Genomic DNA, 72089 nt, shown 5'->3' with positions numbered 1-72089 from the left:
GTTTTATGTATCCTACTTTTAATTTGGGGATTGTATTAAGGGTAAAAAAGGACTCGTAACGATAAATGTTCCAAATTACTATAATCCCAGATATATCAGAATTCAGATGACTGAGAGATAAACTGAGATCCGTTTTGGATTCTGCACTCTAAGTTAAATTCTTTTTTTTTGCCTTGAATTCATTTGTACAAAATGAGTGCTCCCCTGGTTAATTGTTTCCAGCTTAATAAGAACTATTTTGTATCCAACCAATCAATCTTCAGAACACTGACTAGAAAAAATAAATATGTACACCTGACAACCCAACTAAATTTATATTTTTGTGTTTTTTAGGTAAGGCTGTATGTCATAACCATGTTATACAACTGTTAATGTAGATACTAATCAAGATAATAAATAGATATAACCCGATTATATCTTCTTTTTTATAACTAAGATTAAGTATTAAAAAATAAAATAAGCTTTTTAAGATCCGGAAAACCCCAAGGATCTTATTTAATCATTGTAAAAATTTGAGTACTCGCAGCCGGTTCTTGTCTTGGGAATTTGTGAGGTTAACATGGTATCACCGCACTTACATTGTATTTTGCTGTCAGCTGTGGATGTTTCTGTGATACAGTGTTCTGCACATTGATTGTACAAATTCAAATTCACTCTTACTATGCTGGGTACAATTCATAACAATAATTATTGGAGTATAATTCCAACGTTAGGAAGAATGGTCTAATTACTTAATTGATTTTAGGCCTTTTTTTTGTTTCTTTTCGGATGAAAGGTTGCAGGATACAACAAAGGTAATTACATTGTAATAATTGTCTTATGTAAATTTTATTGGCGCTGTATGGTGTAGATATCCTGAGGTTGGTTTAATATTGAGCGGGGCTTATGGTAATGAAAACCTACTACTTTAAAGTGTAAAGTCTGACGAAAGTGCCCTCGATGATCACCTAATAACCGACCCTTGTTATAGGTAGTAAACAAACTACAAGAAGGTGTAAGGGAAGACTAATGAAGAACGAATATTGTAAGGTATTAAGGGAAACCGTTGGCAATTTGAATTTAAATGTGAACATATATCAATCAAATGCTCAAATATCAATTAAGGTATGTTTTTTATTTAAACTTTAAAATATTAAGGATTCTATATATTTTTATAGTGACCATAATCAAAAATAAATTAATTTGATCAACGTAAAATTTATCTTATACAAATTTGGATACACTAGAACGTCAATGCCTAATGATTATGTCCAAATTATTGATAGATGCATAAAAAGATTTTATGAGATTATGATATTATTTTTCTGTTATGTTTTAGGTTCCTTGGTGGGTGTTTACCTATAAATTGTACGTAATTTATGACATAAATGTAAGACATGCCTCCTCATGTGTTCTCCCAAGCCTTCAAGGTCAACACTGATGTCCACCTGGACGTGGTTAAGACTAAGATAAAACCCTGGCTTTACATAGTTGATGATAAGAGTTCTTACATGTGGCAGCAGGACTCGGTTAACTGCCACACCTAAAAAAATATACTCACTAGATTATGCTCATGATCATAGCAAAATTTGAATCAATATTTCAATATTGGCTCAGATATATTCACTCAAACATTGAAAGGCACATACAGAGTGGTCCATTAAAATCTGAGCACTCTGAATTTGAAACTCCAACAAAATATACTTTATTAATTAATTAACAATAGAATTTCAACAAAATTAATGCAATAAATAGATGTGTGTTAGAGCTTTCTGTGTCATTAATGTAGCTACCCTTAGCGTCTTTCAGGCGGCGGTGGAAAGCCTGACACCCGTTGCGGATGTAGTCCTCTGTCATGACGTACCAGTCATAACAGTGGTTTTGAGGTAATTGGTGTTTGGATGACGGACTCTGCAGGCATTGTCCTCTACATTCACTGAAAAGGTGTAGTCAAAAAAGAACTGAATATACTCTTTCAAAGAGTCTTGCAATAGAGGAGATAGTTTGTTTTCACTGCTGGTGTCAAAAGCAGCATTTTCACCTTCGCAAATATCTTTCCGCCCCCTTTTTTATACCTCTCTCGACAGTCTGGTGTGAAATCCCAAGATATCTTGCTTGATCTCTCATAGACTTGAAAAGATTGGGCTGGGCTGTTTTCTTTAGCTCCTTCGGGTCCATTTTGGCCTTTTTGACAGATCCCTTCTTCCTCTTTAACGTTTCAGACTTGCTGGTGCTTCTGGAGACACCCAACTGCTTGGAGTGTGTGAATGGAAATTGGTCAATCATGTTCAAGGTTCATTTTCTTGACGTAAGCTGAAGAGCTCAGGTTTCTTTTCCTTTAAAACTAATTGTTTATACTTTAATATATCAAAATATGAATAAATTTCAATAACTCAATCTTTAGGAAATTAGGAAGAGTTCAGATTTCAATGGGCTGCCTCGTATCTCAGTTCAAGCTTTTATACAGTGAGTAAGTTTTCGTACTGGGTTAACAATTTGTCTTTTCCCTTGTTTCAATGTTTAGTGATCCCTGAGAGTTACATGGATCAAATTTGATTATTTATGTATGAGTATATTTTATTTATTATTAAACCATGAATAATCGATATTTAAATAATATAAAAATTATTGAAAGGGGTATCAGGAGTAGAAGGTTATTATCAAAGTATGTACATACCGAATTACGATGTGCAATGCTTAACCACAATATCACTTTTGATTACAATAAGCTATATGTTATCATCATATTACCTATAAAGGCTCCGACAACTATTTTCCTTGTTTTTTGGCATTAGGTATACTTTTTTTAATTTAATGTAGAACCAAAGTATATATGATTATTAGGTACATTTAATTAAAATGAGTTTGTATCGCCATAGTAATCATCCAAGATCAAGGTTGCCTCATATTCCATTTGAAATTGGATTTCAATTGTATTAGGGGGTTTGTTTTTCAACATTTTTTTGAATTTAGACTACAACCAGGGCGGAAAAATATTGATATGGTAAGGTAATAGCCTAATTTTTTTTTAAATACACAAATACATTGTTTTACGAGATTATCTTTAGGTCGTACATATCGATCAAATTATGAAAAAAAGGCTAAAACTCTTTACTTAGTAAATATAGATACTAAAAAGGCGTTTTTGCTTATTTTGCATTAATTTATTTTGATGGACACTTTTCTACCTATAAAAATTATTAAAAAAAAGTTTTTTTGTTTTTATAGATTGTTTTATACATAAAAAAAAAAAGAGAAAAAAGTTAGGAAAATTTGATGATCCGCGTATAGCGCGCATCATTTTGATTCATTGACTAGCTTTAAAAAAAAACTTAATTAATATTTTTATAGGTTAGAATAATGTCTATCATAATTATTTAATGTAAAATAGTGATTAAGGCTGTATAATAATCTTAATTTGCGAAGTAAATCAATTTTCTTTCTTTACAAACTCTGAACTAGATGCGCTGCCTAAAGATGGAACCAAATGAAATTTTGCAGAAGGAATATCCTTACCATAGCTTTTCCAAACTATTTGTAATCAAAATTCGAAAAAAGTTGAGAGCAAACCGGCCTAATGAACAGGGGAAAACTTGGATTGTTAATTAATGTCACTTTTTCTCATTAATATAGGAAGGCTTACTGATTATTTTTTGACATTCTGTTTACACCATCTTTTGTGCATAAACATACTATAATAAACATTTCGTCATTTCCTCAGCATGAGTGTGCAAAAAGCCAAAAGGCAGCTCATTTCAGATCTCTAAAGTTGAAATGCGAGGATTATGAAGATTATGAAGTGCTTCAGGAGCCTGGTTGATGGAGAATGATCGATAAAACTTGAATTGCCTCACCAAAAACTCCATATAACTTCTAGGACAATCAAGAGGGCCGTAAACAGCGACTTGAGAATGTTCTAATACACGAGGACCCTACACCACATTCTGACATAAGTTCTGAAAGCCAGAAGGTGCAAGAATCTACGTTTTGTTGCCTAACGTTGTACATTTAAACTAGAATAATTCTTAAATGTATTTTTTTTTTACTACAAAATGTTCTTTTTAGTAAAAATAAATATACAGTTTGACTAATAGTGATCAAATGTTTAGTGGTTACATAGAACCTATATAAAATAGCCAATATAATTAAAAGTAAAACAAGTTGTAAAAAATAACAATTTTACATGATTAAGCAATCTTTCAAAAGTTTTAAACCCATTCTTCTTATAAATAAATATTGTCTTATAGCAGGTACAAAGAATTGTCTCAGATTTCTAGTTATACCTACTAGGGTTTTTTTTTCCCCGAGATTCAAACTTATAAATGAAGGGATCCTGTTATTAAATAATATACGTGTATACTGGGGGTGTCTGAACATTTAATAATTCAATACTTAATGAAGGTTGATTGATGGAAATTAATTCATATTACGATATATTAAAGCATAAACAATGGAAGCCATGTAAGATATCTCAGAGTTCAATTCCTTTACGGCCCAAAGAGCTATAAAAAAGGGAGTGAATAGACTTCAACACTTTTGGCATCCCCTTCAGCCCTCATGGCAACAACCTCGACTACACCTTTTGGGTGCAAGGCGAGGAGAAGGCCTGAAGTGTCAATCATTCAAACACCGAGGTTCTCAAAGCCACTGTCAGCCAGTACTTGAACACCATGACGGATGGACTACATCCGCAGCACGTTCCACCCCTTCCCGACTCCTGGAAGGCATCATATCTGCTATGGACGGCTACATTAATGATTAAAAGGGCTCAGATACACATCTATTTATACTATTAATTTTGTTGATATTCTGTTTTTAATTAATAAATTATATCTTGTTGAAGTTTAAGATTCAAAGTTCTGTGAACTTTAACTATTTTATTTTAGATATTTTAAGAGAATATAAGAGTATTAGTACAAGTCTTAGGCTAGTCTCACCGAAAAGACTCGAGAGAAAGATGTGACAAAAAAATAATCACCTTGAGTACTGATGGGTATATAATTGTCTAGAGGCTATATGATCATATTTTTACTCACGTTAATCGTAGGAATGGGATTTTTTTTCATTAGATCAGCTTTATTCTTCTCTCATTCTACACATAGGTTCCACCCTTAGTTATTTAATATTAGCTACTCAATACTTGTATGTTTTCTAGAACCTGACTACTCTCAGAGCCGTTTGGTTCCTATATGTTATGAAAATAATAACCTTGATTTATATTCAAATTTCATTGTCTATTCCAAGTTAGTATATATGTATACTATATAATACTCAATTCGTGAACAATGGGCAATAAAAAAATGGAGAAATAAAATATTATTATTTTTGTCCCATCATAATATATAAATTGCAGGGGGCGTCCATAGGATTATTCATATATACTTTTTTATATCAATCATTCAATCAAAAATCCATAGATATTAACACCAATTTCAAATATAAATGAAGAATTAAATTTCAAATATTTAATTTTTTTTGGAAAAGAAAATCAAAAATGAAATATAAAGTATTGAATTTTTTAGAAAAAAAATTAATCAAAAAACCACAGCTGTTAACAAAAAAGTTATTTCTTTGGGGAAAAAGATAAAAGTTATATTACAAATATGAATTTTTGGAAAAAAATTCAAAAATCCACACCTGTTCACAAAAGGTTTCAAAAATTAGATTTTTTGGAAAAAAATCTCAAAAGTTCAGAGCTGCTCACAAAAAATTTAAAAAATAGATAGCTATTCTCAGAAAATTAAATTTTTTGGAAAAAATAGGATTTTTTTTTTGGAATAACATTTTTGTGAAATTTGGATGTGTTTTTTTTATCTTTTTTTTATCGAAGGGGCTACAGTCCACCCCCTGTGGATGACTTGAATAGTATAATAAAGGCTATGATACAAGGAAATTGATAGAAATTAAAATACTTTACTAGCAGAGGGTGCCTCCGATGAGAGGGTTGAATATAGGGGAATAGAAACAAAGAACGAAGGTAGAAGCAAAGAGACAGGGAGAGGGATTTTTTTAATCATATAATTTATAGCCTATATAAGTACCATGGAGTCTATAGACTATAAATATAGATTTATAAGTTATATGTAGTAAATAATTGTACCAAGTATCAAGAAAATATTTGGAATACAAGATATTTAACAACATGAACAACAGATGAAATGGATCAAAATCTATCCATTACTAATATATTAATAAGTAATTTATGCACTCGTAACCAAGGAACAACAATACACACAACCTCTCACTGTAACGTTACTCTTTACTTTGATGACATTGATTATTCACTAGACCAAGGTTAATATAAATACAAGATTAGACCATCATATAATCGGGCTTGCTAGAATTTTCAATCTGATGTATGTATTGTACCAACTGCTGGGCAAGACAGGCAGATTTGGAGAACACACGCAACCTTTCATACTCTATGACGTCACTATGGCTGGAATTTTCAATTTGATGTATTGCACCGACTGCTGGGTAAGAATAACAGATTTTGACGGAACACGCAACCACTCATCTACTATGACGTCATTATTAAAAGCGCGGTGGAAGTCAAACATCAGTCGTACATGCGTTGTGGTATAACCTTGTATTTCTAGTAACCTTGCACAAGACGAAGTATTGCACTAGCATGGCAATATAATTATTTAGACTTTAGAGATGTTCGGGAATGGACTTATTTAAGTTTTATTTAGATAAAGAATAATTTTTTTTTTGTAGTTGGAGTCGGAATATTTTTCAATAATCTATGATTTAAAAAAAGTATAATGAAACAAATTATCAACTTTTTCCACTCATACTTGCCCTCTGATCCACGTGATCAATATTTGTACAAAGTGTGGTCCGTAGTTACCCTTTGTGACAAATTTTCACAATGATAAATTGATATATTCTGATTTAAAGGGACCATATTGGGATGAATATAAGTTTTTAAAATATAAAAAAGGAAACCCAACCATAGTTACAATTGTTGGTTTTCTTAAATCATTCCACGATATTGAATGCAAGGCCTATAATCGACTCAAATATGTCTATGAAACATTGATATATATATATGATACGATCAATGTGGAAAATCGGAGATTTTGCAATATGCCCGAGTAATGTGCAAAATTCCCGATAAAGTGGGCAATGTGTAAAATGCACGGGCAATCTATAAAATTTGTAATAGATAAATTATTTTATGTTCATTTATCTTATCAGGTCAAACGATTGTGGGTAATTTGATTATGATATAATTTTATCGCAAGCAATTTGATAATATAGTGCATGGATATCTAACCTGTGGATCGGTGGCTGTATTGTGACCATCTAAAGTTAAGATGTCTTTCAAGCTGTCCTCTATCACATAATTGTAGTATTTCCTGAATAATATCATTATTGTTTATCGATCGCGAAGAAAGAATCTTCATTTCCACATGAGAAACACAATAGTACCACTTTTTTTAAAAGGTTTTAAATAAACTTTTGTAAAAATAGATACTAATAATTTAATTTGGAGTAGTATATATTTTTTTAATTGATATTTTACAGTATAAAGAACATGGCCTGTATTAATATATAATTCAATATATAATATAATTATCTTTTATGACTATTCTAAATATACATGCATTATAATGTACTTAAAAAAGGTAATTATTCAATCAACTTTTATAAATTATCATCATGGTACATTAAAAATACTAACAACTAAAGGGCCGTCCGCTGATCTAGAGGTCTGTAGCCATGAAATTAAGGAATTTTTGCTTATTACTATAAATTTTTTCCCCAAAAATTTAATATTTGAAGTTGAATTTAAAAATAATTATTTTCCAAATTTTTCGTCTAAAAATTTATTTTTTGTATAAAGTTATGAATTTTTGACATTTTTTCCCAAAAAATCTAGTATTTGAAATTGAATTTTTTCAAAAAAATTCAATTTTTGGTGAATACCTGTGAGTTTTTGAAATTTTTTAATAAAAAATTTAATATTTGACAGGTTTTTAAAAAAAAAAAATTTATTTTTTTGTAAAATTGTAATTTTACGAATAGCTATTCATTTTTGAAGCAATAGAAAAATATCAACAGACACATAATAAATCATAGAATTTTTCCAATAAATGAGATCACTGATAAAGTTGAATAAAAAATATGAATGACTGAGAACACTTGTAAAACACCATTACTATAAAATATTCTAATAAATAATATTGGACTTATCTTACAAACAGGGTATTGCTAGACCCTTTTTTTGGGTGAGGCATGAGCCCTTTTTAAAACTTTTTTAAACCCTCCATCCCAAAAAAAAAAAAAAATACAATATTTTATTTATAAGTCTATTCTTGGTATTTTAACACATGGAATCCAAAATGGTCGAACATATCAGTCTGAAATTTAGCGAGTCGACTTATAAAATAACCAAGCATGTTCCTATGAATATTTTTGGACATCCGAAGTCATTAAGAGGCTATTTTTATCCAAAAATAAATTGTAAAGAAGATCGGAACGATAAAAAAAAAAAGGCTGAAAAGAGCAACAGCCTGAGGACCGACCCAACACTATTGACGAGTTTAGCATATGAATCAGGGAGCCCTATACATGGTGCCATGTTTTCATAAATTATTTTTTACTCACTCATAAGCAATGTTACCTTTTAAAGACTTTTCTACGACAATTTGCAAGATTTTTTGCAAAAGAAATGATGTTTCACTCAATTCAGTCAAATTGTATTTCATGGTTACATAATGAAATACCTGAATTTCTTTAAAGGAGCATCCTTTTAAATTAAAGGAAGATATATATATTATGAATTGGCAGGAGTATGATCCTTTGTCCTTTTATTAATAAGGAAGAAAGTAATTCCATAGTTGTGAGATATTTACCCCCCTCCTCTAGCAGCCACCAGCAGACGCCCCTATTACCGACTGATTTTGGGCCTTTTTTCTCTGAATTATTGTAAGGTTGCAAAAAAGCTTATTCCCCAACTGTTCACCTCTCTCTCTATATATTTATTTCTCTATTAACTGAACGAATGAACGATGGGCCCAAGACAGGTAGAATGATAAAAAATGTACCTCATAAAACTACACCTTGATAAATGAATTTCTTGAGTATCAATGACTTAAAGTTTACACATCAAAATTATACCTAATTATAATAGTAATTTTAATTTGGAAAAATTTGATAATTTTTTATTTCAAGGCTCAGTGATTTAAAAGACAAATTTTATGAAGATTTATAGCATGAAACAAATTATGCAATTTTGTCTAATTACTTGGGTTATTGGAATAGGGATATAGGAAGTTAAAACACACATGAATCATTGAAGGAAATAGCCGGAAATGTGTCAAAATTAACAAGAAGAAGAAATAATGCATTTTCCCTATTTTTAAATGGTATTTTATTTTTACCACTCAAGCCACTTCCTCATAGGTAGAGTCGAAATGGTAGAAACGTTTTCAATTGTTTCCATGTACTCACCTTTTTTTAACAGTATATACTGTGCGTCAACATAAAAACAATCTGAAACAAAAATCAAGAAGAGAAAAAAATCCCAATTTATTATTTTAGTTCATTAAATTATTCAAAAAAATGTAGAGGTCTATGATAAATTGGGAAAATCTTCAAAGACTTATAACGAAGGAACTAGATGGGTTAAAGCCACAACTGTTTTATAATTTGAAGGCTACATTTAATGAGAGGAAATTATTTCTATTGAAATCCGTTTTTTTTGATAACCTCGGCTACACGGCGTCGGAAGCTTTGGCAGGCATAAGCGACCTCGTGCAGATCCTGCTTTGTCATTGTACGGATCTTCAGGGCCTCCATTGACTAATGATACTTGACACAGGCCTCATAGTTGACACTGCCCAGAGATGGAACTCACACGGTTTCAGGTCCGGGCTGTCCATAAACGGGCTCTCAAAGGAAGACATTTTGTGGCCAAGACATGATGCATTCTGCCCTTGTGTGGGGTGCATTGTCTTGTTGGAAGGTATAATTTCTGACTAGGTCTACTCCATCCATCCAGGGATTGTAAATTAAAAGTACTGGAACCAGTACAATGGTAAAGTTGGATCCGCACTTGGTCGCCCGGGCCTGCCAAAAGAGGTTATCAAGAAAGGCGGATTTCATTATAAATAATTGGATTTAATTAAAAAAAATTGTGGTTCCATTCTTCTTGTTCGTTCGATATAAGCCTTTAAAGATTTTCTCAATTTATCTGCCCCCCCTTGTAGATACTGCCCAATATTTCATAGACTTATTTCTTCAATTAAATACTTATTATTCTTAATTCTGGAATGCGTTAAAATACCCTAAAGCTTTTGCTGTAGTTTCAAACTTTTATTTGGTTTAAGGAACAAATATTGGCCCCAATATGGCTCCTTTCAAATATAATGGATCACTGGTTTATTCTTTTATTGTGGCAATCAATTTTGGCCAGCTTAATTAGTACAATTTGCAGTTAGTTTTTTTGTTGACAGGCAACATATGTGCAAAAGAGATGATCACTATATGTAGGCCATCAAAACAAATGGGTTTTCTCAAAATTGAGTCTGGATTATAATTCAGACATCTATTTGCGATCAAGAGCGGTAATTTTGTGGTAACCCATATTCGCCGTATTTTAATGGTTTTATAATATAAAATATAAGGTGGCCTGAAAAGTTTCCAAACAAGATACAAACATAGATGCTCGCATATCTGCAACCCGTCCAAATTGCCCTCGAAGTTTTCTTCTGCAAAATAATTGTTCACGAAGGTTATAGCCCCTTCATTTGACGAAAATCAAGACTTCAGTATGTCAAGTAATGATGTGTAGTATGGTCCTGTAAAGGTTTTTTAAAATATAATCGATTGAATATCTACATGACTATCCCAAAAAACAGTCGTCGTCACTTTCCCACCCGAAAAACAGTTTTTATCCATGTTCACAAAAAACACTTTCATCAATTCACTTAAACGACTGATACATAACAACTATCCGGTCAAAATGGTTGACACTTTGGCGAGTAACAGTCAACAGATGGTAGATAAATATGACTAGATTTTATTTACAAGTTGAGTTTGGCAACTTTTCAAACACCCCTCGTCGGCTCGTACTTTTCCATGAAACTTGACATTTGTATTTCAGATATTAATTCGAAAAGTAGAAAAATGGAAAAAATTGAGGTATTATCAAAAGAAGGAATAATGATACATATAAGGAGTAAGGACTCATGGATCCAGGATCATGAGTCAATTTCGGAAGGACCCATTGACTAGTGGCACCTTACTCATAGCTATGATTTTAGTTGAGGCTTGAAGAAATACAAGAAACTGTATTATATATGTATTTTTGTTTTAAAATAACTTTTAAAATATTTTACAACATACTCATGATTAAGAGACTATGAACTATGGTTTTAATTAATAGTTTATTCTAACGAAAAATACATAACTCTGTCAAAAACGTTGACTTGTATTAAATTACATTAGATGATTCTTAATCAAAAGACTTGATAACAAGATGAAAATAGCACCTATTCAAAATTTTAGACAAATCAGAACTAGAGATAAGACAAAAACATTCTTGATTGATATACATGACGCCTCTTTACCTTATAGTCTCTTTAGCTGAGACTTCCTTTTATTTACGAATGTCACCATCTTCACGTTGAGGTCAGAAACTTTTCAGACACCCTCGTAGGTTTAAACTTTTCCTTTAATCCTTATTGTTGTATTTCAGCTATTGATCTGAATAAGAAGAAAAATAGTCCAGAAATGCCAAAAGTGGGAACAGTACTTATTAGGATGAAAGAGTACAGAGTCACGCAACCAGGAGCATGAGTCAATTTTGGAAGGAATAATTGACTAGTGCAGAGGTTCTTAACTTGGTTTCGATTGAACCCCAGGGGTACGGTGAGACACTCTCAGGGGTTCGGACAAGTTCCCGTATTCACTGACGCGATTGTCCACCGGAGTGACCTTTTTCAGTGTGAGTGTGGTGCAAAAGCATTGAAGGGATACCAACGTATAAATGCAACGGTAAAGATCCCCCCGTGAGATTCAAAAAAGTTTCTTGTCCGTGTAAGTTTACTAATACTTAGTTGCTAAATTAAACATGTGTTACACAATATAAATACAGCCCATTATTGTTATTTGTGACGTTGCGCTCCGTTTGTCCATCATTGGCTGCAGGTGATTAGGCCACCTTGCTAAGCTTTGATATCTGTGCTGCAGGAAACTTGGTGCATTCAGAAGTCAACTTTTAGGTATATGATTTAACGTAATTTTTTATTTGCTTTTAATCTTTTAATACCTTCTCTACCCATGTCGTGTAAAAAAAAGAAAGTTTTCTGACGTATAATTACAATATGGATTCACGTTTATCAAGGAACGTGATGGGAATCAGCGTCCTGAATGCAAGATTTGCACTGCAAGGTTGAGCAATTCTAGTTTAGCACATGGATAACTGAAGGAACCATACCTAAAGCTGCATCAAGATAGGATGTACAAGAATTTGCTGAATTTAAAGTGAAGAGAGCCAGCTTCAACAGCATTTCTTCAGAACAACAACGCTGTCAACATTTTGGTGTCAGGGAATCGTACACTACTCTCTTATTGCAAAGAAAGCGCTCTGGATATACTCATACCGTTTACAATTTTTTTTTTTTGACAAATCATTTTCGAAGATGGTCGATATGAAAACGAAGACAAGGAACAGACTCTGTTGCAAAAATGATATGAAAGTGGTACTTGCCAAGGTGAAGCCACGCATTCTGAACTTCTGTTCAATACACAACTGTAAAAGACACATTGATGTGCAGCAAATGTTTTGTTGGTTTTCAATCATGAAGGGGTTCGGTGAATCCACTGATGAAGCTTGCAGGGTTCAGTATCTCCTATTAGGTTAAGAAGCACTGGACTAGTGGAATCTCATAGTTATTATTTTAGCTGAAGCTTGAAAAAATGTAAAAACTCCATTGATTGAAAGAAAGGAATATTACAATGATTACGACACAAGATAAAGTTTGCAACAATAATTAAATGAAAACATAAAGTCAGTGAATATGTCTTGTGGCAAAATCTCCAAGGGACAAAAATGTATGTAGCAAAATTACCAACATATTTGTGAATAATTAATCTTAATTTCTATCAACAAATCCTTTGTATGCGCCACACATTCTACTTAAAGTAACAAAATAATAATTTTCACAATAAAATAATTAGATATTGATGGATTATATTTGAAAATAACCCATTTATTTATGCAAAAATAGGTTTTTACTCTAATAAAACTTGATTATTTAAGTTCCCTTTAGATGACTGACATCAACAATATTGACATAAGGAGGACTTCAAACCTTACAGACATCATGCCCATTATGAAGTTACAAATCAAAGTTTTTAAAGGAACAGGATTGTTCTTTACTTAACATATAACTCTTTGCTTAATATAAAGTTACTTATATATTTAAAATTGTTTTTTTTTGTTTTTTTGGCTAACACCCAAAAATTGTAGAAGACCCCTTTTCTAAACTATTGTTACAATTTTGAGTGTCTCAAAGTATTCAGGAAGTTTACAAACAAAGTCCCTAATTGACGGAAATATATCTATGAATTATTGGCTTCTATGTACCTAGGTATTTATGATTTAAGATAATAAATTGAACATATTATCTCTTTTTATTTACTTTATTTCAAGATTGTTTTGTGTTAATTTACCGGATATACTTTTTAAAGTTGTACATATATTTAAAGTCAATACCTACAGGATCGGAAAGCAAAACGTGGACTATTAATTAAAATTAATTTTCTCAATAATATAGGAAGATTAAGTGAATATTTTTTGACATTCTGGTTCAGATATCCTTTGTCTACAAACAAAACTATAATAAACACTTTGTCATTTGGTCATCATGAGTGAGTAAAAAGCTAAAAGACAGTGCATCTTATATCTGATTTGGTGAAGTTGAGGGGGGAGGGGGAAGATTATGGACATTGTGAAGTGCTCCAGGAGCCTGGATTACAATTTGACCAAGATGGGTCCTCGTCTATTAGTACTTTTTCAAGTCGCCCTGCAGAGCCGTTCTGATGGTCCTAGCAACCATAGAAAAGTTGTTGGTGAGGCGATTCATCAAATTGGCAGGGTTTTCTTGATGCTCCGTCGATGAGGAGTGGGCTGACATGTACACTAACTTCATTCACAAAATTTGCAAATCTTTTCGTGAGAGACTTGTCTCCATCTGTTAGGGCAATGGCGGACGAATAGAATAAATCAATTTGACATTGTCTTTGTTTCAGAAAAAGATTAATAAATATTTTTGTTAGATGTATAATTAAAGAATGGCTGGCTATTTTCTTTTTTCTTTCCAAGTGTGTAAGTTTCATGTTTCTCCCCGGTATAGGCGTAAGTCCTTTGCAATTCTTTGCTAGATACTTGGGATTAGTATTTATTTCTATCCCTTTATTGCTGCTCGTAGCTAATCTAATGAAACGTCGTGACAGCTACGCTGATCTACCCAAAACATTTTTCAAACATTCAGGATTAGCATGTTATTTGTCTTTTTTTTTTTAGCATACCGACTGGTCGTACTTTTTACAACTCTAAACTACATGTCGTTATCGTATTGTGAATTTTTGCTATTAAATCATCAAATATTAATATTTAATACTAAAGATTAATTCATTCCCGGAGATGATAACAATATTTCTTCAAATGTCTCACAGATTTTGTAAATCATTCTATGCTTCAATGAATATTGGAACACAATGTGTTGACTTTTAGCAACTAAAATGAAAATATACGGTAGGTTGTAGATACTGTAACTTTAATTACGGTTTTATCACAATTTACTATATGTATAAATAGCTTAACAAAAATTCAAATGAAATATCAGTAATTGCAGAAAATTTTTAATTTGTTTAAATCAAATATTCAATGACGTTGAATTCATTGTATTAAGGTTTTACAAACATATAATGAATTTTAAAACAAGCAGTTTTGAAGGAATACCTTTACAAGATATTCTAATGCAGGGTTTAAAAGATCAGTTCAAAGATGTTTGTATTCAAAATATCTTGTAAAGAAAAATAATATCAAGGCTCAATTTTAAATATATACATACTTCAGCCGTAGTTTTATCTTAGGACATTACCGTTGAAACGTTCACAAATAAACCAGACTTAGTTATGTCTATGTTGAAACCATGATGTGTCTACGAAAAGGGGTGTGTCTAATCAACTCATCACAAACGAGGTCTAATTCTCTGAAGAAGATTTTTTTTTTTGATTGGTCATATAATGTATCTTTTTTAATCTAGTATTATTAAGTAAAACATTACAATAACAAAGTTTTGACGTGTATGACGTCACTTTATTGATGGAGATATCTTTAATTAACATATTTGTTGTAGAATTAGCAGCAAACATATGCACCTTCTACGAATACACCTTTCCACTCAAGTCAAATTTGAGTCCATATGATTCCGGCCTAATATTCTTCAGCATTCATACTGAATGTATTTATTGATCCAATTATATGATTGCGAGATGGAACGAGGAAAATCCGTGAAGTTCGAACTGATAATATAAAAACACTGAAGGCTGGGAATATGTTATGCGGCAAAATCTCCATGAGGTAAAATTACCAGCTACAAAAATGTAGGCGGCAAATTTACCTAGAACCGTTTTAACTGGCAGCTTCCTATAGCCTTAAAAGTGAAACTTTAACAGGGGAATGCTCATCAACGATTCAAAGATTTATACGTACAACGCATCCAGAAAATGATTCTAAACCAGCGGTTCTGCTCCTGTCACCCCCTGATAGCATTTACCAAGTTGTGGTGACCCCAAGAAAACAAAATTAGTTGAGTTGATCCATCTTCACTGCATTTTTGGAATCAACTATTGATTGTGTTATTAGAAAAGGATATTGAAATCAATTTTTTTAACATATTCAGCTACAAGCATAACTCGAACAATGTCTTTGATTGCTGGCAGCAGAAACTTCTCGGCAATGGTGTTAGGTTTCTTGGTTTTGGCTATTCCGAGAACCACCAAAAAGAAGTTTCAATGGCTGCCATATTTTTCTGATATTATTTACCGCCAAAATCAACTCTGTTTTTTACACCATTAGATTTGTTCTTAAAATACTGGACATCCGAGCCCTCAATTTTAGGATGTTTAGTGTCAAAATCCCATTTCATTTTGTTGGTCTTCATAAATTCAGCTCACATAATTTCTTTAGAAATACAAATTATGGTTTTTCAATTCCTGTTTCAAGTATAAAAGTAAATGCTTACTAAAAAGTTAATCATTCTATATTATTTTCTTAATATTTGTCTCTCGATTCATCATTGGGAATCCGGAACTTTACACAATAAATTTTTTGTTTAGTTGACTATAATAATTTTAGAATATTGATCTATTAATACGAAAATGAACAACACGGACATTCAGTAGTATACTACAACTTTTTATAAGGCCCTACGCGACCCCACGCAAATTGTAAGGTGACCACAGGTTGGGAACCACTGTTCTAATGCAATTATCAGCAGATATTATTGAAGGTAAATACAGGGTTTTTATAAAAGTGTGGTATGAAAAGTTTCCGACCTCAACGTGAAAATCGCAGAACTCGTAAACAAATGCTAGTCACATCCATTTAGCCTCTTTTGACAGCTACTGACCAAAGTTTCAGCCATTTTGTACGCGGTGTTGTTATGTAAAAGTCGTTTTGATTGAGTTGATGTGAGGGTTTTTGTCAAAATGGACAAAACTGAGTATGTAGCTGTCATTAAATATTTGTTTTTGAAGGTGTAACCTTCAAATAGATTCAAACAATAGCAGACATATAAAGGTTTTTTGTGTTAAAATTTGACACGTCTAAGTTAATCCAACTCGGAGTAAATGAGCCAAAAAGTAAAAATGTATTGTGAACAATCATTTTGCAGAGAACAAAGGCGAGTTATAGAGATTGACTGTTTTTTGTTTTCATGACTGGGAGAAGAAGTCATTAGAGTTAGAAGAAGACTATGTTGGAAAATTTAATAAAAATTAAGAAAGATGTCTTGTATAAAGTCGGAAACTTTTCAGAACACCCTCATAAAATTCTTTGTAGCCTCGAGCCATTGTTCTTTATAATATATATTTATTATTTTGAGTCCTAACGAAATATTTATGTTGCCAAACAAAGTTCATACAAAATGTATATTTATAAATAGGTAAAGGTCAAAGGAGCAATCATTAAATATCCTTTCAATCCACCTCTAAATTTTGCAAACTTCCTCGTCCATAAAACTATGTATCTCCAGCTCTATTCGGAACTCTCTAAATATCAAGGAGGTAACAGAGTGTAGGGAGGAAAAAAGTATCAGCATACCCAAAAAAAGAACCAAAGGTGTTCAATAAGGAAGTAAACTTCCTTATTGAACATGGAAGTAACGTGTGTCTAAAAAAAAATTATAAATAAATCCGCAAAAAGCCACAACTTTTTTTTGAATTTTTAGAACAACTCGTTTATACTTTTTTTATATAGTGTATTTAGTGTTTATATTGTGTATAATATATAAAAATCCTGTATTTATCTTTTGTACATCCCAAAGGCACTTCCGGAAGTAAATATGCAGAGGGAAAGAGAAAAAATACCTTCTTCGAAGGTCACTTACTCAGGCAATGTTTGTATTATATGTAATTTAAGAAGAATGATATTGATATTACTAGGTACATTTATACGGAGAGAACGTGTACTTAATTCATTGATGAACTGCACAAAGATTGGCTTGAATGGATTTAGAAGCATCAAGGTTGGTTCATGCTCTTCATGTACTTGATATTGTTATGTTTTATGTATGGAAACGAATATAAAAATGTTGTTCTGTGATCGGTGTTGAAAAAAAAAAAAAAAAAAAAAAAAAAAAAAAAAAAAAATTAAAAATCAAGGTCCAACTTCAACGACTTCCTTTATGCTTTTATTTATTTGTCATGTTGATGTTAGCTATTATTAATATACATAATATGGATATTAACATAGGATATCATGGATTTCTTAAGCCTAAATGTGGTGTGTAAATATAAAAACGATCATGAATAACTTTAAAAAAAAAAGCAAAAATCCCAACTTTTTTTTTACTCAGAGACATCTGCAAGGATTGTGTTGAAGAGGCCCCTCCCAAATGAAGGAATTTTTACTTTTAAACAATAAAAATTTAATAATAAAATTATTTTTGCTCACAAAGTTTAATATTTTAAATTTAATTTTTCAAATTTTCTTTCCAAAAAATTAATTTTCTGGAAATAACTATGGATTTTTGAATTTTTTTTTCCAAAAAATTAATGTTTTCGAAGCAAAGGTGTATTTTTGAACATTTTCTCCAAAAAAATTAATAAATTTCTTTCCAATGAATTTAATTTTTTGAGAATAGGGGTGGATTTTTGGACATTTTTTAATATATGAAATTTAGTTTTTGGTGAACAGCTGTTAATTTTAGAAAAATTATTAGAATACTTATAGATTTCTAAATTATTTCCAAAAAAATTAATTTTTTGTTAATATCTTTTGGCTATTGAAACTTTTAATATTAAATTTAATATTCGAAATTTTTGAATTCTTAAGAAAAAAATTAAGTTTTTTGATTTTTTTTCCAAAAAATCCAAAAAAACTAACACTACAAAAAAATATCTCTAATCCTGCAGGCCCACTTGTTACTTCATATGAGCCCAATGTTTTATTGACATATTTGTGTCCAATATAGGCTTTTTATTTGTATTTGTTGGATGACATAAGATATTTTAGCTATAGCTTACAAACTTTATAATATTTAAGAGACTTATATTGGGCCCAATAAGGCCTATGAAAGATGTGAATTTCTCATGTTTTTTTTTTTTTTTGTGACGATCAATTTTGCCTATTTTAAGTGCTTTTTGCAGTGCCTCCAAAGGGTTAATTAAAAACAATTTAATTATAGAAACTGACAAAAATTGTTTGTGAAAGAATAAAAAATATGTGGTATGTCAAGATAAAAGCAATTTTGAACAAAGATCTAGAAAAGTAGATAATCCCATTTTTTTTTTTTTTTTTAAGTTCATATATACATTATACGACCACTCCTAGATTTCATAGACATATTAGGAGTATATATATAGGTTTTGTCTTCAAATTTGTGGGATGTGTTGAGATACCCAAGAATTTTATCTATAGTTTAGAACCTTTACTTGATTTAAGATACTTTATTTTTGTCCTGAAATGGTCTTTGAGATAAAAAGAAACGGATATAAATAAAACGGGAAGTTTCAAATATTCATAGTGTTCACAAAAATTTCAAAAACTATTTCATTCTACTGGCGAGATTCTAAGTGGTATTATTTTGGCAATAATCAGTTTCTATCATGCGTTGGAGTAGTGAGGAATGTGAGTTTGGAATCGAAAATAAATATTGTCAAATTAAAAAATAAATAATTAGCTTCTTAGTTTTCATTTCTGATTTATGAAAACCAGTTCATTGCTTCAATTTTTAATGTACAAAAAAACTATTTTTTCAAATCATTTTCATAATTTGAAATTGACAAGCTATTTGCAAGCGAATAACTCCACAGATAATAATGCGAAATAGTAGACTTCGTGCCGTAAGATTTGGTGGTATGCAAAATTTTTAAATTGTTGTTCTTAAGTCATTGGACCCGGATTTTTGTAAGAAAAATTGCCAATTTCTAATTATTTTATGAAGTAGTCATCCACAACTATGAATAAAAGCAAGCTGGAATACTTTTTCTCAATATTGCCACTGTATGACAAACGTATCCCTTGATATGAGTGTTATAATTTATATTAATTCAAAAAAGTGAGAAAATCCATAGGAGCCGCGATTCTTAATGTTAATTAAACCTGAAAAGATCGGTCATATGGTAATACTGGTCATACAAGATACTGAGACGTCATACCGTGAAAACTATTTTCTAAGAAGAGTGTATTCATGTTGCGAGAATAACTAAAATAATAAAGGATTAGCTATTTAAGAACAACTGTAATTGATTTTATTTATGATATCAGAATTTGATTTAAAGTTCAAATACTGTGCGATCAAATACAGACTAAACTTGTATATAATATGTTTATATAAAGATTTAAACAAATATCAATCATATTAATAACTTGTTAGACAGTTTTTCATTGGTTTAATTTTGAATTTGACTCTTTGAAAAATCCTTTTTGGGTTTTCATTGAAGTAAAAAACTTATTTTGTGTTTTTCTCTTGTTTTATCAAAAAAAATCCCAGCTTGGTTTTATGTTATCGCTACACATATGTTGTCAAAATAATTGTGCATCTTTTTGCAACTAATAGTTTTCCCTCTAAAACCTATGAATAAAAAATAATTTCATAAGAAAGAAAAATAAAACAATCACCTGGTATTAAAAAAAAATATGAAGTTCAGTATCTGTACATTGGGTGACGTCACCTATTTGATATCGGTTTCAAAACTGTCTAAGACAAAACTATAAATGTGTAATATCATTATGGAACAAAATAAAACTTTTTTGATTAGAAAAGTTTTTTTTATTTTTGCCTTTAGAAAAAAGGAAATTAAGTTTATTCAACCTGTAGATTGTACAGGGTGAACAGCTCTACTAAAAAGTAACTTGTGAATAATGTATTATCCAAGAGTATTTTCTTGCTGGTTGGGTTACAAAATTTAAAAAATTGGAACACACCCACTCTAAAAAAACCGCACACTCTAAGTGATGATGATAGAAATGCGAATTAAGAATACATTTTGGGCAAGGAAGGGATCCGTGTAAAGAAAAAACTAAGTTTACAAATTAGAAAAAGAAAAACAGTTGATGCGTGTGATATTTCTTCTTTTTTTTATTATTCATTTTTAATTGTTTAATTGGGGGTATTAATATTTCCCTCGAAAGCATAGATTATTCTTTATCTTTGGTGTAATTGTTTTATGCATAATAATATGAATTCAAATATAATTACAATATTTTCGCTCTACGAATGCTATTTTAAATATTTTATAGAGGTCATTCTATGGAATACGGGGCTGTGTGGAAGGCTAGGCCTATTCTACTCCTCATAACAATCACATTTTGAATAGACAAAATATAGTTAATAGTTAGGTTAATAAATTTAAAAAATATATATATCAGTAATTAAGTTATCAGACTTATTTTTCTCAAATTATGTGTTTTTCAAGGTGTCTGTGGTCAAGTGTAACAATTCTAAACTAATTTAAATTTTATTATTTATTCTTAAAATATAAAAAGCAATAATTAATTTTTACAGGATTTGTTATTTAATTACTGTACCTGCTATTTCCCGGGAGTTTGCACAAAGAACATATCCCCGAGAATGAAAAATATTTTCTAAGCACTTAAGTGTATGACATATTTGTGACATGAGTGGTGTATTTAGATGTATATTGTATATAGAGTATATAAAATAAAAACCTCCTTGTCTACGTTTTAGTTATTTAATAATGATAATAATTAAAATGTTAGAGTAAATGGCGGTAATAATAATAGATAAACCAACTACATATGAATTCCCGAGACCACAAAATGCGTTCCACACTTTTCACTTTATTGTTCTATGTAGGTATATTGTATTGTTTTCGATAATACAATACTTTTTAATCTCATTATACGACGATAAATATGGGAATAGGATCCTCCTTACTTTTATCCCCGAACGAGCACACTCCGTTCTTTTACCTTCAAACATTTCACTCCCCGAACCCTTTAGCCCCCATTCATTTTTTTATAATAATTATTGTCAAGTACAGCTATTAAACGATACAGGGTCAAATTCATGAGTTAAGTCGTCATACTTTTGAGTTGGAATCAGTAAGTATTGAATAATTAGGAAATGCAGACATGATCATCACTTTTCTATTAATGTTTTTACAAGGATACAGAGGAGGCAGTTCTACTTAAGTAAATCATACAAAAATCAGAAAAGTATAAGACATATTGTACTACTGAATTAAGACCCTTGTTAGTATTACCTGTTCCTCATATGAATTTGGGGAAGAAAGTTGAATCACTGCTGTAAAGAGGCTAACCTTTTACATTTAAAATACTATCAACAAAATGAAAAATGTTGATAAATATAGGTTCATTGATCATGATGCCGAGGGTTCCAGATATCATCGACCAACTATCAAAAAGGTGTTGTTAGTCTTCCCTTTAAATTATTTCTAATATACTTTTGTGTAAAATATATCCTTTTTTTTCAATTGTTTTTATCCTTTTTACGATTATAATATTTTCTTCATCCAGTTGGGTGTTTTATTACTTGAGTCAATAAAAGAGTCTTTTTATTTTAACTAAGTCTCATAATTCATAAAAAACATTTTTTATCCTTTAAGGGCTAGTCTTGTGCACTCTCTTGTTGGAAGGTGCAATTTCTTCCTTGGGCTAATCCATCTATCCAGGGAATGTAAATTAAAAGTTCAAAAACAGATCCAGTACAATAGCAAAGATGGATCCTGCCAAAGCTTCCGGCACTCTGTGGACAAAGTTATCAAGAGAGGTGGATCTCATTATGAACAATTGAATGTTATTAAATGTAGCTTTCATATAAGAAACCAATTGGGATTCTACCCCCCTCTAGTTTGTTCGTTATAACTCTTTGAAGATTCTTCCAATTTATCTAAACCACCCTCTAAGTAGTTAGAGAGCCATTCCACATCAAATTATCCCTCAAAAAGAGGACATTTTACGTCTGAGCACCTCAGAATTTGATCCAATTTAGGATATATATTATGTTTGTCTCGATACCAACGTTTTCAAATCGGTTCCAGTACCTAAATAAGTATTAGTGAGCAGATCTCAAGATTTATGAATGGGAGTGCCCCAACGATCTTGATGCCGCAATAAAAAACATACCGGACTTCTATTTTTTTTTTTTTTTTTTTTTTTGTGCTTAGTAAGTTTTTTACTTTTTTTTATAAAATAAAACTATTAATCTTGCCCTTTTTATATTGTAAATTTAATTTGGGGAAGGGGAAAAGTCAGAAATTGGAGGGTTTTATAGTATTCATCGTTGGGTCATTTTTTTCAATGACGTATTCAAAATATAAATACCATTAATTAATATCCAATTAGTAATAGACTACTGGTATAAATGCACCATTGCCCCGGACCACTATTGTACCTGTATACAGAACAAAACGTTTATGAATATGTGTAGATTTTGACCGGATATTTTTTTTTTTTTTGCATCCGAATAATTATTTATCGAGATATGGAGTACATCAGGGACATCTTTGGGCTCAATATGATATAATGTAAACAATATACCGCATGCAAAAAAGGTTGGCAAAGGGATGCCCAAAGCTATTGGAAATGGAGTTCTGTGCCCAAAACTTTGCTGATTTCTGCCCAAAGACATGTTTCCTCCGTCATCCCCGACTTGAACCCCCTTGATTACTTTTGGTGGGAAGCCATCGAGGGCATCACAAATACAACCCCACCACACCGAAATTTTGATGTCTTAAAGTCCACCATCTCCAAGGTCTTGACCAGTTATACTAAGGACAAAATTGTCAAAGGCTGTAACATCTTGAGTCGCCGTATTGAGGATGTAATTGCTTCTAATAGAGGCATATAGAATAAGATGCAGCCCCTGTGAATTGCCAACAATTTTTGTGAATGTATATTTTTTTCAAATCAGGTGATACAATTTTGAAATTTTTAACCAAAAAGTATTATTTTTGGTGACCAAAGTAATTGTCTGCATATATTCGAATATTTCGAGTTCAGACAAGTTTTTTTAAGAGTATTTCGTGCCAATTATTTTAATTTTTAGGCAATGGTTGACTTTATTAAATTCGAGTTGTTGTTTTTTTTCGAGTTCGAACAACACTCCAATCCAAATCTAATAATTATTCAGCTTAAACTGACTGTGACCCTATATGACAAACATCTTTTTTTTTTAAATTGGCACAATTTTTCGTAAAAAAAATATATTTTCCATAAATATAATAATATAATATATTTAAACTTTTTACAAAACAATGATTCTTTTAAAGAGATTATTTATTTATAAATAATTACATAATTATTAAATAATATGACAAATAGGGGTAATTATGTTGTTTTTTATTTTTTTTCGTATCTTTCATTCAGTATGAATAACTTTTTCATCAATTTAATAATAATTATTGATATCAATAAGAATTTGGATTTTTGTAAAAAAAAATAATAATATATTGCACGATATTATTTGTTATATTTTTTTAGAGCCTTCAAATTCAGTGTGTAAAGAGAGGAACAAGCAAACTTAAGTGGAGGTGTCAAACAGAGCCGGTTTTAGGGGGGCATTGGGGTCATCATTTGCTCCGGCCCTACATTTGATTATAAAAAAATCAGGATATTTTTCTTCCATAAATTAAGAAATCTGTACTATCAAAAAATGTCATTTGGAATAAATCAAGTAGGAAATGTCTTTTTCCAAAAAAAAAAACAATGAAAATTTGAAATAATTATTATTAGAGATGTGAAAATTGTCAAGATCCTCATCAGCATACATTTGTGTTTGTAACCAGGGAGATGTTATTGTGCTTTTATATTAATTAATATCCATCCCCAAAGCTATATTGTCTGAAAATTTAGCATTTGTTGACAGATACTCACCAAAGTTTCAGCTATTTTGGACGACCGGTTGTTATGTAAAAGGCATTTGAGTGAGTTGATGGGAGGGTTCTTTTGAAAATGGAAAAAATTGAGTGCCTCCTTTTTGCTTTTTCCAACGAAATTTTTACAATTAGCGACATGAAATAGACCCAAACCTTCTATATTTTGATTTCGTAATAAAACCTCGAAATATTTAATGACAGCTCTATACTCAATTTAGTTCATTTTCAAAATAACACTCACATCAACTTACTCAAGTTATATAACAACTCTGAGTCCCAAAAGAGCAATAACTTTTTTGTCCGCTAGGGGCGTGGAGTATAATTGAATATTATTCTACAACGTTTCTACATGAATTTACCCTTTTAATTGAATTAACAAGGTGAATTCTACGAAGTAAAGAAAAAGTTGCATAAGTGGTGAGTGCCAAATTGTCATAACTGTAATAATAATGCCATATAAAATAAATTCTTTAAGGATGAATATTCGGGTTTACCTATTTTTTACATAAAAACAGATCTAAAAAATTCATTTCAAAAGTATAAATTTCTCTGTTTTTGAATATTATCATTCAATTTAGACAATATTATTAACATGAAGGCAATAATACGTATATTTGTAACCTTTGAGGTACGGCAATTTGGAAGTCAACACTCAATAAGTAGTTTACTAAGGGATTTATGTGAGCTGATACGCCGCCGTTTCTCAAAGTACCAATAGATTTTTTACCATTTACACTCACAAGGACTTGGGCAATTGTCACATCTCTAATTGTTATTTTCAAGCAAAATAAGATTCGAAATTTCTTATCTAAAAAAAATATATATCAAAATTATAATACAAATAAATTCATATTAAAAAAAATTAAAATGGGAGGATAAAAGAGTGCACCTGATGCCGGTAATACAGACCCTGAGTGTTGTCAACGAGTGCATTTTTTAATATGACAAATTGCAATAATAATAATTAATAAATAAATATTTTGGAAGTATGGATGAACGGATAAGATTCTCAGGGCGTCTGCAGTATTATATATATATATATATTTTTTTTTTTTTTTGGGGGAGACCCTTGTTGTTGGAATTTTTTGAAAAAAATCTGAAGCTGAATTTTTTTTTTTTTTTAATTTCAAATATTAAATTTTTTGGAAAATAAATTTCAAACATTAAATTGTTTAGAAAAAAATTATTTTCTTTGTAAAAAAAAAAATCATAAATTAAATTTTTGGAAATTGATGGGAACGTCCATGATTCTTCTCCCGAAACGCGTGTGTCTTTATAATATATATATATAAATTATTTTGGAGGTAATAGTTTGTAAGCTATGATTACACAATTTGATTCAAAGGAAGTTCCTCAAAATGGAGGGTTGTAATAGTAGAAGAAGTTGCGGGTGGCGTGGTTAAAGTGAGAATAGTTTGTAGCGAAGGTATCAAAAATCATCATCTGAAAAAAAAAAATATAATTTAAATTTTGTTAATAAAAAAATGAAGAACATTAAAGAATGAAAAATATTCACAGAGTAATTGAGGTCAAAGTTGTAGGTTATAGATACTACTAGTCTTAAGATTAAATTCAAAACCAAACTTTTTTCAGTTCGAACTGCGGATCGAAATTGAATCGTTTTCGAATAGCCCACCGATTTGGTTTCTACTCACTCCTGATTTATGAGATGAAAAAATATGATATAGGCAACAAGTTTAATTTCATATGACGTTAATGACCCAATCTTTCTAATTGTCAAACACAATTGACCTTATTAATAATTCATTTTATGAATCGGTCTTGACCTAGTTATAAATGAGACCGACCATTACCGAATCTTTCTTTCTAGCTGATTTAACGGTATTATCTCGCTATCACAAATAAATAAAGAGTTTTATGTTGAACCGGGTGGAATATATTTGAGAGTTTACCAATTTTTTCCATGATTACGTCATAAGAGGCATCCAGAGGATTGGTTTTGGGGGTTGGGGATTTTGACAAAAGGTTTTTTTTTTCTTAATGCAAAATTTGACAATTTATTTTTTGAAAAAAATTAGGTTTAATATATTGACCTTTTTATTTTTTGGCAAGTCAAACTTTTTTATTGCTGTAATTATAAAAAATACTCCATAATGTATGGCTGAAGGGATGTGGGGTATCTCTGGAGGCACTGTTATATTGTCAGCTGTCAAATTGTCTGCTTATTTTCTCCTAATGAGTGTTTGGAACGTTAATGTGTTGAATTATAATTATCTTCTTTTAACCTATGAACAATTAATGATTAATAATTGAGACCGATTCAGACTGAATTATAAATGAAACCGATCGAGGCCAAATTATATTATAATGACGTCATTAGAGGCATTCTAAGAATTGATTTTTTTGGAGGATTGGGGGGGGGGTGATTATTGTCATATTCACATTTTTTTTTTTTGGGATTTTTATAATTGCCGAATTTGAAATTTTTTGAAAAAAATTGGAGTACAAAATTTAAATTTTTCTTTTTATTAAATTAGAGTTAAAATTTTGACATAATTTTGTTTATGTATTAAAAAAAAGATTTTGACTTAACTTTTTTTTTCAAATTATGGTTAAAATTTTGACATTAACTTATTTTTAATTATAAGTTAAAATTTTGGCATATATATATTTTTTTAAATAAGGGTTAAAATTTTGACATTTTTTTTTTTTAGTTAGAGTTAAATTTTTGACCTTATATTTTTTTCAGCAAGACAAAGTTTTATTATTACTATGACTATAAAAAATCCTCCAAAGTGCGAGGGACATGGGCAATAAGCCCTTGGCTTCTACGGTTCTGCTGCCACTGTTTGTTCTCAGCTATCGATTTTTCTGCTTATTTTCTCCAAATCAATGTTCTGTACATTGATTGATGAAAATAAATTTTAGTATTTTTTGTTAAACTGTAACAATTAAAAACAATTATAAATTAATAATAATTCTATAGGAGTTGGGAAGAATTGCCGACATTTACGAACTGATTTTAAGGCTTTATCTGTGACTTTTCGTAGGGATTGTTGCGTGATACAATCAACGTAAATACGTAATATATACCAAAGTTTTTCTTTGAGATCCCTTCAGACTGAATTCTGTTAAGGAACAAATTAGTTGATTTCACAAAAAATCATAACTGTCTCAGAGAATTCTAGGATTTTCAAACTCCTTCCCAACACTAATAAGCACATAGACCTACAACAAATAATCATAATAACATGTTTTACATCCTTATCGCTAAAGTTTTTTAAATAATTTTGCAGAAAAATAGCAAGGACAAATAAGAACAAATATTTGTATTGCTACAAAATATCTCCAATATTTAAAAAAAATCATGTTAGATCTAAAGAGATAATTGCAAATATTATTTAATTTGTTTCACTTATACAGTATTACGCTAGGAAAAGAAAATGTATCATAGCGGACAAAATTAAACAAACCATCAAGAGGTCAAACGTGATTAAGCGTATCACCTTCAAATTTATTAACTAGATAAAAAACACATCTTTCTTCCTTAAAATTCAAAATGTCCAACTTTAGCCTTAATTGCAGCCATTATACGAGGTCGGAATTACTCATCAGGGCCGTCCGCAAGGGATGGGCAAAACGGGATGTAGTTCCCTCAAATTAAAGAATTTTTGTTTTTTAATGGAAAATGTAATATTTGAAAAAGAAAAAATCAAAAATGTTGTATTAGATATTTAATTTTTGAAAAAAATTTCGAAAAATTTAATTTTTTGAAAATACCTATGGATTTTTGACAAAGCCATCTGTACGTGGCATTTTTTCTTAAAAATTGAAAACTGATGTCTGATTAAAAAAAAAAATCAGTTTGTGCATCCAAAACAATCTGTTACCTCGTTAATTTAATAATTTATTCTTTTAAGAAATCAATGAATTTATAAGCTATAATTCTTATGCTCCGTTTCTAAAAGAACCGGAATACAATATGTTACTGATCTTTCGTTGTATTATATATATTAGCCATTTTATTATTCTATGAAGAAATTTTGGCTCTCATACACAAATACCAATCTATAGCCACGCTTTACAATAAATATTACAAAGTAATATTATAATTCAGTATCGAATAAAATACTATGTAATATTTAAATATATAGATGTAATTCATTTTAAAAATTGAGGAGAAATAATGTGACTTAAGATATGAATACCAGTTGGTATGATTGACTCATTATTATTGATTTTAGAACTTTTTCCTGTTTCCTTTTGGATGAAAGGTTTTTTGATAAATAAAGTTAACAACGCGATAAAGGACACACACAAATTATATCATATATACAGATTACATCTTCAGCAATGTAATATCGTTATACTATTAGTTACCAGAAGAGTAACGTTATTACAGTTCTACTGGGGGTGTCCATTGAAATCCGAACCCAAACTAATTAAATAATTAATGAAGGTTAAATGATTGAAATTAGTTCATATTTCAGTATATTAAAGAATAAACCATTTTTTTCAAAACAAAACAAAGCTGAGCTATTTAGCTTACGTACAAGACGAGAAAATGACACTTGGGCGTGATAAACGAATTTCCATTTCAAAGCATTTGGGCGTCTCCGGGACTACCGTCTCCGACGTCAGAAAGTCTGAAACGTTGGGAAGGAAGAAAGGCTCTGTCAAAAAGGCCAAAATGGAACTGGGGCAGTTAACTAAAACAGCATGGGCCAATCCCCTCAAGTCAGTGAGAGTCCATGCAGGAGATATCAGGATTTCCTCCGTAGCATCTCTTTTTTGAATGAGTCTTTTGAACTCTTTATGCCACTTTAAGCCCCTCTACTGGCCTGATGACAACACCCTCAACTATACCTTTTGTATGCATCTTTAGGGGAGGGTCTGCAGTGCCCGTCATCCAAACACCAAGGCCCTCAATGACACTGTCAGCTAGCACTGGTACACCATCACAGAAGATTACATACGTAGCGTATGTCGGAACTTCTACGGTCACCTGGAAGCCCTCCAATTATATCTTGTTGAATTTTAAAATTCAAAGTGTTCATATTTTAACGGACCTGACTATGCGGCACTCACCATGACTGTGTAAATCATACAAGATTCAACTCATGAAAACAACTCGTAGGAAAATAAACTAGTTTATTTCAAAAAAGCAAGTCGTGAAGAACCACTAATATAATATATATTTTATTTGAATTTCCTTTTAAAAACTAGGGTTATGAAAGATTATTATTAAAAATAAATAACATATATTATACGTTTAGTAATTCATGACGTATATTACGAAGGTTAATTATAATAGTTTCACTTATTTCATAGGTAAGCATAAATAAAAAAAACAATAATACATTAATAATTATTACCCTTAATAACAGAAGCATTTATACTATGAATTACTGAAATAATAATGAAAGTTTAAATATGTTATGAATCAACATAAAAAAAATATTCTAGAAAAGGAGGAAATCCCCATATATTTTTATACTTCATGTATTATCCAACCATGCTAATGTTTCATAGCTGGATTAAATTGGGGGGGGGGGGGGAGGACTTTGGTTTTTGTAATTTTTTTTTCCAAAAAATAAGTTTAAAATATTAATTTTTTTTTTTTGGAAAAAATTGAAAAAAATTCGTTGTTGTTAAAAAAAAAAATTCAAAAATTACAAATTTTTTAAAAACTTTCATATATGACATTTTTTTTTTTTTTTTTGAATGTTTGAATGTTTTTCTTCAAAAATCTATTTTTGAAGAAAAAAATTGATTTTTTTTTAGGAAAAAAATTTAAATCTTCTCCGGATTTCTCATCACTTCAGGCTTCCTCTCAAGGCGTTTTGTGAGGTTTTTCAGCTTTTTAATCTTTGTAATTAGAGCCTTAGAACAGAGGACTATGGGGGAGATCTTGTCATAACTCGACACACGATTTATTTTCTTTTGACAATATTTGTTTATTTTCATTGTTTTACTGTTTGATATTACAAGAAAAATGGTAAATTATTTAGTAAGTCAATAAAAAATTTCCAAAGTTTATTTCATGATTCGCTTGGATACCGAGTGGTTCATAAAAATCTGAAGACTTTGAATTTTAAACTTCAAGAAGATATAATTCATTAATTAATAATAAAAGTTTAACAAAATTCATACTAAAAATAGATGTGTGTCTGAGCTCTTAATCATTAACGTAGCCACCCTTAGCGGCAATGAGAGCTTCCAGGGGTCAGAGGAATGACGTCATGACGTCCTAGTACTGGTAGACAGTGGCTTTTTAGGGCCTCGGGGTTTAGATGACGGATACTGCAGGCCTTCCCCTATGCATGCACCCAAATGGTATAGTCGAGGGGGTCGAAATCAGGGTAGAAGGGGATGACAAAAGTGTTAAAAAAGAGTCCAAAAGACTTATTCAAAATAGTCTTGCAACGGAGGAGATGATTTATTTCATTTTTGGTGCCAAAAGTGGCCTTTCCACCCTCACGAGTATCTTTCCACCTACTTTTTTGATAGCTCTCTGGAAAGTCTGTTGTAAAACCCCGAGATCTCTTACAAAGGCCATCATGGACTTGAGAGAATTGGCCCTGGCTATTTTCTATAGCTCCTTTGGGTTTAGTTTGGCTTTTATGACAGAACATTTCTTCCTCCCCGAGGTTTCAGACTTGCTGACGGCGTAGACAATGATCCTGGAGATGCCCAACTGCATGCTGTGTACAAATGGAAATGAATTAATTTCAATCTATCAACCCTCATTAATTATTGAATAAGTAAGTGTTCAGATTTCAATGGATCACCCGGTACCACTGTAATAACATTACTTTTCTAGTGTTACTAATTGGATATGCTGGCACATTTCAGTACGCTTCCCCGATGAGTCTGAACTATTGAAACTCTAATCATTGATTTCTTCATTTTTACCAAAAGGAACACTTTTCGACTATGTCCATCCAACATTTAGAAAAGACAATCCCATTAAATGAACCAGTCGAAAGTATAATCGTTTCCTTAATAAATAACCTTGAACTATATGTATAGAAACATTAGCAACTTTTAATTAAAATATATTGACTGTTGTCAAAATACTCCTCTGTGGAGTTTGATGTAACCTTGACTTGAAGATAAATGTTTAACAAAGCATTTGTATACCATATATAAACAAGGATGATTTTCATATTTAGGTTATATCTTTTTAAAATGATTAAAAAAAATTATTATAGTTTTTCTGTTTGATTTTCACTAGTGTTGGTGGCCTTAGAGAATCATAGAGTGGTTTGAGACCCTAATAACTTTTGTTGGATCGAGTCAGAGATGAGACAAGTCCTTATTGTACTACAAGTCCAAATCAAGTATTTACTTGGATGTTGAAGTTTTTCGAATTTAGTTCTCGACTTTAAATATTTCATAGAGTCCAGTTTAAAGGGGGATTTCGTCTAGGCCGGAGCCCGAAAGCTCGCCGTCCGAAACTCATTTGCCATGCCCGAAAACCTCGTGGCCCGAACCTTTTAGCCCCAAATTTATTTCTAGTGTAAAATGACACCTTTACAACTAATCGTTATTTTCGATTTGACACCCCAAAAAATGAAGAAACTAGAATATTTTGTATTTGCAAGAACAATTATTATGAGCAAAATAGGGATAAATAATCTTTTTTTAGGAATACTTTTCTAAAAAAAAAAAAAAAATAGCGTCCTAATTTGAGATTGGCCATGTATTACAAAAAGATTAGTAAATATTTTTGTCAAACGTGTAATTCAAGAATGGTGGGAAAGAAATTCAAGAAAGTTTCCAAGTGTGTAAGTTTCAAGCTTCCACCCGTTATGTCTTTATTATTCGACAATTGCTCACAACTTAACAAAAGTGAAGTTAATTGCAACCAATCAACGTTCAGGACACTGTTAAGGGGAAAAGAAGTAGAAACATCAACAGCTGTTATGTGCAGTGTTGACTTTAATATTGCTACAAATCTGTATAGAAAAAATAAGACCAAATATGGTAACAAATCGGTCTCGGACCAGTTCTCAACACTAATTATTATCACCATTGTATTATTATTTTCTCTCTCTCTCTCCCTATTTTTTTTTTTCAGAAAAGGGTAATTATAAATAGCAGAGTCATAAATTAAAGAGATGATAACGTTGGGATATATGATAAAGAGTCGACTATCCTTGAATCTTTGATACACTGACACATGTTGAAAGGAATTATCTATACATCGAACGTACACTTACTTCCTCCTTCCTTTTATTTGACCAAGTAAGGCCTACTTTTCTTTCAATGGAGTAGTGAAGAAATGATTCAATTAAAGCAATTGTGTAATGACTGTCTGAAGTAATTAAAATAACTGATGAATTTATTACTAGTGGTATAATCCGGCATTTCTCCGAGTTATTAGGCGTTGACACACATACAAATTTTGCTTTGATAATGTAGAAAAAAATCTTAAAGATTTAAAATGGACAAACAGTAAATGACATCATCTTTCAAACATATTGTAGTCCAGCTAATTGTGCCACAAAAGTAAATAAGGTATAATTTATTGTGTTTAGTTTTTTTGACCATTTTTTATTATTATTTCAATTACACTCTGTTGTATGAAATGTCTCAAACAAAGATAAAATAGCAAACATAGAATACAATCTGAAGAATTATGAGGTGATAAGCATTACTTTCAAAGAAAATATGGTTGTGTCAGAGATATATTTTAGAATGTTTAATGCAAAACATGAAAGTACATCTACTGTGAAAGTTCTAGCTACATGACTAACACAACGGCTGAAATGTCCCAAGTTTCACAGATAGATGACGCTATATTCTTTTTTAACTCACTTCACTTATATTTAGTAACAACCTTCAAAAGACAGCCATTAGAATTTCATGCCAATTTGTCCTTTAGTTTGTGAATTATTGAGTTAAGTCTGACGTTACTTTTGTTAATTCCAAAAAATGGATCAAAAATAATTTTGTGTTTGAAATTGAAACTGCTTCTTGATTGGGAAAAATACCGTTCAAATTAGCAATGGGTTTTAAAATGTCTATCAGGCCAATTAATAAATATAGTATTTTAAAAATTTAAAAAAAAAAGCCAATTTTAAAAAACAAATTTTCTTAGTTAAGCTCCTGGATTTGAAACAAATGAAAGGATAATACAAAAAATCAACTTACCTGACGACTATTGCATAATATGTTGATGCTGTTGAATTGTATTTAAAATAACACTCAAGTTCAAAATCACTCGCACACACTCAATAAGTACATTAGTAGATAGAGAAGGGGATATTTCCGTTTCATATCTCACAAACATAATGCCCCTTGATAATGCAATGCCAAAATTATGTACAAAGGCATTAATTTGAAAGATTTTGTTCACTGATTGAATTTAATCGAGTATAGGTTTTGTTGTGTTCTGCTTGTTACATTTTCCAATATCCTTTAGCTTAGGAGCTTATAGAATGGGATATCCAATCTGAAGTATGAGGAACTCGATGATAGATCCCTGGCTGACCTCTTTTTGCACAGGAGTAACCCGCTGACACAATACCAATCAAGGTCCAACGCCCATCCACCTCTGTCATAAGAGGTCCTCCACTATCCCCCTGACACGAGTCCTTCCCACCTTTAAAGTACCCAGCGCAAACCATTTCATCATAGATGATCACATTAATCCCCTTTCTTCGATGCCATTTCTCACATTCTCGATTTGCAATCATAGGAACATCCACGACTTGAAGCGTCTTTGGACGAAGGCGACTCCCTGCCTCAAGAGCTCCCCAACCAGAGGCCCAACCATGATAATTTGACATTTCCATGTTCTTTGGTGGTAAGCAGATTGGGCTTATATGTGGTGCGTAGTCCACACGACGGTTTAAACGAACAACTGCAACGTCAAATCGATCTGCTTGGGGGGTAAATTTAAAGTAGGGGTGTACTTTGATTCGTGAAGCTCCGTAGGTTCGTCCTGGAAGTGGCTCTGCGTGGGATTTCAAAACATATTCGCCTAAAGTCACACGTATTTGATTTGCACTTGCACGGGCCACACAGTGTCCAGCTGTGATTACGTACCATTCATTTACGAGAGATCCACCACATCTTGAGGTTCCTATATGGTATATGTAAAGAAAAAAAAGAAACGTGAGAATTGGAAGAAAGCTCAATTTTTTTGGAAAAAAATTGAAAAAATTATTTTTTTTTGAAAAAAAATTCAATAATCTAAAAATATTGAAAAAAAAAAAAAATATTTTTTATAAATCTATATCTATTCACAAAAAAAAAAAAATTTTTTTGTAAAAAATTTCAAATCCTAAATTTTTTGTAATGTATTTTTTAATCCACAGCTATTCATAAACAAATATTTTTTTTAGAATAAAATTTTATATGTTAAGATCTTAACAAAAAAATTAATTTAAAAAAAAAGTTTCAATATTAAATTTTTTCGAAATTTTATTCAAAAATCTAAAGCTGTTTACAAAAAATTAATTTTTCCAAAAAAAAAATTCAAATACTAATTTTCTTTGTTATGTTCTTATATAACCTACAGCTACTCATAAAAAAATATTTTTTTTGGAAAGATATTTGAAAAATTCTCTTCACAAAAATTCTCAAAAATAGAAAATCCACACCTCTTCAGAAAAATTGCAAATATTAAATTTAATATTTGAATTTAGATAGAAACGTGAGAATTTGAAGAAAGCTCAATTTTCTATGTCAAACAATTATAACATATACTTTACTTAACTGATATACATAATGATAACTTGGGAGAAAGTGTGTCGATAGAGAAATTGATTAAAATCTCTCTGACTTGTATTTTAATATACTTAAGTACAATATAAATATATGTATATAAGTAACAAATGGAACAATATGTGTATTTTCTAATATTAATAATTCATTTCTTAAGGATTTTATTTAATTGGTATCAACCCTATTTTCACTCTGAAAAAGCATTTTAATTGTATATAAAATGATTAAATCAAACGAAAAAATCATTATCATCTAGAGAAAATTATATATTATATTTTAAGGATGATGGAGAAAGTTTCAACAATTTTAGTAACAATAATATTGTAATCATGAACAGTATCCGGTCATAGCGATTGTGGGAGTGCACACGTCCTTTTTTAATGACTTTTTTACCGGCCTTTTTTTATTTTTTTAAAACTGTATACTAGAGTAGGTTTGTCCGTCGTTCCCAGGCACATTAAGAAATTGAAATTAATTATTAACTCTTCTGCTTGATATATAACAAAAAATAAATACCGTAAAATATTAAAAATTATTCTCATATTGGTTTTATGAGCTTGAGCATACAAATATATAGGCATTTTATAGGCATTCTTCTTTCGCACGATAAGGAAGTAGTTGCTTTATTCTGGGCCAGAATAAACTCGCAGTCCACCAGCCACTTTTTTGAGCATCATAGGACCCTTCCAACACAACATTAGTTGCAATTAGTATTGTGCCGGATTATATAGGACCAGGGTCCAGTCGAGTCCAACATAAAAGGTAAAGTCGATCTTTTGTGACGTCATTGAGGGTGTTTGTCACTTTTTTAAATTAATCTGCTATATAATAGAGGAAGTTATCTAACTAAGAAAAATTATAATACCGAAAATCGAAATTTGCGAAGAAAATTGAAAAAACTTTTGGTGCTAATTTTGTAAAGAAGTAGTAAATAACATTTATTGGCATCATAAAGAGGATCAAAAACCTACCAAGATTTTTTTCGTTCTTCCAAAAAGAAAAAAGTTATGGAGAATAATGTCGGCGAAAAAATAACCCTTGATAACTGGTTAATTTTTGCAAATATTGCAAAAAGTAGTGTTTGTCTTTAGGGTATAGAATTAGACCCCTTACTATATATAGATTATAATGAAATTATAAATATTTTTTGAAAGAGATGTGCAATGATCTTAATACATATCTCAAATATCCTATTTTTCTTAATAAAGAATCGATATTTATTTGAAAAAATCTAAAGTTCAGTATCGGTGGTCCGGTCCAGTTGAGTCCTCAATACTTATAAAGTTCGATCCTTAATGACGTCACTCAACTATATTTTGTCTTTTTTTAATTAGTTCTAGTACTGAGAGTCCAAAGGACCGACAGTCTTGAAGACCGTTCCCAAGAACTGATAAGACCGGTTTTAACACTGGACACAAAAATAATTACCAACTGCCCCAGCCTTCCCTACGTCTAAAGTTAAAAGTACTCTATATATCCTTCGCAATTGATAGCATTCAATTATATAAGCTAAGTACTTCTATACCTGCAATAAGCCTTTTCTAAAAATAATAAATTTGAATAATTAAACATTTGACAGAAATTTTTCATACTTATTTTTTTAGAATCAAATAATATCCATAGACACAAAAAAGAAAATAGTACTCTTCAAATAAATATATACCAGAATGTACAAACTAAAGAGATTTGCTTGAGATAAAATTCTATTTTTACATTATGTACTTTGTATATAATATATCGTCATCATCAACATGGCGGCCAGACTCCTCTTCTCTGTGCTAAGATTTTCCTATGTCCTTCAATCTCCTTTTCATATTGAATGAACACACATTCATTAAATATGTTTATTTTTTATGTTAAAAAAATTTAACATAATCATATCTTTTAAAATCTTATATCATAGTAATATAATAATGTACATGTGAAGTTTATTATGGTAAGAATGACATATTGGACAAGGATGGAGTGATTCAAGGATTATGTTTTTTCTTTTTTCTAAATTTGTTGAATTTACACATAAAAATATAAATATGTAGGCTGCAGAGTGTCGTTGAGTCTGATGTGGGGAATAATGTTTCAGTAACAGTCTCCTCGACAGAAATAACGTCATCATTGATCAATGCTGGCGTAAAGAAAATCAATTTAATTTATGATCAAGCCTACAAATATCGTATTGAAACAGTTACTGGTATTGCAAAACAAATTAAAAGTTACTGTAAACTCCCCTTGTGGTAGTGAACTGTTATATGAAACTAATGGAAACTCTTAGAATCCTAATTACTACGAAGAAAGATATCCCATAGATGTTTCGAGAGTTGGAGGAGTAAAATTACTTGGTGTTTATGTTATAATCCGATATGTCTAACCAAATGTGCCCACACAAGATATTGTCTAATCCTTGCCAAATTTTGAAGAGTTGTTCTAAAAGTTAAGTCTTATGACCAGAACAAAGGCCAATCATATCACGTAACTTTTTGAAGAAGAAAAAAACGAGGCAGAACGATCCCTCTAATCCCCAAACTGACAGTATATATTTACATATACAAGTATTTCGTTATTTCTCATGATAGACAAAGACTCTCAAGAACTTTCTAGGAAATGCATTAATTAATTAACATATCATAATATTTTAATTATTAATATTATGTTATAACAATGTCGAAAATAAAAAATGTATTGTTACCTATACGAATGTACGCCTGCCAAGGAAAGGATCCAAAACCCGCCTCATCTCCACCAACAATTCGTCTCTGTGCCACATTGTGATTGTTGTTACTTAGACCACATGTTGGCTCATTCTGAATTGGACCATACTCCAGTTCTGGCCTTGTCGTCTTATCCTGATTATTAGGAATGAAATGGATTGATTAAAGTAATTTAAAAAATACAGAATACATAAGAGGATGAAATTTCGAAATATCCAAAGTTGTTATGACAAAATGAAAACCCATTAGAAGCATTTTAATTGACGTCACCAATTGAAGCTACACCATCTTTGGGGGCTCATAGTCATGATATTTTTACTATATAAAATAAACAAATATCCAAGACATTATTGATATGTAACTTCATCGTATGCCTTTAAAAAGATTCCATTGATTACAACTTTATCCTAGAGATAAAAGGTAATATTTGAATTAAATTAAAGTACATCCAACCCTGTAATAAGCGGTCAGACAAGGGAAACTCAAAAAGGGACCGCCTGTGAGCCCTTAGACCAGGCTTTTTATTTAGTAACAAAATCTCAATGGTTGTTTAGTGACATGACACGTTTAAAACAAGTGGTCGTTAAACCAGGTTTGTCTATAATAAGTAATGAAAATCCCTATGAGATAGAGATAGTTGTTACAATTGGGCATGAACGTTGTTTACTTATGTTTTTTCGCTAACAAAAGGACAGAGAGTGGCACCGTCTTGCAGCAAAATAATGCACCACCCTGCATTATAATATTATTTAAAACAAAATAGAGTTTTATGTTACTCACATATTTTTATAAACAGCCCACTACAGACTCTCATACCGCCTTGCCCTATTAAAACTGTTTTGTATGGACTAGTGACGAGAAAATGTGAATATTTGTGGAAAAATATCTTATTTTTGCAAATCTAGAGGTTTTATTTACTGCCTAGAATATGGAAATAAAGATGCATTACAATAAAATAACAAATTTTTAATATTAGGTTGGGGGAAAAAGTAATTTCGTATTTCCTACACTTTTTTTTAAATTAGTATATCTTGTCCTTTATTTGTCAAATCGGATCATACGTAAGGCGTTGTAAAGATGTGAGTGTATACTACAAACATTTTAGGACAGTAATGCGCTTGGCGGTTTCAGGCGTGAATTATCGTGCGTCAAATATGGAGGTATCAAAGGAAGAAATTCGCCATATTTAAAAATTTCATGGGCCGAAACAAAATCAATCCATTTCTGGAGCAGAATGTGAATGCCAATAAAAAATGGATAACTTACGCCAATACCAAGCGACATACATCGTGGTCAAAAGTCAACAAAGCGTCTCAAACCCTGGCTAAGCCAGGGTGGACTGCCAGGAAGCTTATGATGTGTGTTTGGTGAGATTGGCAAGGAATCATCTACTATGAGCTGCACCCCTATGAGAAAACGCTTAATTCTCCCCCTATTGTGAACAATTTGACCGTTTGAAGCCGTCAATCAAACAGAAGCTGCCAGTATTGGTGAATAGGAGAGGAATTGTGTTTCGTCAAGACAACACCAGGCAAAACACATATTCGATGACGTGCTTGAAGCTCCAGGAGTTCAGATTGGAAGTTCTTATGAATCCACCCTACAGTCCGGACCTTGCACCAAGTGACTACCACCTGTTCCTGTATATGACCAACCCACTTGAAGTAAAAAAATTGGTGTCAATTGGAGCCTGTGAAAATTGATTGCCCGAGTTTTTTACCAATACGAACAATGGCTTCTACGATAAGGACATTATGAAGTTAAATTCTCGTTGGCAACAAGTTATCAAACAGAACGGGGCATACTTGGGTTAAATCAGATTATTGTAACACCTCTTATATAGCATTGAAATAAAGCGAAAAATACGAAATTACTTTTTCCCCAGAACCAATTATAAATTGGGGTCTGATATATAATAAAACTAGGCCTTAGAGGTATAGACTTTTGATAGACTGTAAAAGTTTCAGTCCTTTCACTTGCACTATTTTCATTAATGTGAATGAAAAAAAGGACTTTATTCTTATAAATCAATTGCAAAACCCCAAGATGGCTGACGTAAATAATGCTGACGTCACATGAAACCCCTCTTTGTATTATTATTCAAAATGACTACTTAAATAATAAATCCATTTTAATTAGGAAATAAATCAGTGCAGGCAATTCTGCCTCAAAGTTTGTTTTGAGATGATTGGTGCCAAATAATTATAAGAGCAGCCAAGTCTGCTACAAAAATGGCTATGTCATTTTGTCATCCATCACGAACTAAATACTATGAATTGTATGATCTTATAAAAATAAGTAGATTTCTGAATAATTAAATTATAAATTAAGTAAAATGGTTCCTCTCTCCTTCTTTTCAACAAAACAGGAAATGTGACGACCACTTGACAATAAGCATAATGAGAATTACATTATTTACTTCCGTATTGTGAATGTACATTTTCTTTTCTGTTGATATTTTACGATCAGAAAGAGTGTGTGTATTAGACTGCTCCGTTTTCGGGTAAATATTTATCTTCAACTGCACAAAGACCTTTCCTGCTATGAATAATGAAATAATTGGCTTTGGCAAAGTTTGATGCCATCCAGGCTATTATTAGTGTAGTACAAGCTATAGAAAATAGAAAAAAACGGTATTTTTGGGTCAAAATTGTCCATTTGTAGGAGTATTGTACCATTTTAAATATGATGCTATGAGTAAAAAAAATGTACTTTTTATATTTTTTAGTATTCAGTTTATCACTTGAAAATATTGGGGATCTTCTTTTAATCATGGAAGGGGTCTACTAAGATATCGAGATAGATCGGGTCTTCGAATTGAATCCAATGCATCCGGTTACGGTATAAGTAAACTTATATTATCCAAAAAGATTTGAGATTCAAACTAAATTCTGGTACTCAAACTTTTGAAGGATCTTCGAATAGATACGAAAGATTCTTCGGATCCTAAAAAGCTTATGGTATTGCTTCATAAAGATAGGACAGAAGTTTGGATCCGTATCTGAAACACGGCAAGATATAGATAAAATTGGATTATCAGAGATCCGTTAAGGTTTTGGGTACTCAAACTTTTATGCATCTTAAAAAAGATCCGAGGGATTCTTCGGATCTTATTAATTAGGACCATGAATAAGGTGTCAATAGTCAATGATTCCTTTTGAAATAGAGTCACGATCCTTGGATAAATAATATTCCTTCTCTATTTCCTCAATATTTTGCATCGTTCTTCTTCTTCAGGTCTATAGCTGAGATACAACAGTAAAAATTAAAGTTACCACCCGCAAAAATATTCACGGAAAACTTACCTGTCACGCTTAGAAAACCCATTATATGATTAAAAACAACGTCTTTAATACCTTTAAGGGATAAACCGAATACTTAAAAATATTAAGAGTAACATTTTTAACTCATGGCATCATATTTAGGTATGTACAAGAGCCCTACAAATACCTAATTTTGAACCTAAAATAGCCTTTACCTCCCCAAAAATGGATTGAAAGCAATAAAACCTTGCCAAAGACAGTTTTTTGATTGTGTCCAATAGAAAATATCTTTTAGCTGGGGGAGAAAAATATTAGCCCATAAACGGGACAGTCTGTTCCATTTTAGTTGTAACTAAAGAACCTTAAAATATATATGTGCATAATTTATAAAATGTTCTCAGAAATGAAATGGACAACTAATTTAACAATAACTAAATAAAATATAAATTTCATAATAAGGCCTACAGCAGTAGTTATAGAAAATATACAAGGTACAATATTTTTAAAGTGTGCAAGGTGGCTGGCTACAAAGGAACCCATCATACACCTTTCATAGAGTTGCTAAAAATATAACTTGCCGGAACGGAAAATTAAAGTAGTAGTCAATCTGACAATTTGAAGAATGTTCAGGTCAATCTGACAATTTGAAGAATGTTCAGGTCAATCTGAAATTTGAAAAATGTTCAGGCACATAATTAAAGTTGTTTAAAATATGACCATAGACGAGTGTAAGACTTTTTGTAATTGCAACTTATATAACGTCTCTTATTTTTTTAATATTACTTTAATTGATCAGATGGAGTTACATTGATGAAGCATGAGAGAGTAAACATTATACCAGGTCGTCTACGTAAATTCGGACCATCTTTAGCTACATCCTGAACAATAAGGAAATCATTTAACTTGGCTATTTTAATTTTAAAATGAGAGGTTGAGCCTTAGCTTTAAGTTAGTTGCCCAACTTTTAATTCAAAACAAGTATTTAGGATGTAGGAGAGCCGGAGGAACACCATCATACTGTTTATCACTGTCTGACCAAGTGATATCTAGGATGAAATCTGAGGCCAATGGTGTCGAGTTCCTGTTTCAACAAGACTCGGCCACCTCTCACAAAGCCCAAAACTTGTTAAAAGAAAAGAAGGTGTCAAGTTGACATGTCCACATCTGGTCCTCCAACTCCATATATATAAACCCCATGGATTACTTCTTTCAGGGGAGTTAGATATCTGTCAATTCAGAAACAACATCAAGTCCTTGAATGCCTCAAGTACTGGAACAAAGTATCCCCACAGACGTGGTCAAGGCCTGCAAATCCTTTAGGTCTCGTATCGAGCGAATGATTTGCGAAAATGGCAAACACATTCAATCATTTTTTTCTTTGGTATTATTAAAACTTGTTCATAATTTTTCAAACCTCTATTTGCTTCCCTTACTGATCAGGATGTTGTTAAAGGCAAGTCCTGATTTACCTAAACGACCCAGAGTTACTTCATCTGACCCAGGAATCTTCTTTGGAGTCTATATACACAAAGTATATGCACTTCTCTAGGAACGACTGAGACGCAAACCTACACATATTGAGTTCAAGAGAATACTTTCTCCTTAGCGCGTTGTCCATTAAGCAACGTCGTTCCATTTGATTTCTCAAAGTTGCTATCAATATTCCTTTATTGTTGAAAGGATCGCATCTAAGTATAAAGTAATCAATAATGCGTGTCACACTCATTTTAGGTCATACTTTTTTAAAACTCTCACACCAGATTTGTGGGTGGTCAGTATTTTCTGATTTCTTGACAATAATAAATTATTGTCTATTTCTAGAAACAAAAAAGTATTTAGTTGTTGTATTAATAAAATGAATTATATGAGCAATTTATAATTAGATGAATGGAATAAATGAAAGTTAAAAATTTCAGTCTCAAAATCAAATCAAATTCATATGTCGCTTTTGATTGTATGATACAAAAACGTATTTGTCAGAGAGTGACAAGTTACAACTCTTTCTTTCCATCAGAGCCTTTTTGTAAATGTATGATGATGTAGGAATTCCTTCATACCCACCAGGATTAACATAATTGTGAAATACATGTGCCAAGGTGTGCGAAAAATATTTGCATTACTTTGAAATAACCTTTTAATTGAACAATCATACGTAATGTGCTTAGAAAGGCAACAAGGAGTGAAGGCAGACTGTGCATAATTCTCTTTGCCTATATGACCTTAATTGAAAAACAATCATCATCTTAAAAATTATATATGTACAAATAAACAAAAAAACAATCATTTCATCATAGTCATAGAGAATTAAGGATGTGAATAGCAATAAATTGTAATAAATGATACCAAACTCGCATCAAGAAGATGATATTCCAAAGATTTTTTTTTTTTTTCGTTTTGTTTTCGCATATTTTAAAATCTTTTTTTTTTTTTTTAATTCTGATTGTTATTGCTAAAAAGTTTAGAAATGAAATGTCCTTTTTTCATTTCTTCAGGGCCAACGAAACAAAAATTGATAATGTACACTCTTATCATCTATAACTACTAAACTGAAGCACTCCTACCAATTTCATCCTACATCTATTATGAGTAGTGTTGAATCGGTCCGAGGACTGATTGCATAATCAGTCTTTTTTTCTATCAGTACGATCTTTATGACAATTCAACGGTCCTAAGGAAAAAAAAACAACTGGCCCAGTTAAAAAGTTCACCGGATTTACATCACTGTAAGCCTGTAAGCGAATGCTCAAGCCTGCCCACATAAATTGGGTAGACGAAGCAAGAAATTACTACAATGACATAATTTAAGTTCAAAAGGCTATTTGTCGACCATTTCTCATATTTTTAAGGGAGAAAAAGTATTTATTAGATTTAATAAGTAAATCATATAGATATATAAAAAAATAGGCCTGTGAAATTCATTAATCAGAGTTTATATGAAATTATTTGATGAATTAGTATTTTTTTAATAAAAATATGGCAAAGGGTTAACGAATGGCCTCATAATCTTATGTTATGTCTTTGTAGTAACTTCTCAGTTCTTCTACCCCCATTTGTAGGGGGCGCACATGAGTCTTCGCTTACAGATTTCTAGTATTTTATGTCTCGGTACTAGCTTTCTTTATAGCTATACTTCTACCCTGGATAGGATTTGAATAATATATAATAACGAAGAAAATAATAAATAATAGCTAGAACCTATAATAAGAAGTTCTAGTCACAGAACTCCTACTTTAAATATAAGCTATCTAGTCTCTCTGAAAGAGGTTATGTTGAACAACTGAAAGGACATAGTCAGTAACTACGTCATTTTAGCTGTTTTTCTTATCATAAAAGACTGATAAGGACCGGTCCTAGGACTGAGAAATTTTATTAGGGCCGGACTGATAGAACTGCAGTCTTTTTAGTATTTTTAGACCGACCCAACACTAATTATCATCAATTTCTGACCCTTGTGAAAAAAAAGTATTAGAAAAAAAAATATTTAAGGAAGATTAAAAAAAAAAAATCAAAAACATTTTGAATTAAATTTCTCATTGTTTTCATTTCGTTTTCTTTTGTGTTTTTTTCTTTGAAACTCACCTTCTCAACGATGAGTTGTGTTCCTTCAGCACTCGGCCTCTGACAGCAAGCAAAAAGGAACCCCCCACAGCCCCCTTCTATTAGACCCCCAGTAAGCCAACAAAAGAGGAAAAATTCACAACTCCCACTTCCACATTTGTGCTGGTCACCTACAAAAGTCTTTGTATGAGGTCGAAATCGTCGACGATATCTTGGAAACCCTTGAAAAAACCTGGGTCGTCTAGCTGGTCTGGCAGGCCAAAAGCTTTCTGATGTCCACAGATCCTCACCACCCCTCCCGCTGTTTTCGAAGTCTCTGGGATGACGCTGCTCAGAAGAGGCGTGAAGAAAAAGTCATTCTCGCCGAGCCCATCATCATTGTTTTGCGGATCCCTGAAAGCTACATCCGAGTCATGGATGTAGCCGTAATCTGACTCGAAAGGAGAGTCGTTAAAGCGTTTGAGAACGTCTGTGCTAAAGACGTTGTAGCCCAAATTTAAGTCTAGGAGCTGATGAGTCAACTGACGTGACGTCTCTTCACTCTCATTGTCAAAAGGCAATGCCTCATCCACCACGAATATCAATACAAGGACACAAATCAACATGATTTGTAAAAATGACGTGATGATATTTTGATATATCTGAGTCTCTGACTTGGCGTGGGATACACTGTATGGCAATACAGTACAGGCAGTCTTGTGGTTAATAGTACTTCGTCTCTAAATAATTTAATTGCACTGAACTCCAAAAGGATGATATTTTTGATTAAAAGGACATTTTCTTTTTCATCATTCCGAAAGCTTTCACCCGTAAAATCTGCAAAAAACGAATAATAAGTAATAATTAGCTCATTAATCATCAAAGAGTTGCATTATTCTTAAAGCCGTACAATTATGAAGAAGAAAGGCACAAGAAGTCAAAACATTAATATTTAGTGAGTAATTTATATCTTTGATGCGAGCAAGGATGACTTCTTTTGAATTATATATATCGGGTAACATTTTATCTTATTTGACTATAATTGAACATTTGACAATAATTTCAAATAAATATATTTTATTGAAATGAAGAAGTGTTTTTTTCCCCAAAACTGCTCATAAACCTTTTCAGCCATATTTCAACTTTATTCAAATATAAAGTTACCATCTAAATTATTTTATTTAGTCTGATGTACACCTTTATGGTATAACGCAGCCTTTTCTCAAAAAAAAAAAAAAACCCAGACAAAGAGCACAAAATCATAAGGTAACTTACCAAAGAAGTCAATCATACCAATGTCATATTATTTCTACCCAATTTTTAAAATGAATTTCATCATATTTAAATCTTACATAGTATTGTATTCGATAGTGTGTTATAATTTAAAATATGTATTGCTTAGTAATATTTTATTAAAAGTGTAGCTTTACAAACGTATTTGTATATGATAGCCAAAAATTATTTATAGAAATAATAAAATGGCCAATATCAATATTAACGAAGCAAGATGGTGTGAAGGAGTTTTTGTGAAAATAGTTGTTGTGCTAAACTTTAGTCACAATAGTGATATATCAAATTAATTACTTTTAAGACAATAAGGATGGTTTGGATGGATCTTTTTCACAGAACATCCGGATATGTGGATCTGATTCAACTCATAATTCCATTCCATTCATATCTTTTTATAAAATTAGGATATCCAGTATGTTCAGGGATCTCATCTCTTTAGAAAAGATTTTTGTGCCTGACTCGGTGTATGTCATCTCATTAAATAGAAGTTTCATTCATTGCGCAGATGTCTTGTAACATCCAAATTGGTTACTTTATCGTCCATTTGTTCAAATACATAACCCTGGGTCTATATCTTCTATGGAATAATTTTATTCTTCTATACGAACTGAGGATATGTTTAATCTAAGTGAATAATACTGCAATGAAATGTACATTGAGGAACAACGTGACTTCATCTGCAGCTTATCCATTGAATCTACTTTCGTCTTATAATATCCTTAGAAAACTCTCGTTGATGCGAGTCCTTAAGTGTCATTGATGTACACTTAAGGACTCGCATCAACAAGACCTTAAGTGTCATTGATGGTCATAATAAACAAACAACTCATATCTATACCAATAAATCCCTTTATATGGTTGTATTATTTTCTAGACACTTCATCCTCGCTTCCGATACTAGTATTACTTGTGAGTCTCTTCTGTCATTGGAAAATTAAGTAAAAGACAATCTTGGACCATGAAATTTAACTTTTCTAGATATCTTTATCAGCAAAGCTGCAATAGATATTCAACTCTCCTATTACCTACATATATCAATAAATAGTACATGGGAATTCTTACGTGATAAATATATTCATAAATTATCAGTAATTTTATAACTATAGTAGACTTGTATTGGAAAATATAAATATTGTTTAGCATATTTTAAAAGTTAGTGAGTCCTTTTCTGAATTATTGAATCCCTTGTCCTCATATTTGAATATCACTCTCCAAAGGATTTAGAATCTCCCCATCAATATTTAATAAATAAATTACTGATTACACTTACGATGTAACAAAACTTTATATAACAACGATTGTTTCAGTATTCATTTACACTAAAGGATTTATCAACTCCCTTGATAATGTAGAGCATATTGATATGACATTAAGACTTAAAATTATTATTCTTATTTATCAATTGTAAATAATGGTTTAATACAAATATGTATTTATTTATGTGCTTCATTGCTTTAAGTTTACATTTTTATTCTGTTTTAATTATTAGCTTTATAATATATTTGATTAATTTACTGAGATTTACTCTTATTACAATTATATACTTATAAATGTCTAGATATGTAGTAAAAATGTTAGATTTTTGTTGACTTCTCTCATTGGTCTAGGGTTTATTCTTTACTGCATTGCATTCAAATGTTTTGTTATTCAATATTTTCAAAAATTAAAAACAACGGGTCTTTCTTCAAGAAAATTATATTTTCAACAACAACAAAAAAAAAAAATCCGAAAGAATATTATTAATGAATAAATTCATAAATTGAATACAAACTAGGCATATTTACTACTCTAAACCTAACAATGAAGTATAAACATCTTTCTTTTTGTTAATGAAAAAATGAAAAAGGGGAAAGAAACTAGATCTTCCTGTAGGTCTTAAATCCAAGCCAAATACCAACGAAATTCGGTTCGAGGACTTTTAGACGCTCGCAAGAAACCAACAGAGATTGCAAAACATTTTGGGATCTGCAACATGAACCTGTACATCAATGTGGAGATCCAGCAGGATGGTGCACCTGCATACAGGTCCAAAAAGGCCTAGAACTGTTTGGAGGACAACTTTCCTTTCTGGACAAATAAAATGTGTGTCCACTACTCACCGTATGCCAAGCCAATCACATTTTGTGTGCATGTTGAGTCCAAGGCCTTAATATCATCTTGATATCAACAACCTCAAGGAACCTGTCTACCAACACTGGGATGCCATGTCTGAGTACTACATCTGCAATGGGTGCCAGGCCTTCCGTGGCCGCCTGGAAGCCATCATTGCTTCCAACAGGGGGCTACACGATTATTGGGGTAGCTTATTTTAATGACATATCCTATTACAACTGGTTGCTGAAATATTTCTCGATAAAGCTCTAGATTGAAAGTGTAAAGTTTTTTTTCGCCACACCCAGTATACTAGGCGTGTTCAAAAAGTAAGGTGACTTTGTATTTTTAGGAAGATGTATTTATTTATTATCAATATTGATGTATTCCACTAAAATACAATACACTTGTGCCAACGCATTTTCCAATCTTCAAAGCACTTCTCATAAGCACTTTTTGGTATAGCATTAATTTCTTCCAGCAATAGAGTCTTTGTCTACTTAATCTTTGAAAATCTCCCTCCTTTCATAGATCTTTTTGTTTTGTGAGGAAGAAAAAGTCACATGGCGTCAAATCTGGTGAATATTGGAGCTGAAGCATGTTTGTAGTGATGTTTTTGACCAAAAAAATCTGTCACAAGCAAAGATGAGTGAGGAGGGGCATTATCGTGATACAAAAGCCATGATTATTTTTTCCCCAATTCCGGACATTTTCTTCGTATTGTTTCTCGCAAGCGACGCTTAACTCTAAGATAATATTCTTTATTGACGTAAAACCATAATGTAAAACGTTTTTATCTGTTGTTGACGTGTTTGGGCTTCCATAGCGAGAGGCTTGCCATTGTCATCTTCCCAGTCATCTTGAAAGAGTTTGTACCATTTTTAAACATTTTTTTTATACTCAAAACTGTTTGACAGTATGTAACTCTTAACATTTCCATCATTGTTTTGGATCACTTAATTTCATTTTTTACGCAAAATTTGAAATAGCAATAGCAAAAAATCCACGAACACGCAAAATACTTCTAACCAGTATGCTTCTCACAAACAAACTAAACATATAATATAGCTGAAACAGTCAATATATGTTCGTTGCCCGTGAAATTTGAAAAGCCACTTTTGATCCTTTTCAAAACGGATCATAAGTTGAATGAAATAATCATTTCGGTTATTTATCAAAAATAATCAATTATGAAATTGCCATGACGTATCAAGGGAGTCTAGGGAATTGACAGCTGACAACAAAATAAATAGGGTATTTTGTGTACCCTAGGTAACGCCGTTATCGTATTTAAATAGAACTAACGGTCCTATCACAATGTATGCAATAATTTGTCACAGAACTTTGCATATAAATATTTTTTTATAATTCATTAATAGCGATTGAGCCTAACTCAAACCCCTTCAATTGATTCACATTCTGAAGTTATTTATGAATGAAATTTTGAATCATATCTGCATCTAATTCAATTTAACTGCTCTAAAGAAAAGGCCCATAGTTAAAATCCAATGGATTGCATATAATCCTGATAACTGATGGATTTACGTCTTGCTTATTGCGTAAGACTTTAGAACCCTGGGTTGGCTTTTGTTTCTAAAAAAAAAATGATGTTTAAAGTTTTTAAGAGAATACTAGTACTAAGTGATAAACAAGCAGATTTTTGTGTGAACTGCAGGTTGAATAACCTTGAAATTCCCAGCCTGAAATAGAATCAATAATACTTTTTAACGACATTTGCAATATTTTTTTGAAAAAAAACCCCAGATGTTTAACTCAATTCAGTGAAATTGTATCAACTCTCTGGATACTCAAATTGTATTTCATGGTCACATAATGTAATGCTCTAAGTGCAAGCAATATTGGGACATACGATATATTTTTTTCTTTCTTTTTACACTCTTGTAGATTTCAACAATTTTCAAATCTATATTTATAGATATCTGCTTGCTAGTGTTAAGATCATGGAGGTATGATGTGAGTAGGTAAAAATAGAAATACTTGACCAAAACATTAGAATTGTAATAGTATATTAAAAATATAAAGAGCCGCTTCAAATTTCAGGATTTTTTAAAATGTTTATTGTAATATAATAATTTATTACCATAATTATATGAATTTAGAGATGTCAACAGGTTAACTACGTATTTATTAACAGAATATTTGATAAAGTATATTCATATATATTCCAATTATTAAATTTAAATATAATTTTATTTGTTCTTTCAAAATATTAACGATGGATTTTGTAGATTATTCTGACTATAATTATATTTATGATTTAATAATGATTAATTCTTTAATAGAATAAAATTCTTGAGTATGCTCCAAACTTTGGTCTCTTGGATCCTTTCACTTTCACGATTCCCAATTGGCATAGTTTTATATCGTCATATCATTTTGAAATAGATTTAATGAGTGTGAATATAGGGGTTGATAAAGGAGATTAATCAAATACATGATCATTAAAAGATAGAAAGGACTAATTATTTATCCTAGAGTCGATATTTTGTCAAAGTTGCCTGTATATATGTATATCTGATTTAAATAAAATACGCTAGTAATTATGTGCAGTTTGATGTGATGTAATAACAAAGTTGGTGGGCTACAACTTGCATTTTGTATAGGCCCTTGTGATTATTTAGATATTCAATTATTTCTCCTGGAAGAAGATCTTCTATAATCCCTCTTTTCTCACGTCGTGCAATGACAACAGGAACTCTGGGGCTGGGAGCGATTATTATTATAACTATGGTTTAAAACTCCTTTAGTGACTTAACAGAAAAGAATAGGAATGTTTTCTATTTTAAGGTTGATTCAAGGTTAATAATTATTATTATCTATTATTCGTGATTCGTTATTACCAACATAATTTGGCTTTAAATAGTAGTTGATCACAACGTGTAGAAATATGTTACCCACAATAATAATATGTAATTCAACCATGTTAAGGTGTACATTAAGGTAGATTGTTTTTTTGTTTTTTTAATTTTGATTACCTAAAATGTCATCTTTAGTTAGTACATGGATTTGAAAGTTTGAAAGGAACAAAAGTTATTTATTTCATCAATAAGGATTAAAAATCATCATTATTTTGCATGTATTAATAGTTTTGATAGATAATATTCCAACCTGAAAGGCACATTTAATGGAACGACGTAGCTCAAAGGACAGGGAACTCAAGATAAATTATTCTATTGAGCTCAAAGTGTATAGGTTTGCACTCCAGCTAAAGAAGGAAGTGTACTTTATGTGGATGGACTTCAAAGAAGATTCCTAGGTCAAATGGAGTAAATATAATACTATAATGTTTAATTTTAATTAATCAGTGTAACTCCAGTTCTCCCAGCAATTAAAGGGAAAAAAAAACATTTATCAAAAAGCTAACATGAGGATCAAAAAAAGAGAATCACATAATAACATTTTGATCTTTCCATTCTGAAAATGTAAAAATAAGGATGCTCACTATACAGTAATTATCACATTTTCATAAATTTTTCCTAAAATTGTTCATAGGACAATTTTAGAAAAAACTGTTTTTACACTTTTTATATTGATTAAAAAAATGTCTATCAATATTATTTTATGTAAAAGTACTAAAAATTGTCTTCTTAGCATCTAAATTCCCTAAGTAAAGAGTGTTTGCCTTTTTTGATAGTTTGATCGAGAAATATAACCTAAAGATGACTTCTTAGGGCAATGAAATTTTGCCTAGGTAATTTGCATAGCATATGACAATTTTCCGCATTCTCCGTAATAGAAATTCTAGAAAAGTTGAAAAACAAAGCACCATAGTGTACATAATATATATGTAAAAATAGGAAGGGTGGTAACTGAGGAGCATTCATACTCTCTACCCACATGCGATTGTATCAAACGAACATTCATAAATAACTATTGGGTTAACACGAAAAGAGTCAAGGTTTATGAGGTGAAATGTCCAATTTATTGTCTTACATCTTATTTGAGTGCGGTCTGAAAAATATCTGGTCTCAACTTCAAGATTACAGTACTCGTAAATAAAAACTAATCACATCTATTTAACATCTATTGACAGTTCATCACCAAAGTTTCAGCCATTTTGGGCTCGCAGCTGTTCTATAACATTCGTTTGAGTTGATGGCAGTGTTTTTGTCAAAATAGAGTATCAAACTGTCATTAAATATTTGTTTTTGAAAGTGTAATCTATAAATAAATTCAAATAATAACAGACATATAAAGGCTAGTTGTTGGTTTAAAAGCAAATTTGCTATTAATATTATGTTTGTATTGTATTGATTTTATATGCTTTTGTTTTTAATTTAGATATATAAATATTTTATGTTTGTAGGCCATAATCTACTGAATAAATTTTAAACTATAATGTTTAATTATATTTTTGTAAATGCATCTTCAACAAAAAAGCTTAGATAATTCCAATTTTTATAAATTATTTACTGTCTAAATAAAGGTTGAAAAAGAAAATTAAATTGTCTAGAAAAAAATTTCATAAATCCATAGTTAATCACAGAAAATTATTGCAAAAATTAAATTTTTTACCCTCCTCCAAAACTTGCCCCAATTAGCTTTTTTTTTTTTTTTAAAGAAGAAATCTTTCCAAAAAAAACTCTATTCAAAAGTAAAAATTCCTTAATTTTTTTAGGGTAATGTTTTTAGTAATATGTTTTAGCCATACACCTCGTACTAAACTTCAGCCATCTTGTCTCTTGAAAGAGGTTACGTCGAACAGCTGAAAGGGCATAGTTGGTAACTTTGTTATTCCAGCTGTTGTTGTTACCATAAAAAAAAAAGATAAGGACTGGTTCTAGGACTGAGTAACTTTTCGTTTTTTTAAGGATTTACAATTCTTCATATACTAATTAACTAAGGGAGTAACAGTGAAAGTATATTCGAATATGTGGATAATACTTTAATTAATGAATAGAAAGTTTGAAGAGGGTCTCTGTGGTGTGGGTACATATCTACTTCTGCATAGGAATTCTATTTATTTTGTTATCCACACTTTTCCTTATTTGAGTACTTGTACATTTTCTATATAGATTTTAAAATAATTAATTATGTCCCTTTATTTTACCATTTTTTTTTTTTTTTTTCTAGATGAATTGCCATTTATTTTTTTATTAAAAAAAAATCACAAAAGATCAAGATGAGCTCTAGAAAAAATACTGTATACATATAAGAGACGGTAGGATCAAAATTAATCCGAGCTATCTCTGATTAATCTTCGTAAAACGTCATTTTACTTGAAAAAAACATATGATGTCATGTTATAAACAATTTATCTGTAAAATTTGTCTAGACCGATTTTTTTTTTTGGTACCGAACTATACCGATTTTTTTCTTTCAGACCGATATAGACCGAACTTTTCCTTGAGACCGATCTAGACCGAATTTTTATATGAGACCGGTCCAGACCGAGTTTTTTTTTCTCATCAAATAATCAATGATATGTATCTATGTCCGTATTTTGAAACTTTCCAGTACGAATATGCCGTTGATATTATTTGAGAAGCCTTGGGCAGATTCTATTTGACTTTAGTAATGTTGAAGTAATACATAACTCACCAATTTAAACATTTATTTTTTCTATTCATGACTCTTTTTCACGAAATCTAAGGAATTATCCGAAAATCCCTTCTCAGACATTTATTATGTCATGTACATACTCTTTCAAAGATAGATCCTTAAATTTATTGTTTAAAATAACATAAGGATACTCAATGTTTTGTCAGGGGATTAAGTGTAAATATTTAATGAAGTTTATATGTCATGCCTATGGTGAAACAATAAATTGGAAAAATGTTTGTATTTTATTATGAAAGTTTTGATGATTTAATTCTAGAACTACTTTTCAATTTGAGCTTGAAAGTTGCAATGTTTAACAACCGCTCCAAACAACCATAACATTCATTTATTACTTTGGCCCCCTCTCATTTAGCAACTGAACTACTCAATAATCAAGGGCGTCCGCAAAGGGTGGGCTGGAGTCCCCTTAAGGAACTTTTGCTTTTTACTAGAACATTTAATATTGCAAATTTAATTTAATATCACATTTTTTTCCAAAAAATGAAATATTTCAAATTTATATTAATTTATGAAATTTAATATTTCAAATTTAATTTAATTTTTGGAAATTTTATTTGTATAAGAATTTAATCTTATTTTGAATAGCTATGGATTTTTCAAATTTCCCCAAAAAATTTATATTTGAAATATAATTTTTGAAATTTTTTTCTAAAAAATTAATTTTTTAATGAATAGCTGTTGATTTTTCAATTTTTTTTTGCAAAAATTTAATATTTGAAATGTTTTTGGAATTTTTAATTTTTTTAGAAAAGGTATAGATTTTTTAAATTTTCCTCCAAAAAATTATATTTGAAATATAATTTCTGAATTTTGTTTATTAAACCTATAAATTTTTGAATTTTGTTTGCAAAAAATTTTAATATTTGAAATTCAATTTGATTTAATTTCTGAATTTTTTTAATTTTATTTTGAATAGCTATGGATTTTTTAAATTTATATTTGAAATATAATTTTTTTTAAATGCATATTTGAAATATAATTTTTAGTTTTATATTTGATATATAATTTTTTGTTTTTTTACAAAAAATTTATAAACTTATTTTTGAAAAAATTTTTAAATTTTTTTCCAAAAAAATTTTTGAAATATAATTTTTAAATTTTTTTCAAAAATTAATTCTTTATAAAATTGCTGTAGATTTTTAATAAAAAAAAATCAAAAAAAAATAATATATGCGGACACCCCTCATAATATTTTTAGAAATGATGGGTGTAAAGGGCTCAAGAGTGAAATGTTAGTGGGTAAAAGGTCGTGGAGGGGAGGGGGGTAGAAGTCCTGTTTTCAACTTTTTGAAATTTGATTTGGCTATTTCGGAAACATTGTCAATTGTTAAGAAAATAACCTATACACAATCTCGTTGATCTACGATGTCATCTTTAGGTAGCAAATCTATTTCAAAATTTGAAAGGCCACGAAAGTTTTTTTTTTGTCAATTAAAATTAAAATACAGGATATGCACGAGGTTGCCCTGGCCTCCTAAAGCTTCTGGAACCGTGTGGACGACATCATCAAGAGAGGCGGATTTGATTATAAATAATTGAATATCATTAAATGTAGCTTTCAAATACTAAAGCAAATATGGTTCTAACTCCGCTAGTTCGTTCTTTATATAAGATTTTCACAGTTTATCTGGTCACCCTGTATATTTATAATCTCTACATTCGAATTACTCAATAATACTTATATAAGCTATAAAATGTATTGTTATAAAGTTGTGTGGTGGAATCGAAGACGGACTTTTTGATGACTTACTCCGAAGCCCCGGTCAATGCAGACAGCTCGTCAGCTGATGGGAGGAATATTCATTTCCTCTCATGTATTGATCATATTCCTCTCTTTTATAAGTGTCCAAATTTCAACTATGCACCTCATATACTAAAACTGAATATCGTTCAATGATAAAATTACTTTATCAGTATAAAGTACATCATCTACAACTAAAATACCCCAGAAGTCCAGTTTTGAGTATATCCCTTACGTCATTACAAATACATATATTTTTTGAAACAAAGTAGATATTAAATCTGGAACAATGTGGGACGTCGTCTCTCTAAGATATGGTGATGATAAAAAGACCATAGAGCAATGAGGAAGCAATTTTCGTTTTTTTTGTCTGAAAGACCTTGATAAATACCAAGGAATAATATACACAGATAAGAAGAAAAGAAAAGGAATAAAAAGAAAAATAGATTTGATTTAAGAAAGAAAAAAAGGATTTCCAAATTACCAAATATCGAAAAATATTGCACAAAATTTATTTTATTAAGTTTTTTAAAGATACAAATACACTTAGTATCTATATTGTAAGCTTTACTCCTTCAAAAAGAAAAAGAAACATAGGGCCTAAAATCAGCACACACAAATCTACAAAATAATTTGTAGTCAGCTGCTATTGATCTTCTGCTCCATTTTCTCTTATTAGTAGTGTTTTGAACAACATGGATTGGTTGAGTTCAAAGGATCTCTTGTTATAGGTGTTCTGAAGTAGTTTTGAGTTCGTCCTTATTTAAGACTCAAGACTCCAGTTCCTTCCGTTTCAGTCCTGCATATCAGTCCTAAAACTTATACAGTTCGCCCCTTGATGACGTCACTCAACTTTATTTATTTTTGTTTTAATCAATTTCTACTACGGTCAGTCCTTTGGATTGTCTGTCTTAAGGTCCCAAGGACTCATAAGACCGGTCCTAGGACTAGACTGGACCCAATAATTAAGGACTGACGCAACACTACATTCAAGTATTCCCAACAACTATTGAAAACTAGTTCAATAGTCAAGTATTAACAACTGATGATTTGACTCTTCACCTGCTGCTTTTTGGAGATCAACATTTGTAAGAAAGTTGAAAAATCGATGGGTAGACAACAAAATTGTTATTTAATTATGTAGTATAACACCATGAATATAATTAAATAATATCATCAATCTGAACAATTTATCGAGTGTTCATATGAACATGTTTTTTTTTTTTTTTTTTTAAGTTTAAATTAAACACTCTTTTATGAAGATTTAAAAAAAAAAGAGTAATTATTGTCAATATCATTGTTTATTTCCTTCTACCACTAGTCACAGCTGATTATAGCTAATCTAATTAAATGTCATGATAGCTACCCTACTAAATAATCTTCAAAGTTTCAGGGTTACAATTTTGATTTTACGTTTTTTTTTTATAAAATAAGAAGGCTGATGATAGTATTTATTTTCATCTATGAAGATTACTAATGATCAAAATCCGCGGTATTTTTTAGATCGACCGTTTTTTAGGAATTGGTAATCTAAGTAAGAAATTTTCTTTTCCTCAGACGTTGTTTTATAATTTAAGTCCAGAGTAGTCAACATACTTTTCTACAACATTCATTATATTCAAAACTTGATTGAGCATTCGTGTGTGTATCTGCATGGACACCTGTAGTATGATCTTTGCCCATGTGTGACTTTCCTTGTGCATTCATTATTACACAACATCAATAAGAGAACAAAAAATAAACAACAGGTACAAGAGAAAGAAAACCATTAAAGCATGGCTCGTGGCGCAAAACAATAATAAACAACTAGAAATGATTTTGATAAAAACAAAAAATATATATCCTGAGGATTTTGCGAAAAGGATATTTCATCACTGATAGGGATGAAGCAGCCCACATCATTTGAATGTGACGTGTGGTTCTAAGTCTTAAGGACTCGTTCGAATTGAGTGCAAAAGCCCATCAATAGAATAATCTGTGCTAAATGGTATTAGCATGTAATGATGGTACGATTAAAAAAAAATATCCAGCCCGATTCTTTAATATTTTAAATAATAGTTAAAAGCACACAACAATTTTGCTATCATGGGCACCGACAGGATTATATCTTAGAGGGGGCTTGGTTTTTTGTTTTTTTTTTAAGAAAAAAAATTCAATTATTAAATTTTTTGAAATAAAAAATTCAAATATGCAATTTGATATTTGATTTTTTTTTCAAAATCAACTACTATTCGCAAAAAATTAAATCAAAAAATTTTCAAGAATCCACAGCAACTTACAAAAATTAAATTTTTGGAGAAATTTTTTTGAATTAGAATTGCAATATTTTAACTCCAATTGTGTGAGACTAGAGAGTTCTGAATCTACCTTGAGCATATTGGAGCTATAAACATCCCATGTTTATAAGAAATGCTTGAATTAGCTCTAAATTAAGAACATAGACAAACTATTCTGGTGCTTGAACGATACTTAAAGTTATATTAATCCAATACAATGAGTCAACTGTGGAACTTAACTATCCAATATTAATGAAAATCATGTATTGTAGAGGATGTTTTTAAAATGGGGACTTTTCCAAATACTTTAACCAAAGACAAATACAACTTTTATTCAAGTGGTGTAGACAGTATGGGCAGAATGCCTCCATAGAGAACATATATCGAACAACAAAGTTTTTACTAAGGAGACTTTTATCGAATCGAGATCACGTCTGCTCTTGTCGGTGTGTTTATGTCATAATAATCAATAAATTTGTTTTTCTCTTTTTTGAGTTTTTTTTAGTAAGTATATTCTATAGCGGAGACATACAACAGTTGACGTGATCTTACGCAATACTAGTTCCCTCAAGCAATCTATATTTTTATATGTATGACACTTTTCCTCAATAAAATAATCAACTATAAAACATAGGCTGAAAAGTCCCAAATTCACATATTGATGGTGCTATTTTTTATTACTATTCATTTCATTTTGAGTGTGCACCAAACTTAAAAAAAACAGCTGTCAATATTTGATGAAAATCTGTTCTTTAGTTTGTGAGTTATTGTGCTATACTTTTGTTCATTCCAAAACAATGGATTAAAAACCACATCCTATTTCCAAATTTACACTACTTTTTCATTAGAAAAAGTAACGTTGAAACTAAGCAATGCCTTGAAAAGTGTTTTGAGGACTCCTTTCTTTAAAGTGAATAAAAAAAATAATAATAACAATAATTTAAAAAAAGCAACTTTGGAACGAAAAAAAATGTAATTTCTTTGTTCAGACGTGGACTTTTCAGCCTATTTCTTACTATCGTCATGGAGTGTTTAACACCCCATCAAATTCCTCTACTACACATGTACTTCAATTCCACATTACTCCAAATTCTTAGACATCATTAAAAATTAAAGAGATGTTTTTATTCCCATACTTTTCTAGTAAAAACTAACTGAAGGTTAATGAGATCCCTTGGGATCACTTGACATTTTTACATACGTATTAACATTACAAGGAAGTAGGTCTGCAGAGAACTCAAAATCATATATATAATATAAATATTACAGGTTCATTCTTCAAAGACGTCTTGGATTTGTGTCTTATTCAAGGTTTGTCCAAAAAAAATAACTTCAGAATTAAAACAAGCAAAAAAGTTTGAGTATGAGTTGATTTATATTTATCAAACTTTACTAATGACTAGTGGGGATTTTTGGGTCGTAGACCGTTATGATCATTAGTAGACCGAAAGTTTAGTCTGGACTGTAAGAAAGAAACGATTATTTAAAATTCAGTCTAGACCAATTCTATAATGAATTGTTTACATCAACCTACATGACGTCATAAGAAGTTAAAAGTGTTGCAAAAATCATATTTGGTCATTTCATAAATCAGGATAGTAGAGAAAATCATCCATGGATTAAGATAAAAAAGAACCATTCTATTTATTGTAATTAAAAAAATCGGTCCACGATTTGAGAACGATTAAATTTCGGTCTATCGTCTCAACCGAAATATTGTTCCAAATCGGTATCGTGGACCGATTCTTGCCATAACTAATAATATTAGTGTAGGATTCGAATATTAGTAGAACTCAATTTACTAAAGCCGACAATTTTTTGAAAATTATTTTAACTTCACCTAAATATTTTTTGGAAAAATTTGACATTACTTGAACTGTAATTATAATCCAAACTCAAAGTATTCGAGTAATGATAATTGGTCTCCAAAAGACTCTTAAAAAAACTCGATATAGACGCCCATTTCTTATTAAAACAAGAATTGATATTGTATGAAAAAGTAGAAGAAATCACTTTATTACATATTATGTGGAAATTATCAAGATAAATCAAACTCAAAAACCTTATAATTTTTAAATATTTTTGAAGTTGGTCGACTCGGCTTGATCAAAGTATAAAAGGCCCGAGACATGGAATGTACTCAAAAGTTAATTCAGGCTTAACTCAAGAAAACCCTTATCACTATGGACTTGAAATAAGCTCGAGAACTCGAAAAAAAAATATTCGAAGAATCCATGAAAATGTGCAAGGACTTGGACTTGTGAGCAAAGACATGACTTGTTATCACAATTAAGTATTTGCAACTCGACTTGGACTCAAAAGCTATTATATACTTAAATCAAGAAAAGGATTAACACAAAAGTGAGCCTTATATTATAATTATATACTTGAATTGAGCTCAAAATCTTGCAGTATAAGCAGGGCCACCTTAATACAAGAAGTAACCTGACCAGGGGCCTTCCAAATTAAAGAGTCCCTGAGTAGAAAGGAGTTTTTTCATACTCTGCTAGATAGTTTCAAGAAACCAGGACGATGACACTCACAGCTACAAAACGTAACGGTCTTAAAAAGGATCATTGACCTAAGAGGATCTTTAGAAATGTGAAAAAAATACGATCTCAAATAACAACAATCTCTTTAAATATCCCATGATTTTTTTGTTCTTTTTGTTATTGGTTTTTGTTCGTTTCCTTAAAAAATTTGACCTTGAGAATGAACTTGGTAGTGTGTGTTGGTCGTGTTTTTACTCACGTAGAGCAAAACAAACCTGTAGCTCAATTATGAATTAATATTCCTTACAAAGAACAGCCCTTCTTCATATATTTTGTAATCTTTGATAAGATTTTTACAATACTCACAAAATTATGCTAAAAATTTGTTAAAAATCTCTTACCTTCGATGAAAAATGTGTAGTCTTAGTTATACATACAAAATTATGCTATTTAATAACCAAATAAATTATTGATGATTTGTAATACAAATTTGTCAGTGGGACACACAGAAAATAATATAATAATTATTATTATTATTTTGACTACTACAGGTTATACAACAAATATAAAACTGAAGTTTACATCCATCCAAATCCAAAAAGCGAAAAAATAATAAAGGAGGAAAAAGAGCGCGGTTTTTTTTTTCAAAACAGTATTGTTGCAATGGTCCGCAAGGAGTACTCGATCTCGGGGGTTGATCGCCCTCAACATTTAATTTATGTGGAAAAAGGAAGAAGACATTAGATATTTAAAAAAAATGGTTTTCCCGTCCCGTCAGATATTTTGTCCTCCTGACGAACTGGATATATATATGCATGGTACACTCTGTACTAATGTTCAGTACGTATATTATGTACGTATGATTTAAATGCGTGAAGTGGTTCCCGGAAATAAAGGATTGATTCTTTGTTTAGTTTTGTGACCAACATGAAATCCTCAGAGGTGTATAAAATATGACTTTTTCTATTTGGTAGTTTTTTGATATTCTGTGAGTAGCTTAATATAAAACCAAACATAGAGACTGTAAAATTTTAAGAATTATTCTCATGTTGGTTTTATGAGTAGTATACAAACTTATAAGCATTATATAAGCACTCTTCCTTTCATTCGATGAGGAAGTAGTTGCTTCATTCCAGGTCAGACGTGGAGCTCGAAGTCTCGCAGTCGCTTTCGTGAGCCTCCAGGAACCTTCCTAATATGTGGCTCTCAGGGTTACAGGTTAACTACTGGGCCAAAATACAGTTTAGACTCTACTGCTTCCACGTTTCTAGCCACCAATGAATATGCTATAATACACCCCCAGCCCATGGGTTGTGCAAGTAAACTGCTGTGCCCGAGGCAAAGTAAATTTATCCGGCCCTGCTTCCCTGAGCATCAATAAACCCTACTATTATTCCAAAATACACTCCCGATTCTTAGGTTGTACAGGGAAAGTGCTGGGACAAAATACGTTTTAAACTCTATCCCTGTCGTTTTTCTAGGAACCAAGGAACCCTTATAATATTTTGTAATACATTCCCAGTCCACAGGTTGTACAGGTGAACTGCTGAGCCCAAGGCAAGTTAAATAAACCCTTCTTATATACCAAAAACACCACGGCTCTCAGGTTGTACACGTGAATTACTGGGCCTCAATGCAGTTTAAACTGCACAGCTGCCGCATTTCTAAGCATCATGAAACCCTTATAATATGCTAGAATACACCCCCTCCCCACAAGTTGTATATATGAGCTACTGGTCTCTGAGGCAGCTTGAATACTTTTACCACCGCTTCCCTGAGCATCAAAGAACCCTTCAAATATCCCAAATACACCAAGGGCATCAGTTGGTAATGTTGAAGTGATAAATAATGCTATTTAAGGGCTGTCATAGCCGTGATGACCCCAAAAATGTGTTATCAGAACAGTTTCTGGAGCCTTAAGAAGCTATATAAAAAATTTCAACAAAATCCATGATTTGGTTTAGCCGTGATTGAAGGTCAAACACTCACAGTCTTTAACATTTAATATTTAGATTATACAATATTCTGCTCCATCATTTTTTTTTTTTTTTTTTTTTGTTGCAAGTCAGATCAGGTTATTCAAAAAATAACCTTTTGGTATTTGCATTTTAATTTAAAAACTATGTTTTTATTAAACTAGTTTTTATCATCAGCTTAATTAAGTCTTATAATTGAAATAAACTTTTTAAACATGGTTAATATTCTTAAAAACACATCCCAGAAATTTGAATAATAACCCAATAATTGATCGAAATATGTCTATGAAATATTGGGCTAGATATAAATATGATTTAAATACAAAAATAATTGGAATTAGGAGCTAATTCTAATCTAATTTATTCTGTTCACAATTTTTCCCATTGCTGGATAAATTGGCTAATTACCAACTGATTTTACGAATTTTCATATTTCTGTTCAGAGGAGAGACTGCCTGATACAATAAAGGTAAGGCCAATTCAATTACAAAGGATTTCTATGATTTCATTTTGATCTATTAAAACTAAGTAATGTATTAATGATTTATGAGTAGTGCCCGGCAGTCGATGAACAGTCACACTTTTTTTCAATAATATAGAAGATACCGGGTGGTCCATTGAAATCTAAACACTTATAAATGATTAATTAATTAATGTTAACTCATTGAAATTTATTAATATATATCTACTTACCTGATGAAAATCCCCTCAACTATACCTTTTGGGAACATTTCGAGAAGATGGTCTCCACTGTCCTTCATCCAAACACCAAGGCCCTCAACGATACTGTCAGCCAGCACTGGGACGCCATGACAGATGACTACATACGTGGTGTGTGGCAGATCTCCCACAGTCACCTGGAAGACCTCATGGCCGCTAAGGGCAGCAACATTGAAGATTAAAAGAGCAGTTGGGTGTCTCTAAGACCACCATCTACGCCGTCAGCAAGTCCGAAACGTTGGAGAGGAAGAAAGACTCTATCAAAAAAATCAAACTGGACGCAGATTAGTTAAAGAAAACAATTCAGGCCAATCCCTTCAAGTCCATGAGGGGCTATGCAATAGATCTCGAGGTTTCATACTAGACTGCCCAGAGAACTGTCAAAAAAGTGGGTGACAGAGCGTTCTGAGGGTGGAGAGGTCATTTTTTACAAAATCAATGAAATAAACCCATCTCTTCTGTTGCAAGACCTTTTGATGGAGTTCTGAATTAGTCTTTTGAACTCTTTTTTTATACTTTTGCCCTACCTACAGTCCTAATGCCAATCCTCTCGACTTCACCTTTTGGGTACATGTCGAGGGAAAGGCCTACAGTGTCCGTCATGATAACACCAAGGCTCTCAAGGACACTATCAGGCAGCACTGGAACTACATCCCCAGGAATTCCGACGCCGCCTGGAAGACATCATTGTTGCTAAGGCGGCCACATTAATGATTAAGAGAGCTCAGACACACGTCTATTTATAGTATTTATTTGGTTAAAATTCTATTGTTAATTAATAAATTATAACTTGTTGAATTTTAAAATTCAAAGCGTCCAGATTTTAATGGACCACTCGGTAACTCCCCAAGACATCATCAGTGTTACTCTACGTATTTCATGAGCACAATCACACGTCGTTACTCAACACTTATATGTTATCTCCTCATTAATCAAATAATAATGGTTACAGCTTGAGAAAATAGACACATTGTTTAGTTTACCAACAACAACAAAAACTCGCCAGGTAAAAATGCTTTGGATATACAACTAAATATATATGAGCTCCCACTTTACTGGTTAAGGCCTTTATATACTTGCTATGGTTTTTTCCAGGACTGGACTTAGACTATGCCCCTGACACGGTGTTTTTCTCTTTTGCACCATGGGTTATTTATTGATGTGATCTATAGATACACTGATACAGATATCCTTTGTCTTTTCTTTGTTTTTAAACATAAGATGTGTACAAGTTGAGTTTCTTGTAAAAGTTGCAAATTCTATAAACATATTTTGTACAAATTATAATTAATTCGTCTCATTGTACTATATTTAATTGCAACATCAGTCATTTTAATTATAAATTAGCCTTTAACATATGCTAACGATTTAACTTAATAAGACGTAATTTTTACAAATTTCACAATTTTGAAACACACATGACGTCATCAACTATCCATCTATTCAGTCTATTTATTAATTTTAAAGGATGGAATTAGTTTGTTCCACTAAAATCCAAACGGTTTGAGACCAAAAAAATGTATTTATAAATATTTACGACCTAAAAGTACAAATCTCTTTTATGTATAAAAAATTAAAAACGTCCATTACAAATTATGAATTTTTGATTATAAAATTGTCAAAAAAGTGAAGAAAGTAATAGAAATAAGCCATCATGTAAGCACTGTTTTGATTCCTTAGGAGCTAAACATTAATTAAAAAAATAAAATTGTGAAAAACATATATATTAGAAATAATGGATATATTTTCACTACACTTTATACAGTATCGGGATTTTAAATCCGGAACAAGTTTAGACATCAATATCTTGACTTGATCGTAAAGGACTCTAGGTAAAGAGTGGACACTCAAGGCAAGGAAGGTAAGATTTGGTAGTTCTCAATTCTGATTAGCTTAAAATTAGAAACTGCAACATGTTCCTCCAGAAACACAGACAGTTTAAACAGTGCAAAGAGAAGAATACGTCACAACAATAACACGATGTTATAGGTCAGTATTAGGACCATAGTCTTCCTTGTCTTTTGATTGAATTGTTTATTTTTCCCATAACCACTCTTTCCCTAGAGTTATTTACTCCCATCTATCTAGCATCTGTTGAGGGTTACTCACCAAAGTTTGAGCCGTTTTAGGCGTGTAATTGTTCTGTAAAAGTCGTTTGATTGAGTTGATGGCAGTGTTTTTTCAAAATTGACAAAATAAAGAATCAAACGGTTATTAAATATTTGTTTTTGAAAGTGTAATCTATAAATAGATTCAAACAATAACAGACATATAAAGGCTATGTCAATCCAACTTTGGAGTAAACGACCCAAAAACAAAAGTGGTATTAAAAAAAGAATCAGAAAAAATGTCTTGAATCTTTGTTAGGTCGAAAACTTTTCAGAGCAGCCTCGTACCTCTGGCTTCATCTATCCCAGTGTTTTCTATCCATCGTTTTCCCCAAAAATTTCAGACCAAACTGCACCTTTCTCAAATATTATTGTCTCAAAAAAATCATAATTGTCAAATATCCCAGATCACCTAGTTTTCTTATTTTTGTTCCAGATTGTTTTCATATTGACGTACCACATTTTATATAAGATCTATGTAAAATAACATGTGTTACTTCCTATCTGCCTTCTTTTTCTACCTCCTGAGAAAACGAGGATAGTATTTTGGCTCTATTGATAAAATCTAAGGAACAGGTAGTTTGAGACATCATGCGTTTTGCGGATATAGGACAGAAATACCGTTCATTTCTTCGAGAAAATCACAAATGAGGAACTGGTACCGTTAGTAATTATTTGTAGGAAGTTATATATACATATGCCATACTTATTGTATGCATGAAAGTCCTGACTAAGTAACATACGCAACGTGTGGTTAATTTTGAAATTGAAGGTCATTCAATAGATGAAGGTCGTTGCCCTATGTACAATTACATTGTACGTATTTGATCCATGTCTTTTGTACTTGTATATAAAGAGTAATCTTGCATCTGTAAAATATATTTATTTCCATATGACGTCAGCATTGTTTATCTCGGTACTTTTTGAGGACATACATAAACATAAACCCTTTCTTTTAATATAGTAAAGAACATATACAACCATTAAGCTAGAATTGTGTCAGTTAGGTAGTGAGGGGTGGATATTTCACAATTTGTACAAAAAGATTTGTTTTTTTTTTGACAAATAATATTTTTGATTCGTGACAAAGGGGAAAATTTGACAAATAGTGGCATTTTCTTCTTTTTATTTTGCAAAACCTTAGAGGGAATTTTTTTTGAAAAAGACAAAGTTTGACAGAATATTTTTTTTTATAAAAGATAAATTGAAATAATTTTTTGGCAATTAGCATTATTTTCCTAAGTATAGGATGTCCAACCCGTGGTTAACGTACCACAAAGCGGCTCTTTAATGTTTAAGTGTGGCTCACTATTCATTTTCCCTTCAAGTAGTATTTTCTAGCAAAATTGTCAATATATTATCAAAACGTGTAGAACGCGGATAATCCGTAAACACATTGACAATTATTTAAGATCATCTCATATTTACTGAGACTCTAACAGCAGAGGCGTCTGCAGAGGAGGGGGTTGGAGGGGTTTTAGCCTTCCCCAAATAAGCTATTTTGCATCAAAATTAATTTAATAGGTTCTGTGGCACATTAAAATATTCGAAATGGCAATGAGGCCGATTATATTAAAAATTTAGATATTTCTGGCTGAGACAATATATTTTTTTACATTTCTTTTTCCAAGAATGATACAATTTTGAATACAGAATATTCTGACAATAAAAAAAATGTATTGACAAAAAACTTTTTTCTTTTCGACAAATGAGAAAGCTAAACGTTTATCAAAGGGAGGGGACATAGTCTTATTATGAACCCCCAATATGACGTTGCCCTCAAATAATTGTTATGCAACTGATGACGTCAGTGTAAACCCTCTCATCTAGCTATATCCCATCCATCAATTTGCTCAGGAATTATATTAAAAGTGGCACTTCTAACATATGACTGAAAAGTCCCAGATTTCACACATATGTGATGCTATTATTTTGTTTTAGATTCACTTCATTTTTAGTGTGTAGCAACCTTCAAAAAACAGCTGTAAAAATTTCATGACAATTTGTTCATTAGTTTCTGAGTTATTTTTCTGAGTCTGACGATACTTTTGTTAGATGATCCAAAACAATGGATCAAAACTATTTTTTGTTTTAATTTTACACTACTTCTTTATTACAAATAATACCGTTCAAGCTATGCAAAGGCTTGAACGGTATTATGGGGCCTCCGTTCCATAAAGTGAATAATAATAAAAAAACATTTTTTACGAAAAATAAAACGTGTTTTCCTTTTTAAGCTGGGACTTTTTATCCCATGTTTTATGTCCTCAAGAATTGAGACTCGACTTGCACTCGATCCATATTTTTAAGAGTTGAGAGTTCACTTAATTTCATTATCAAAAACTCAAGACTTGACTTGTAATCCTAGTCAAAAATGTGAAAATGAAGTGAGTGATCACAAAAGCAATCAATAAATAATTATCAAGCGAAGAAAAAAACCCAAATTAACTTTTTTACTTCATCAACACACATACATGTATATCCATAATCATGTATAGTCACATTTCGATAGAGTATAAGCTTGAAGTATATTCAAATTTCTGAGATGGGTTGACATGCCTAAAAATGTCAACTTGAGTGTAAAACCTTCACTTCATGTATGATAATTTATTTAATCCCGATATGCCCTTTCAAAAGAAATATATTTTATTTTTAATCATTTCATAGTCATATTAAATAATTACTGCCATTTACAACTCATTCAAAGGATGACTTAGAATCATTTGTTGATAAAAATTGACGTTCAGTAATTGCCAAATAGAAATAAAACTTAATTTCGAGGAAAATCATTCTAGCTGGATGTTGTTTTGACAGGTTGCAAATATGAAAAATACGTAGTCTATTCTAACCCATAAATACAAGAGATGAGAAATAATACTTGGTGATAAAAATTGTGTGTATTTTATGCATATTTAAAAAAAGAAACCGGAAATCAACATGGTAACGCTGACAATTTGAAGAATGTTTTGTAGGTGAGCTGTCGTGACGTTTCATTATAACCGCTGCAATCAGCTGTTCCAATGGAGTAGAGAGTACGGGAGAAGGAAATAATCAATGAAATTGGCAAGAATTACTCCGATGTCGATCATCAATTATACTCTGAGCCCAACAAGAGCTACAAGTCCTCAACAAATCCTCAGTGTTACCCTCCGTCTTTTATGAGCACTCACGAATGTTCAATTAAAGCAATTAAAGAAACCCATCTCCTCTGTTGCAAGACCTTTTGATGGAGTTTTGAATTAGTCTTTTAAATTCTCTTTTGACACTTTTGGCTCCCCTAGAACCCTGATGCCAACTCCTTCGACTACACCTTTTGGGTGCAAGTCGAGAAGATGGCCTGCAGTGCCCTTCTTACAAAAACCGAGGCCCTCATAACCACTTTCAGCACTCACTGGAATGCCATGACAGATCACTAGATCCGCGGAGGCTGCCAGGTCTTCTATCGCCGCCTCGAAGCCAAATTTGTCGCAAATGGCGGCTACATTAATTATTAAGAGAACTCAGACACATATCTACTTAAAGCATCAATTTTGTTTAAATTCTATTATTAATTAATTAAGTATATCTAGTTGAACTTTAAAATTCAAAGTGTTCAGATTTTAATGGACCACTCGGTAATTGGCATACCATATTGTGTCATTACAAATCATATGAGTTGGATGTGTTTCTTAATCTCCACCGAACCCAGGGTAATAACCACTTACCTAGAGGGAGATCACACACCAGAGTTTGAGAACTAATGGTTTCTATCCTTCTACTGGATGATGGAATCCTTTAAGAATCAATGTAAATGTGTCTCCTTGGAAAATGGTTTTATCATTTTTATTTGATGTGATTCTGCGTAAGTATATTGTTCACGGGAATATGTAGACAATTAAGTATGAGAATTCTTTCATCAATGTCCTTTATTTCTCTTCCTTGAGTAAAAAAAAAAAAAAAAAAACAGCTTCAGATTACTCTTTTATCAAACCATACAATCTGTTCATTTTCTTTGTTTCTAATGTACCAGACTACCTTTCATTTCACTCCAAGTCATCAATCAGTATTGTACATATTCCAAGTTGCTGAGTTTTGATTTTCCTTTGTTTGTGATAAAAGTATCCTAATCCTAGTATATAGCAAGTAGAGAAGACCGGGAGTGTTTTAACTCTCGTATCTAGGCATGTAATGGTGCAAGATAATTTTACTTTAAACTATTTTGCCGCAAAACATTTTGCTTTAAACTATTTCGGCTCGGGACATTTTACCTTGAAGTAATTTGGCTTCAAGGATGGTTGTTTTCTGTTGGAAAAATGATGGAATAAATTAAATTATAATCGTTACAGAAAAAAACAATGAAAAACTAAACTATCTGTTAGAAACAAAACTTGATTTTTTGAGAAAAAAAAGACAATGTTGCAAACTCCTCCGATCATCCCTAAATAATATTATCTTGAAGCTACTCAAGTATATTTTTATTGTTCAAACTATATATAATATAAAATGAACTATTTTATGTTATGAGATGAAAATATCCAAATATTTTTTTTTTTGTTTTTCATTTTAAAATATAAATTTGTCTGAAAGGACCATTAGATAATATTTCTTTTTTATTGATTTCTATTAATAGTGTAAAATAAGGTTATTTTGGACAAGAGTCCATCGACCGATTACTGAGAGTATGAGAATAATTAGACAAAGTTTAGCAATTGTTATCATTATTTTTTCACATAAAAAGAAAAAATCGACATGCTAATTTTTAAATCAATAAACCTATTAAAAGCCAAACGTTGCTGAAGAGGCTATTTTGAAAAGTACCCTATCATATTCTTAATTTATTTTTTAACAATCTTTGCTAAATGCAGGGGCACCCACAAGGGAAGGGCTGTAATTTAAGGAGTTTTTGCTATACATTTAAAAAAATTATATATGAAATATAATTAAGTTTAGCAATATTTTTTTACAAAAAAATTAATTTTCTCTTATTAGCTATAGATTTTCACAATTTTTTCTCAAACAAATTTAATATTTGAAATTTTTGCACAAAAGTTTTATATTTAAAAATAATTTTAGATTTTTTTGTGAAAGCTGTAGGTTTTTGAAGTTTTTTGGAAAAATGTAATATTTGCCATTTGATTTTAGAATTTTTTTTTTTCAAAAGTTTTAATTTTTCGTCAACAACTGTGAGTTTTTGCAAAAAAATTTCAAATATTTTAATTTACGGGCGTTTTTTTTATCCAAAAACCAAGCCCCCCTAAAAATATAATCCTGTGGACGCCCCTGAAATGATGCAATTATGGTATACAAGAAACATTATACCTAAATAGGCCTAAAGTATGAAATGGGAAATCACTATTTTACATAATATAAAAGAAAAACGTTTGGCGCGTGTGCTCTTTCTTCTTTTCGTTCATTATAGAGTTAACATACATATAAACCCGGTATGCTTTATAGCAGGCCCGTTAATTTGTAATTGGTAGGATAAAAAAAGGACTTTTCTTTTCCATAGCAGTTATCATTATTATTTAATTCACGAGTAGTGAGTATCCTTTTCTAAATATATTCAATTATATTCATAACATGTTTGAATATTTGTATGTGCTCATAAAAGATGGAACCTAACCCTAAGGAATTGTTGCAGATTTATAATTGTAAGTTTTTTTGGACTCAGAGTAGAATTGGGGATTAAAATCCGATTAATCCTAGGAAATATATTTTTTATCTCTTTTTCTCCTTCCTCTCTTGTCACAGATGGTTGTAGCTGATCTAATGTAACATCATTATTCATTATTCTGCCTCTCCTCCAAAACATTCTTCATATTGTTAGCGTTACCATGTTGATATTCGTTTTCTTTGTTTTTTATCATGCCCATTCCACACTGGATTTTCACCTTTGTACATATAAAGATAAATCTCTCTCTCAATAAAATAATTCAAAAATGAAATATTAAATATTGAATTTTTTTTTCCAAAATCCACTGTTGTTCACAAAAAATTATTTGTTTTGAAAAAAAATTCGGATGTCTATACATAGATTTTTGAAGAATCAAATTTTAGGGAAAAAATTTCAAAAATGAAATTAAAAAATCCACAGCTATTCACAATACATTAAATTTTTTCTATTAAAATTTCAAAAATCCATAGCTATTCAAAAAAATTATTTTTCTTACAAAATATCATAAATTTACAGCTGTTCACCCAAAATTTCTAAAATTAAATTATTACTATTAAATTGTTGTAAAAAAAAGTCAAATATAAAATTTTTTTTTAAATAATTTATAACTATTTTTAAGATTTTTTTTTTTTTTTTTTAATTTGGATATGGGGGGGGGGGGCTATAGAATTTTAGCCTACTTTTAATGTGCTTTTCTTAAATTGCATAATTAAATAACCGGTCCCCTAAGGAAGATAAGACCTGCCCTATAGGATGACGACTCAAACATTATAATCCTATTCGAGGCTGTCTAGCCCAGTAAGTCTGGACTGAAACAAATAAAAAATGACCGATACAACCCTAACAAGTTAATGTTCCTAGGTATCTCAAACCATTTCACAAATTAGGACATGAAGCTCATAATTGAAGGGAATAGATCAATGAAATACTGGGGCGTAGTATTGAATTAAATTGGGAATTTGGGTGTTTCTTTTTTTCTTTTCTTTTTCAAGATTGCTTTTGTATTGACACACCAAAGATGTGTTTAGTGAACTTCTTCCTAGTCATAAAACAGATCATTCTATAAAGATGTTATCTTTATCAACTTATAAAAGGTCCATTGTACTATTCGTTTTCTCAAAATATATTTTTAGGTTCTAGATTACTAATCACTTGATATTTATTTTTCTATTTATACATATTCCTAAGAATATAGTCTGTCGATGTGTTGAATATTCTGAATAACTTTGACTATTTATTAATGAAGATATGTTACACTTAATTGTTTTGTTAATATTTTATGGACCGGGCCAACCGTTATTATTTACTATTCTCTATTATGCAAATTTAGAGAGTTTAAGAGTAATTTTGCTACAAAGTTCCAATAAG

At 31.1% G+C, this 72089-nt stretch overlaps 1 protein-coding gene across 1 annotated transcript; it reads right to left on the bottom strand.

The window, feature by feature from the left end:
• Positions 1-23899: 23899 nt before the first annotated feature.
• Positions 23900-45417, bottom strand: LOC121119275 (mast cell tryptase). The gene is made up of 5 exons (XM_071889060.1): positions 45217-45417; positions 44834-45160; positions 37970-38126; positions 33709-34642; positions 23900-26031 (listed from the first exon to the last, which is right to left on the bottom strand). Exons 1-4 carry the CDS (start codon positions 45415-45417, stop codon positions 33981-33983), a joined length of 1347 nt encoding a protein of 448 aa, XP_071745161.1. The 3' UTR covers positions 23900-26031; positions 33709-33980.
• Positions 45418-72089: the final 26672 nt, after the last annotated feature.

This window comes from Lepeophtheirus salmonis, chromosome 6 (assembly GCF_016086655.4).
Source record: "Lepeophtheirus salmonis chromosome 6, UVic_Lsal_1.4, whole genome shotgun sequence".
Classification (NCBI taxonomy): Eukaryota; Metazoa; Arthropoda; class Copepoda; order Siphonostomatoida; family Caligidae; genus Lepeophtheirus; species Lepeophtheirus salmonis.
The sequence above is the reverse complement of the archived record's forward strand: the minus strand, read 5'-3'. Positions and strand labels throughout refer to the sequence as shown.

What these genes read in the sequence shown, in the direction of transcription:
- LOC121119275 (XM_071889060.1), bottom strand. Translation starts at nt 45,417, where the DNA reads ATGTTGATTTGTGTCCTTGTATTGATATTCGTGGTGGATGAGGCATTG. An exon ending in GCTACATCCATGACTCGGAT is followed by an intron (nt 45,161 to 45,216) that starts GTAGCTTTCAGG and finishes GAATGACTTTTT; the next exon opens with CTTCACGCCTCTTCTGAGCA. An exon ending in GCAGGCGTACATTCGTATAG is followed by an intron (nt 34,643 to 37,969) that starts GTAACAATACAT and finishes TATACCATATAG; the next exon opens with GAACCTCAAGATGTGGTGGA.